At 30.4% G+C, this 70,212-nt stretch overlaps 10 protein-coding genes and 1 long non-coding RNA gene across 18 annotated transcripts in view; 8 read left to right on the forward strand and 3 right to left on the reverse strand.

Moving 5' to 3' along the window:
- The window catches only part of LOC105638967 (metal transporter Nramp7.2), a 4,105-nt gene extending 3,181 nt beyond the window's left edge, over positions 1-924 (forward strand). Inside the window, exons 11-13 of the mRNA XM_037636377.2 lie at positions 1-131; positions 228-323; positions 475-924. The exon at positions 1-131 is cut by the window's left edge and continues 1 nt beyond it. Of these exons, the coding sequence (XP_037492305.1) occupies positions 1-131; positions 228-323; positions 475-810 (563 nt within the window). The 3' untranslated portion in view covers positions 811-924. The remainder of the gene's footprint in view (positions 132-227; positions 324-474) is intronic.
- A 5,788-nt stretch (positions 925-6,712) lies between these two features.
- LOC110010021 (metal transporter Nramp7.2) lies at positions 6,713-7,603 on the forward strand. Its single transcript, XM_020681209.3, has 3 exons — positions 6,713-6,945; positions 7,020-7,098; positions 7,487-7,603. The coding sequence occupies exons 1-3, from the start codon at positions 6,820-6,822 to the stop codon at positions 7,537-7,539; spliced, it is 258 nt and encodes an 85-aa protein (XP_020536868.2). The 5' UTR covers positions 6,713-6,819; the 3' UTR covers positions 7,540-7,603.
- Positions 7,604-20,726: 13,123 nt separating this feature from the next.
- LOC105639037 (metal transporter Nramp7.2) lies at positions 20,727-24,845 on the forward strand. The gene is made up of 13 exons (XM_089726226.1): positions 20,727-20,933; positions 21,071-21,149; positions 21,584-21,624; positions 21,755-21,833; positions 22,167-22,271; positions 22,393-22,502; positions 22,975-23,156; positions 23,282-23,351; positions 23,466-23,639; positions 23,726-23,830; positions 23,921-24,052; positions 24,149-24,244; positions 24,396-24,845. The coding sequence occupies exons 1-13, from the start codon at positions 20,802-20,804 to the stop codon at positions 24,729-24,731; spliced, it is 1,641 nt and encodes a 546-aa protein (XP_089582352.1). The 5' UTR covers positions 20,727-20,801; the 3' UTR covers positions 24,732-24,845.
- A 1,928-nt stretch (positions 24,846-26,773) lies between these two features.
- Positions 26,774-28,962, reverse strand: LOC105638968 (uncharacterized). The gene is made up of 2 exons (XR_001047093.4): positions 28,467-28,962; positions 26,774-26,918 (listed from the first exon to the last, which is right to left on the reverse strand). It is a non-coding gene; the product is annotated as an uncharacterized LOC105638968 (long non-coding RNA).
- Positions 28,963-31,000: 2,038 nt separating this feature from the next.
- On the forward strand, positions 31,001-35,949 carry LOC105638969 (metal transporter Nramp7.2). The gene is made up of 13 exons (XM_012222889.4): positions 31,001-31,237; positions 31,313-31,391; positions 31,760-31,800; positions 31,922-32,000; positions 32,106-32,210; positions 32,587-32,696; positions 33,604-33,785; positions 33,889-33,958; positions 34,083-34,256; positions 34,528-34,632; positions 34,737-34,868; positions 34,964-35,059; positions 35,358-35,949. Exons 1-13 carry the CDS (start codon positions 31,112-31,114, stop codon positions 35,697-35,699), a joined length of 1,641 nt encoding a protein of 546 aa, XP_012078279.1. The 5' UTR covers positions 31,001-31,111; the 3' UTR covers positions 35,700-35,949.
- A 638-nt stretch (positions 35,950-36,587) lies between these two features.
- Positions 36,588-44,911, reverse strand: SWI3C (SWITCH/sucrose nonfermenting 3C). Of its 4 annotated transcripts, none has more exons than XM_089726254.1 (9): positions 44,690-44,911; positions 44,012-44,572; positions 42,610-43,145; positions 41,765-42,116; positions 41,517-41,662; positions 38,337-38,422; positions 37,930-38,003; positions 37,637-37,794; positions 36,588-37,319 (listed from the first exon to the last, which is right to left on the reverse strand). In XM_089726254.1, exons 1-9 carry the CDS (start codon positions 44,715-44,717, stop codon positions 36,849-36,851), a joined length of 2,412 nt encoding a protein of 803 aa, XP_089582380.1. In that variant the 5' UTR covers positions 44,718-44,911; the 3' UTR covers positions 36,588-36,848. The 4 variants fall into 4 exon arrangements, with proteins under 4 accessions (XP_089582380.1, XP_012078282.1, XP_089582379.1 ...); XM_012222892.2 differs by having other exon boundaries at positions 41,589-41,662; positions 44,690-44,910; XM_089726253.1 differs by having other exon boundaries at positions 41,753-42,116; positions 44,690-44,910.
- Positions 44,912-47,415: 2,504 nt separating this feature from the next.
- OGG1 (8-oxoguanine-DNA glycosylase 1) lies at positions 47,416-50,079 on the forward strand. Of its 5 annotated transcripts, none has more exons than XM_012222895.4 (4): positions 47,419-48,244; positions 48,470-48,680; positions 49,459-49,687; positions 49,783-50,079. In XM_012222895.4, the coding sequence occupies exons 1-3, from the start codon at positions 47,514-47,516 to the stop codon at positions 49,675-49,677; spliced, it is 1,161 nt and encodes a 386-aa protein (XP_012078285.1). In that variant the 5' UTR covers positions 47,419-47,513; the 3' UTR covers positions 49,678-49,687; positions 49,783-50,079. The 5 variants fall into 5 exon arrangements, with proteins under 5 accessions (XP_012078286.1, XP_012078285.1, XP_012078284.1 ...); XM_012222894.4 differs by having other exon boundaries at positions 49,788-50,079; XM_012222893.4 differs by having other exon boundaries at positions 49,459-49,669.
- Positions 50,080-50,081: 2 nt separating this feature from the next.
- BGAL16 (beta-galactosidase 16) lies at positions 50,082-56,281 on the reverse strand. Its single transcript, XM_012222900.4, has 19 exons — positions 56,040-56,281; positions 55,803-55,898; positions 55,614-55,726; positions 55,446-55,512; positions 55,260-55,352; positions 55,035-55,178; positions 54,712-54,806; positions 54,399-54,504; positions 54,129-54,213; positions 53,934-54,052; positions 53,653-53,817; positions 53,348-53,529; positions 53,155-53,246; positions 52,429-52,538; positions 52,242-52,334; positions 51,908-52,015; positions 51,564-51,709; positions 50,966-51,248; positions 50,082-50,379 (listed from the first exon to the last, which is right to left on the reverse strand). The coding sequence occupies exons 1-19, from the start codon at positions 56,211-56,213 to the stop codon at positions 50,269-50,271; spliced, it is 2,382 nt and encodes a 793-aa protein (XP_012078290.2). The 5' UTR covers positions 56,214-56,281; the 3' UTR covers positions 50,082-50,268.
- Positions 56,282-57,746: 1,465 nt separating this feature from the next.
- On the forward strand, positions 57,747-61,494 carry LOC105638973 (proteasome subunit beta type-3-A). Its single transcript, XM_012222899.3, has 7 exons — positions 57,747-57,888; positions 57,994-58,175; positions 58,279-58,386; positions 59,318-59,407; positions 59,991-60,075; positions 60,853-60,947; positions 61,154-61,494. Exons 1-7 carry the CDS (start codon positions 57,883-57,885, stop codon positions 61,200-61,202), a joined length of 615 nt encoding a protein of 204 aa, XP_012078289.1. The 5' UTR covers positions 57,747-57,882; the 3' UTR covers positions 61,203-61,494.
- A 366-nt stretch (positions 61,495-61,860) lies between these two features.
- On the forward strand, positions 61,861-63,006 carry LOC105639038 (uncharacterized). The gene is made up of 3 exons (XM_037635961.2): positions 61,861-62,101; positions 62,199-62,299; positions 62,400-63,006. Exons 1-3 carry the CDS (start codon positions 61,986-61,988, stop codon positions 62,903-62,905), a joined length of 723 nt encoding a protein of 240 aa, XP_037491889.1. The 5' UTR covers positions 61,861-61,985; the 3' UTR covers positions 62,906-63,006.
- A 556-nt stretch (positions 63,007-63,562) lies between these two features.
- Positions 63,563-64,600, forward strand: LOC105639040 (RING/U-box superfamily protein). The gene has a single exon (XM_012222976.4). The coding sequence runs from the start codon at positions 63,684-63,686 to the stop codon at positions 64,428-64,430; it is 747 nt and encodes a 248-aa protein (XP_012078366.2). The 5' UTR covers positions 63,563-63,683; the 3' UTR covers positions 64,431-64,600.
- Positions 64,601-70,212: the final 5,612 nt, after the last annotated feature.

Genomic DNA, 70,212 nt, shown 5'->3' on the forward strand with positions numbered 1-70,212 from the left:
GTTTCTTAGATCTTAAGATGAGAAAATGGATTAGAAACCTAATGACTAGGTGTATTGCCATTACACCTAGTCTTATTGTCTCAATTATTGGCGGATCACAGGGAGCAGGTCGATTAATTATCATCGCTTCGGTGAGAAAATTATGTTTATGACTAATAATTTTTCATTTGATGTACCTATTAATTTCATTTTAATTTTTTAATTAACATTTTTAATGAATTATGCAGATGATACTTTCGTTTGAACTTCCATTTGCTCTTATCCCACTGCTAAAATTCAGTAGCAGTTCCACTAAAATGGGACCTCACAGTAACTCAATTTTCGTAAGTTTTATTTGGAACTGTCGAGCATAAAGGTTTTTTGCTTGGAAGGCCAAAAACTTTTAAGCTCTACAATACAAGAGGCGTTTTTATACTTCTGGTTATAAAAATAATAATAATAATTTTGTGGTTTTCTTTTTTGTTTTGCTCGCAGATTATTGTGTTCTCATGGATTTTGGGATTAGGAATTATTGGCATAAATATATATTATCTAAGCACAGGGTTTGTTGGTTGGCTAATTGACAATAATCTACCAAAAGCTGGGAATGTGTTTATTGGAATCATTGTATTTCCTCTAATGGCAGTATATGTATTTGCAGTCATCTATCTAACCCTTAGAGAGGACACAGTGGTCACATTTATTGAGCCAATGAAGGAAAATGGTTCAAGATTACAAGCAAACATGGAAGAGGGGTTAGTCCAGTCCAATGAGTCACCTGATATTGTGCCTTATAGAGAGGACTTAGCTGATATTCCATTGCCAGAATAGATGTTGAATTTTAATTAATTATATCAAAGTAGTAAAAAAAAATTACTATAAGATAAGATTATCTCATTTATTAAATATTTTCTGGTATGAATGGTTAGTCTGTTTTTGATTAAATTGATGAGGAATACTTAATATGACAGGGAAAAGCTAACCTGTAATATCATTCTATTATACAAAAAATTATTTATGTTCTTTTTTTTGCGGAGTAGACCTACTGCTTTGGATTAATTTTAGATCTCCTTGCTAAGTTTTTCCTGATTTATTAATAAAATTATAATTTTCAAAAAGAAAAAAAAAATGTTAACCAATGCATCTGTAATCCATCAAATTAGAGTAGTAGAGGGTCTTAATTCTAAAGCTCGTTGAGGATCTGAAATGTTTTTCGCATTTGGCCTTTGAGTCCATTGTAAAAAGTAGAACTGTACTTTGAAAACTAAAATCAACTAATTATCTCTGTAATTAGCTGATTTTATCTCTGCATTTGTAATATGTATTTAGCTAATTAGCTTGTAATAGAATTGTTGAATGTGAGGTTGATGCTTTGTTTAGTTTCTTTTGAGCTTTTTGCTACCCTTATTGTACCAAAATATATATATATATATATATATATATATATATATATATATATATATATATATATATATTTCTAACATTATTTTAAATATAATAGTTCAAAGTTCTTATTTTAAATTTAAAATGGGCTCAGCCTCAGGCCCCCTGGGCCCTGCACTCTCCTCGGTTAAAGTTGTATTTTTGAAAAATCAATAAAATTTCATTCAAAACTCAAGATAGAAAAGAAAAAAAAAAAAAACACTGGCACTAAACTCCTCTAGAGTGACTCCATCTATGAACAGAATTTCATCTTTTCTATACATTCTTTGGATTAGATTTGCTATAGGTCCATCTATGTAACTGAAAAATGAAAATTATTTCTACTATCATTTTCTCGTCAGCATTTGATTAAAAGTACTCAACTAAAATTAAAACCCAATAAACTAATTATTAACAATAAGTTTTGTTCTGCTTTTTCTCTTTATTTCTACCAGAAAAAGAAAAAAAAAATTATAACAATTAACACTTGATTATTTCCCTTTGCAGTTTCCTGCAATTCTTATTTTATTAAGAGAAATTATTTGATTTACAGTATGTCATTATTACTAGTATGCTTTTAAAAAAATATATATATATATATATATATTTAATAGTTACTTTTGCACTCAACAATTAGAGGTGTTTACTAAAGATATTGGCCTTTGTTCCTAATAAATTTTCATGTAGCCTTTAATGATTCGACTAACATTGAAACACTACCTCTATTATAGGCATGGCCACAGTTCGGTTCTAACCAGAACCGAACTGGAACTTAACCGTACTGTAGACGAACTGAAACCGGACTGAAACAGGCGATTCATAATTTTGAACCGAAACCGGCGGTTCAAGGCCCGGTTAAGATTCATGTGAATGTTAAAATATGAACCGGAACCGTCAGGAACCGGCGGTTCAAGTCCGGTTCGAACCGGATTCACAAAAAATTGTAGCTTAAAATTTTTATACAAAAATTTATATCACTTGATTTGATTGTAGTTGATTTGATTTATGGTGAAGAGAAGTAAAATGGTACATAAGTTATAAAAAGTTGTGAAAAAAATGCACATTTTTTTGACTTAATTTATATAAAAAATGGTACATGAATAGTTGATTTATATAAAAAAAATACTTTCAAATGTACAAAAAAAGAGTATAACGGATAGTTTTTGATATGATAGGTGTTTTTTATTTATTTTTTGGTAAATAAATTTTATTCATTTTTAATCATTTATTTATTTATTTACTGTAATTTACTAAATTATCCAAAAATATAGTTGTTATTTTTCTGTTATAAGGGACAATTTGGAAAACTAATAAATGAGAAACATGTATAAATATGATGAGTTGATGATTTTTTATTTCACAATCAATTATCCTAACTCTTCTCTTATTCTCAATCAAAATTCTCTCAAATTTCCATAGTTCATTATTTTTTCTATTGCTTTATTTTCCTTAATATTGGAATTATCTATCGTTTATTTTTTATTTTCTTACATCCAATTCCAAATTCTTTCTCTGATCTCAAATTTTTCCATTCATAAATTTACTTCATTTGATTTTTTAAACAATTTTCTTAGTATTTGAAAATAATAATTTCGAACTCATTCCATTAATTTGATATTCCATTTGTAGTTTTTTATATTAGTAAATTAGCAAAATTTGTAAATTTAATGTAATAATAGTTCTAAGTTAGTTAATAGATGCTTTTCTTTTAAAATTTATAATAATTCATCTAGTTAATAAAATTTAAACATTTTAAAATTATTATTTATTCATGAATTCGGAATCAAAATTTTATTATTTTTTTTAAAATTTGTGTAATGCCGGAACCGAATCGAAACCGTAATTTGAACCGTCGGTTCGCCGGAACCGTGCTGAACCGTGCCGAAATCAAAACCGGAGGTTCAAGGGTCGATTCCGGTTCAAAATTTTAAAAATCTCGAACCGGCAGTTCACTGAACAGGCCATGCCTACTCTATTATTTATAACTCCAATCATTTTGTGTTTATACTAACATTTAAAGTTTGATGAAATGCTGTTTTTTTTTTAACATTTTATAAATGCAGACAGTTATTTAGATAATTAACAATTACTGAAACAATTAATTTATCGACGTAGCCTTTAATAAATAGTTGATACCTTATAAAGTTTCAACTAACTTTTTATTTTATTACTATATTTTGGAGCTTTTCATACCAACAGGTAGTAGCTGATTAATATTTATATTATATTAATCTCATAAAATAATAACTAATAAACTTTTGTTCAAATTAATATTTTTATATCATCATTTTATTCATAAGTAATTAAAGATAATAAATAATTATCAAAATATTATTAAATTTTTTTATAGAATTGATACATGATAATCTATGAAGATAATTATATTTTAAGGTTCAATTTACATTTCAACAGCAAATGCACTAAAAATTTATTGAACACAAGTGTACATCAACTAATGCTAGCTATCAGCAGGGGCAGACAAGGAGAAAATTATTTATATATGAACATATTTACAGTATATGTGAGCCCATGTGAACACATATACTGATTTACATATAAAAATAAGTAATATTATCTGTAACTTGATGTGTTGTAATTCTAAATTATAAGAGAATTTTGAAAAATTTTTCATTTATTTTCTTATAAGATTTTGTTTAAAACAATTATCATTTGTGAGCTCTAATATTTTTTTTAAAATATATATAATAGAAAATTTGTAGATTCAAATTTAAATTTGAGATTCTATTACTAATATGACAATAATTTATATTTTTATTTAAATAAATTTATTACAAAATCTAATTATGGACCTATGGCTGAAAATTATCTAAATTGTATAAAGAAAATGAGATACAATCTTGCAAAAATAATTGGGATTAAATCCAAATATCAATTCAAATCTTTTAGTGAGTAACTTTTTAGTTATAATCTATAATCTATATTATATATAAATATGGAAACGGGAATAATGAAATTTTTGATATTGCCTTTAATAAAATTTGGAATATCTTAAAATATCTTTACTCGTAATCCACTCAAAAATTATATTTTATATCAATAAGTGTTTAGATTAGTGATTGAGCACTTTTTTCCCATAAGTGAGGTCAAGGGTTCGATCTTTATGGATGAAGCAAATACTTGTTAAGAGCATTTTAACCTTTTTTGGCCGAAACGATGCAAGTAGGATTTAGTTCTAGCCCAGTGGACTTTATACATATGGACAAAAAAAAAATAAAAATTACATTTTATTATTTGATTGGATATAATTTTAAAAATTATTCTTTAAATAAATACATATAGATAATAAAAAATATATACTCTTCCGATAGTTTATTTCGTGAGAATAGAACGTTTCTTTTATGTAATCATTTTTATTAATTAACTTATTTATTTATCTATTTTAAAATTGCACTTTAGAAAAGTAAATATATTAAAAAGAATATGACATGTTCTAAATAAATTTTTAATTTGATTGGTTATAATTATTTGCTATAAGTAATTTATTTCACAAAGAATAAATATATTTTATTGTTATTTATTAAAAATTATATTATAAGATTTATTGATTAATAGAAAATAGAAAATAAAAATCACTATATATATATAATATAACACATTATATTACCTAACCATATAATACGTTTGAGAGAATTTTTTCTAAAAAAAAAATTATAAAACTAATTATATGCTCATAGATTTAGTAAAAAGTAAAAACAAAATACTAAATTATAAATAATTTTCTAAAGTAATGGTTAATATATTCATCATTACAACAACTAATACTGATTTTTCATATTTTAGTAATATAGACCGTTTATAATATTATATTATATATATATAAAATTGGATTTATTAAACTTAAATGTTATAAGAAAATTTAAATTGGTTAATAAGTAATTTTATTTTCATGAAAATTTAGTTGTCAAATTATAGTAATGTTTTATTATAAATATGTTATTTTCTTAACAAGTTATATAATTATTAGAAATTTTATTTTATTATTTTATAAATATATTTTTTTTATTTTGTGAATGATCTTACATTTTTATCAAGTTATATTTATTTGAAACGACTAGAAATCAACAAGTACAAAAATCGTGTAATGCATGTTGGATAAAACTAGTTCATACAAAATGAACAAGATATCTAGAATCAAATACCATAAATTCTTAAAATTTGAGATATTTAAATTTCAATCCAAAGAAATTAGGAGGTAAACATAAAAGGTAAACATAAAAAGAAGAAAAAAGGATAAAAGTGGGAACTTGCAAATTCAATAAGGATTGATTATATTAACTTACAATAAACAACATATTTAGGGCATCTTCAATAATAATGTGAATTATTTTTATTTAATTATCATATCGAAAAAATAGAAAAATTTTTTTAAAAATGAAGGTCCCCATTTGTAATGTTTATTTATTATGTCAATCTGATGTGTAAAAAAATAAAATAGAAATTAACAACCACATTTTCCTATTTTTAAAATTAACGTCTATAAATAGACATTCAGCCATATCATTTTTTGTACCTTTTATTCTATGCGACAGATCAACTACAATTTACATTCATATTGAATTCTTCAATTTTTCAATTGTCTTTTAATATATATATATATATATATATATATATATATATATATATATATATATATATATTAAAGGGAGCAAATTGAATAAGGAAAAGATTTATATTTAACAGGGACAAATTGAATAAAAAAATATATAATGGCGTTGTTTTACAATTTTGGCAATTGCATTCCTAATTACCAGTCAACTATTACAAACAACTAAATTAAACAGATCATTAGTTCTTTGAGAAACCAAGACTCCCTAAATTTTTAAAATTAATTTTTTTGTTTCCATAAGTTGTGTTTACATTCTTTAAAATATACATATTCTAAATTTTTATTTTTACTTTGTACCCCGTAATATTTAAAAATTCAGTTACGTGTCCGACTCTCAGAATTATCTTATCGTACTGATTAAAAGCTAGCCTCATCAGGTTATTTTTTATGTTCGTAGCCAGTGGTTAGTTGTCAATCTGTCATGCCTACTTCCTTACAAGGGAAAGCATGAACCATCCTGTTTGTACCAAATTAAATTGCTCAGAATTAACTTTACACCTATGATTGTGTTATCACTTGTGAACATATACATTTTTATTAAGAACTCACAATTAAACAAGTTTAAATAAATAAATAAACATAATTCGCATAAATTTTTTACAGTCTTGTATACCAAAAAAAAAAAAAAAAAAAAAGAAGAAGAAGAGAGAGATAAGTTGACGTTATGCAAAGCTACATGTCATCCCTCACTAGTGAGCACCATAAATAGAGGAAATGGGAGTTGATTGATGGCATGCAAACAGTGTACAGAAACTAAAAACTGTACTCAACATATCAGAAATTAAGATCAAATGGCGAGCTTAAGGCAAGAACAGCTCAGACTTGGACACAGCAACCGCATAGCTGCTGTTAATTTAGAGGGCCAGACCCCTTCTCCCGTTGATCATCATCATCAAAAGGACCCAAATACTCACCAGGTATATATATATATTAAGTTATAATTTTGTTTTTCTATTAATTTTTATTGTTATTAATACTTATAATTCTTTAGAAACCTTGGTGGAGAAACTTCCTATCATATGTAGGACCTGGCTTTCTGGTTTCTTTGGCTTATCTTGATCCTGGCAATTGTAAGCTTTCATTGCTTTCTTGCTTATCTCTGTTTTCTTTTCTTATTATTATTATTATTATCATCATTCGGTGTCCAAAATTCAAAATTGCGAAATAGTCCGCTTAAATTGGATTAGCAGCGAAAGGCCTGCTGAGGCAAAATGCTCTCTTTCGACTGTTTAAAAGCACTCCGTGCTCACTCTTAAGCTCTGGCTAAGAGTGAAAGAATTTCTGTAATTCATTTTGCTTGTGGGACATTATTGTATTATTATTATTATTATTATTATTATTATTATTATTATTAGTGAAGTAGATACGTAATAATCTAAGTTACCCTCTGTTTATCACACGTGTACGCGTGCATGTAAATGTGACTGACAAATTGTGGTTACAATGGCATTTGTGCAGTAGAAACCGATATGCAGGCTGGAGCAAACCACGGTTATGAGGTCATTAAATAAATTAAAGGACAAAAATATTATTATTATTTATATTTTTTTTATATCAATAAGATAAATTAAGGGAAATTAATTAGATTAATCGACATGCTATTTATCTATTTTTCAGCTTCTGTGGGTCATTCTTATTGGTTTGATTTTTGCTCTCATTATTCAGTCTCTATCTGCAAATCTTGGTGTGAGTACAGGTAAAATTAGTAATTAAACCAGCTGCAATAAAAAAATTAAAAATTTTTATTTATTTTTTGAATTCAGGTCACAGCTTAATTAATTAATTAATAATATTCGATTATCAGGAAAGCACCTGTCTGAATTGTGCAAGGCAGAATACCCAAAATATATCAAGCTCTGTTTATGTTTACTAGCAGAGGTAGCTAACTCTATGTTGCATGAAAATGGAAACATAGAAATGGAAAAACCACATTTTAAATAAAATTTATACAGGAAAATGGTATTTTATATATCGAAATGGATGCACGAAAACGATTCTGAAACGCAAAAATATTACCCATAGCTAAGAGTTTTCTTGCATCATAATGCTGGCTTGTACTTTTAGGAGGAGCATTGAGCATCTGAGTTTCAATGCAGTTAGGAGTAATTCATGCAAATTGCAGTAAATTAAGAGGTACTAGTAGGCTGAGCAGATTTCAATTTGAACTGACCGAACCGAACTGGTTTACTTCTGTCAAATTTATCACAAGAAGGTTGGTGTTCGATTTAAATGGGTGAACTGAAATTTATATATATATATATATATATATATATTTTTTTGGCTTTGTTCTCGACTTCAAGAGGATAAAACATTTAGTCCCAAAAATAAACTGAACTACCCTAAAAGCATCCAAAGGCCGATTACAACAACCCGGTTCAGTTCTGGTCTCTACTATCTTCATGAATTTTAATTTTGTAAAATTCAATATATTTAGTTTTTTTTAAAATAAATCGGCTAAATATGTAAATTCATATTATAGTTTGAAAAATTCTGCTGTATCTCAAATTTTACGAATGTCTATTATACTCATAAAATTATAAGTTTTAATAATATTATTCACATTTCTGCATTAGAAACAATATTTTAAAAATAAAAATAATTCTAACTGATTTATATATGTAATAACATCTTTCATGAAAACTGGTATTTTCGTAACTAAAATTACTTTCCGATACCTTTAAACTGAACAACATTAAGTTTTATTTACCTCACATTCTTTCCATATCCATATATATATATATATATATTTAAAAATCATTGTCTGAATTTACCTTCGTTTAATAAATCCTATCAAAGGACTGGGGACCCACGTCTTGACCAAGAGACAAGTGAGCTTCCATCTCTTCCCCTACATTTACACACTTGACTCTCTTATTCCTGTGAAGTAAAATGATGATAGGAAAACTGACTTATCATCTGTTGGGAATATGATATAAATAATCATAATATACATTATGATTATTTGCCTTTTTATCATATATTTTTCTCGCAAAATAATTAAAGGCTTCTCCATTTTACTTACCCAATAAAGAAATAGTTTTGATTTCAAACTTCTCATTATAAAAATTCCATTGAATTTTTTTTTAAAAAAAGTAATAATTGCATCTGCAGAATATGACATTGTATTCATTGCTATCCACACCTTGATTTGTCTTAGCTACTTCTAATTTTGCAGTTATTAGATACAAGAAAAAGAAAAAAAGAGCGAGACCAATAATTAACGGACACGAAATTGATTCTCAACTTTTATCTTAAATTTGAATGACATTTTTTTTATTTATTGAAAAGTCTATAATCGAAATAACAATACACGACACACAATTAGAATAGTCTTTCCATTGGCTCATCAAATTGGTAAAATAATTGGTAAAATTTTTATAGTATAGAAGATTCAAACTCGAGCTCACTCCTCATATTAGTGAAAAAATCAATTAAATCGTATCCGATTCGTAATTTGAATAGTATTTAACAAATAAGTCAACTATAGATATTATAGTTACAATTGAGAAAGTGATGTCCTGTTGCCAATCCGATCGTCATAACGTAATAAATTGTTGGTACTATTTTCTTATGTTGAATCATAGAAGACTTGAATATATTATTTATTGCTATATAACTCTCACGTTTAAGTGATTATAGGGATAATAAATTAGAGATGTCATTTTAAATTGTTACATATTCTAATTTTCTTCTACTTAATTATCTGCCATTCAAATTTAAGATTTTAAGTTCATGATCAAATTTTAAGTGTGTTGTTTTTCTTTTGGTGTAGTCTAAGTAAAAGAAAATGTGAAGAAAATGTCCCTGTCCTCTGAAAGAGTTCCTAATCCATTTTATATATTCGTAAAATAGATAAACAAATAAATAATCAAATAATAGCATCGACTTTCCTTTTTAATAAAGGCGACAAAAAAAAGCCTGAATTTTGACATTTTTATCGATTCTAGACAGTTCTTTTAATTTTATCAATCAATATCGCGTACTTAGTTTTCTGTATAGATTCTAGCCTCCGTTTGTCTTCCGTTAATTTTATGCTAATCTGGCAGTTATCTCTTACAAGTGAACCCTATAACATTCAATGTTTGCGCCAAGTCATATATCCACGTATATTAAAAAAAAAGCTTAAACTTTAAGATTTTTATCAGATCTAGCAAGTTTTTTTAATTTTATCAATTAATACCGCGTATTAATTAATCTCTATCAAATGATTTTGTTTTATTGATATTTATTCAATTAAATAATTCATTAATTAACTATAGATATTAAGTGTATAATGGGATTAATCAATTAGAATTCAACATTTTTAAAATACTCTTCAGTAAAATTGAATTCTAATTGATTAATCTCATTATACACTTAATATCTATGGTTAATTAATAAATTATTTAATTGAATAACAAAATCATTTTAAAACCCTTAAAGTTCAGGCTTAAAGTTAAAAGAACTGGCTATTGATATTTATTTTTAAAAAAACAAGTAAAAAATCAATTAGAATTCAATTTTACTGAAGAATCTTTTAAAAATAAAAATCTGTAGTTAATTAATGATTTTTAAAATACAACTAGCCTGCAACAAAATAAGGACTATAATTACAGGGATAGACTAGTTGTATTTCATAACTACAGGGATCAAACTATAATTTTCCCTAATTAAGCACTTAAAATCAAAGTTTGAAGTCAATTTCTCTTGGACGCATGGAGAGAGAAAATTTGCACCAATAAGCTAGTAAAAAAATCAAATATTGCATGTTCCTTTTCTTTTCTTCTCCAAATAACCTATCACCGTGCTTTCTATTCTCTCATATCACTGATTCTCTCTCTTCAATCCTTAACAATCCTCTGTTGTAATTTCAACTATGATTTTTTCTCATTTGCGGGTGAACAAAACATTTATTTTTTTATCCTTGTAGTGTGATTCAATAACTCCTTCTTTTTCTATATTTCTATTGTTTATCCAAATTCGTCATAAATTCTGCCATGGCGTTAATGGTGAAGTATTGTGTGTGTTTTTTCTTTTCTTTTTTTTTTTTTTTTTTTTTTTGAAGTTTTGTGGTTTTGTATTAATATCTATTGATTTTCATTTGGATTTATGAGAGTTTTAACTTTTCTGTTTTGTTAAATATTTGATGAATCAAATCTTGAATTGAGTATTGAATTGGTGTTGTTCTGCATTTTCTGCATTTTTTTCTTGAGTTGGTGTGTGTATTTCACGCTCAAACGGAATTTGTTTTTTACTTTTCAAGTGCTTAATTATTATAAAATTGACAATTTAAAAAGTACAATAGATCCTTTGTTAAGTTTAAAGTCATAAATGGTTAAAGCGTAAAAGTTGAGGGGAAAATTATGCATTGGACCAATCAATTATTGATAAAAGGTCATCAACTTATCATAAAAAAAAATATTGACATTGAAACACGTATAAAAATAAGATCGAATTTGAGTAATAAAATAATTATAAAGGGTAAATAAACATCAATAAAACATCTAGTTAGCTTAATCCTCAAAATGGTTTAGTCCTTTATTTTATAATTACTTATAAAATTTTACTAATGAGATAATTCCTAAAATAAAAGGTGTAATTAAAATTGGTCCAAGAAAATTCTTCAAATTAAAAGGGAGATATTATAATTACCAAAGAATTTAATACATCAAAGCACAAATTATAGAAATTATATATTACAAGATATGAAGATACATGTCCTTACACGGGCATCTTTTTTTGGTATAAACCACCGGTATTCGCACCCTATCATCAGAGACAGTCTAATCTGGCTCGAAACTTAATCACAGTTAAAGCTCTTCGCCCTTTTCTATAGATGCATTTAGTAGGGATCGTACTCAATAGCTCCTCTAGCATGTCCAGCCTGCGTTGCCAACTGAGCCACAACTCGTAACTCTTACACCAACATCTTTAATACAGAAGTGGAAATGATGCTTTTGTATTATTAAAAATATATATATATTGTATATCCAACTGGACACACGATAACTTTTTTTTCCTGATAAGCTCATCGATCTTATCGAGTCTTGTTAAGTGATTAGGAAAAAAGTGTTATCCTTTATTTATTGTACTTGACAATTTCTTTTTAATTATATAATTTTATTATATCTATTTCATGATTGCACTAACTTTATATTTTCTATATTTTTTTTTACTTTATTAATATGCTCATTCCTCATCAATAATAAGTTTGAATTTATTATTTTATTATAATTTAATTATATTTTTAACATTTATATCTAATTTTAAGCTAGATTTGTATTTACAGTTAAAAAATGTAGAATTATCGAATTCGAAATCGAGTTTTCATAAAATAGTATGAAATGAAATTTTAAATTCTAAAATATTTTGAAATGGAATCGGAAAGTTGATTATTGCGTTCGTACCATCCAAATACACTCCTCGGAAAAAGTTTGAATATGACAATATAGCATTTGATATAATGATAATTTAATAATTAAAAATAAGTAAATCAAAACATCAATTATTTCTCGCTTTGCATTATAAATATAATTTTTTCTTTTTCAACTTCCCCACACTATAAAGGATAGGGTCCCTACCTGTGGATTCTTAAATTGAACCGCCAACAAAATTCTAAGTGTCGGCAATAGTCATTGCACAATGAAAGCAACAGTAAGCCTTTTTCTTGATTGAGATGTTGGTTGAAGTAATTAGCGACTTCAATTTCCGTAAGGTTAAAAATATAAGTTCGATGGATAAAAACACAAGTTCGATCCTTGAAAGCGCACTTTATCGGGAAAGCCAAAAAACTTTTACGTTCTATGACTCTAGAAAATTATACCTCCTAATTATATATATATATATATATATATATATATATATATATATATATATTTACGAATACAGGTTGCTTTGCTTCAAGACATAGCAGGTTTCATCAACCCTTTGTCGTTTATTATAAGTGCTTATACACTCAACTTCTAATCTCTTTTTCAATATTTTGTTTTAAAAAAACAATTTAATTTCTATAGTAAAAACATTAACCAAGAATTCATTCAACTTGATAGCCCCTAAGATATCAAAGACAATTTTGAAAAATTGTATTTTTGGTCTTCAGATTGAATACCCTTATGAAAAATAGGGTAGTATAATAAAGGGCTTTTCTTGGACTTTAAATCAAACATTTAAATAGGAATACGTCTTCGTCTCTACTTACCATTTTTTTTGTCAAATATTTACTTTATTCACTTTAATTATGAGAATTTCAATGTAAATTTGAGATTAGTTCCTAATAAATATTTATATTCTATCAGAACTGAATTTGTAAATTTATCTCATAAATAATAACAATAATGGTAAAAAATTAATAATTATTTGCAATGCAAACAGTAATACAAAAAATTTTCTAACCCATTGTTTGGCTGAAAATAATAAATATTTATGGTAATCAATGATAGTAAAGAGTGAATTCTTTTTATATATATAGTTATCAAGGATATTTTTTCGCTTTCTATTTTCGGATCGTGAAGTGATTACATTAAAATTTTGTTCAAGATTTACAACTCGATTTTCCGATTAAATACATTATTTAATATGCGCTAACCATTAAATCAAACTGTATTGGATCTAACTTTTCTTTTTATATATACTTTTAACCAAGGTGGAACCATACTGCTAGTTATGGATTATGCTATTTAACATCTCAGTATTTACATGCTTTGAGGCATGCTTGAAGCCGTACTTAATTAGTTAAGCCTTCTCCAATTTCCAATATTATAATTAACCCAAAGTCACTTTCTTTCTTTCATGCTTCCCATGTAAGTACCTAATCCCTGAATTCTAGGAAATGTAATAGATCCAAACAAATCATAAACTGACGACGCAGTACACTTTCAATTTTAAATAATTATGGTTGGTACATTAAAGATACATTAACTAAATAATTAAACCTACTATTTATGCACACTTGAAACAGTTCAGTGGTAAATACATATACGATTTGACAATTGATTCAGGTTCGAAATCTTCTTTCCCCAAAAAAAAAAAAAAATTACTATTTATAAACACTAATCTTTTTGGATATTTTCACGAGGTGTTCAGATCCGTGACCATTTTTACAGTACATGGTAAATCCGATTAATACTCGCTCGCGCTTTCGGAGACAAAAAGGCTAATTTAAAGGAAGTTTATATTGCGGAGGGCCGACTATTACTTCAGTCAAGATGATCAACTTTGCAAATATTTTTTACCACTGAATTATTTTATTTGGGTTTTATATACACTAATTGATAGATTAAACTAAATGATCATTCATGTGCAATCAAGCATATCTTAACTACTTTCCTCTCTATGTTGACAAATATCAAAAACAATAATATGTCCAATCATCAACTTGTTATCATATATTATATATATAATTAATAATTAATTTTAATTATGATTGATGACATGAAGAGAATTCTATAGATAGGAGGCATGAATCATTTCTATGTCCGTGCAACGCAGCATTGGAGAAGGCATGGATCTCCTCGCCGCCCATTTGTTTACATAAGCAATTTATAGCTGGGTGCTCTCGTATGCTAGCTCAAGGCGTTTTTAGCTATATATATATATATATATATATATATATATATATATATATATATATAAAGTATCCAAGATATTTTTCCTCAAGGATTAATAATGTCTTTTTCTTAAGTGAGTAATTGAACGTTGCTTCTTTATTTATTCCTCCTAAAGATTTGAAAAATTTTGGAGTCAGAAGGGACATGCCATCAATGTATACAAACTCAGTCGTTTAAGATAATTATACAAGTATAAAAGATATCTTTAAATAATTTCACTCCTAAAAATTATAGTTGTAATTAATTGATCTATATTTTTTAATTCTCTATTCAGTGGAGCTACCAAAAGAGATACTATCTCCGTTTCATAATATTTGTCACATTTAGAATTTCACATTCTTTAAGAAAATCATTAAATTTGTCTCAGTTACAATTGATTATCGAGTATATTAACTATATTACTCTTAATTTAATATTAATTCTTTAAAAAAACCATTAAATTGAAGTAATAATTATTGGTAATAACAAAGGATAAACATGAAAAAAGTATTTATTACTTTTTGAAACCACAAATGTGACAAGTATTTTGTATTAAACCATTTTCTCAAATGTGACAAATATTATGGAATAGAGGTAATAAGAGTGAAGTTCAAAAAAAAAAAAAAAAAATACTCCGTCGGTTTCACTTTAATAGCAAGAAATAGACATTTTACCTTCTTCCACTCTAAGTGCTCATTTAGGATTTGCAGACTACATTGATTTTTTTTTTTTTTTCAACTTTACATTTAGACATTGTAACAAGTTTTTTTAGAAAATCAATAAATTCTAATCATTTTCTTAATCCTTGTGAAAAGGTAAAATGTTGCTATTAAAATAGAACGGAAGAAGTACTATCTTTGATCCATAATACTTGTCACATTTGAGAAAATAGTTTGTTCCAAAATATTTATCACATTCGTGGTTTCAATGAATAATAAATTTTTTTTTTCATATTTACCCTTTGTATATGGCTAAGAATTATTACTTCTGTTCCATAATACTTGTCGCATTTGAGAAAATAATTCTAAAATACATGTCACATTTGTGGTTTTAAGGAGTAATAAGTGTTTTTTTTTCCATATTTACCATTTGTATATGACCAATAATTATTACTTTAATTTAATGATTTTTTTGAAAATTTAATATTAAATTAAGAGTAATATAGTCAATTTACTCGATAATTATTGTAACTTAGACACCTTTAATGGTTTCTCAAGGAATGTGAAATTCCAAATATAACAAGTATTATAGAACAGAGATAATATTACTTTAATTCAATGATTTTCTTAGAGAATTAGTATTAAATTAAGGGTAATATAGATAATTTACTTAATAATTTATTGTAACCTAGATAAATTAATGCTTTTCTTAAGAGACGTGAAATTCCAAATGTGACAAGTATTCTGAAACAGGTATAGCAATGAAGAATATTTATTAATTCTCTAAATTAAATGGCTGTGGGACAACAAAAAATTCTAAAGTGACACTTGAAATGAGATGAAGGTAATTAAATAGCAAATGACATCTAGTTTATTATACTGGAAATACTTAGACTCGGTTTGGAAATATTCATATGTAAAAATTCAGTTCAAGTAGCCATATTTCATACTTTTTATTCTATCTTCCGCTTTTTTTTTGCTTTAATAAAATAATATATATATATATATATATATATATATATATATATATATATATATATATATATATATATATATTATTGTTGGTTTCTCTACATATTTAGAGTTTTTTATCCTTTCTTTGTAAGGATTTATTACTAGATAAAATTATGATATTTGATTTTATTTGGTTGGAGACTTTATATTGATTTATAGGTGTGAATCTTCAATCAATGGAACCTGGTAATGCGGCATATTTCTACATTAATGTTATTGATGCATAACGTTGAAAACTCATTTGTATTAATTTTAGTTTTATTATTCAAAGAATATGAATCCTTTGGCTTTGTTAGAAGATCAACGAGCTCTGTTAGCTATTAATAGTAAACTTCTATATCTGGTCTATATGATTATTTGTAATTCTTGATATTATTATTAATGAATTATATTTTTAAAAAAAATTCAATTCTATTAAAATAATTAAATAGAATCTGAGAAGGCCTGTTGATCCTAATATAGTCATCTTCTACTAACTGTCTCACTTCTTGTGGAGAAGAATTGGAATGGTAATTTAATAGTGAAATAGTTACTAAATGAGGAGTGCAACCTTAACAATCCTTTTCATTATTCTAAGAATAATTCCATTGTGTTACAAAAATTAAAAAAAAATAAAAAAAATAATTGAGGAATGACAATAATTGCATCTATAGAGAGTGACATTATTCATTGCTGTCCACACCTTAATTTTGTCATTTGCTTAGTCGTTTTTGTTGATGAGAAAACAGATGGCATCCTCGTCATGTCATTTGCTTACTATTTATTATTATTATTTTTTTTAAATGTTGAAGTTTAAGTGACTTCAAGTCATGTTATGTCAGTGTATATTTGCTTAGTCGTTTTTTTTTTTTATGAGTGACTATATGTTAATTTTTTTCCCATAAATTAATTGCAATTTCATTTTAAGATTTTAATTAAGTTCATAATAAAATTAAATTTTTTTTTAGATATGTCTGTTTGTTTCTAACTTAGTCGAAAAGTATATTTTTTTACGTTCTATGATGTTTAAGATGTTCGAGAAAATTAGTTAATAGAAATTAATTTTTTCACTAAAAAAATATTATTTTAAAAGAAAAAATATATTCAGAACTGAAAATTTATGAATTTTATATTTATTAACTCGTTCATGACTAACAATCACTGTGCTATATTACTTCTAATCATTATTGGTCACCACTACAACTGACTATTATAATTTATTATTTTATGTATATTTTCTTATATTTTATATTTCTAAACTTTTTTATAGTCTTACAAAATAAGATTTTAATATTCTTTAGACTAATTTTTTATATTAGAACCAAAAAAAAAAAAAATTGTTTGGAAAACCTCTGATCCTGTCTAAGAAAAGATAAAGAAAAAACTCGAAATCAATATCGTCATTTTGTAATCAATTATTGACAGTGATATTAATACAATCGAAACCGATGGTTCTGATTCGAAAACCGGATTTTGACCACCTCTACTGTCGATCCTAATACAGTCATCTTCTACTAACTGTCTCACTTCTTGTGGAGGTGAATTGGAATGGTAATTTAATAGTGAAATAGTTACTAAATCAGGAGTGCAACCTTAAAATCCTTTTCATCATTCTAAGAATAATTCCATTGTGTTACAAAAATTAAAAAATAAAAAAAAAATAATTGAGGAATGACAATAGTTGCATCTATGGACTGTGACATTATTCATTGCTGTCCACATCTTAATTAGTCATTTGCTGTCCACACCTTAATTTTGTCATTTGCTTAGTCGTTTTTGTTGATGAGAAAACAAATGGCACCCTAGTCATGTCATTTGCTTACTATTTATTTTTTTTTAAATGTTGAATTTTAATCGACTTCAATTCAAGTTATGTCAGTCTATAGCACTTTTTTTAAGTGGCTATAGAGAATAAATTGGACTTGTTATTTTAGACTGTCACTTAGTTTTTTTTTTTTTTTTAATTAAAGTGACTATATGTTAATTTCTTCCCATAAATTAATTGCAATTTCATTTTAAGATTTTAATTAAGTTCAAAATCAAATTAAATATATTTTTTTAGATATGTCTGTTTGTTTCTAACTTAGTCGAAAAATATATTTTTTATGTTGTATGATGTTTGATATTTAAGATGTTCGATAAAATTAGTTAAATCAATCTTTTAAAACTCGAAATTAATATCACTGTCTAAGAAAAGATAAAAGATAAAGAAAAAACTCAACATCAGTATCATCCTTTTGTAATCAATTATTGACAGGAGATTATCAACTTATCATTTAAAAAAAAATTATCACTTTCTGATAGGACATATGTTAAATAATAAAATAATTGTAAAGGGTAAATACATATTAAGCTTTTTTTTATCAATTAATAGCTAATTTGTATTTATTTTATATTTGGACTTCATTAAATCGAATTTATGATTTAAATTATGGTGATCAACTTCACGAGTGCTTTTTATTATTGCGCTACCCCCATCTAGATTATAACTTTCTATTAAATATTATTAAAATTTTAATTACTGTGTTTTATTTCTTTAATATATATATATACTCTGTAATATATAAAAACCATAATAGTCATTTTACATTTTAAGTAATCGTTATCAAAATTTTATCAAATATCAATATTCATTATGCTAATGACTATTAGTCACAAGCTATCAACCGGTACGAATCGCTAAACCAAAAATGTCATTAGCTCAGTTTGCAAGAGGATTTAATAACTTATGTTCTAATTTTGTTAAAAAATATTTTTCAAATAATATATTTTTATTTTTTAGTTGTAATATTAGAAATTAATTAGAAAATATTAGAATTTTTAATTTATAAAACTACAATAATATATAAAATATCGGAATTTTATATCTTAGAAACTTTTATTAAAATATGAAAGTGAATTAAATTTTAAATGAAATTGCATTAAAAATAATAAGTTGTGATAGTGCCATTAATTGGTTGTCGCAACTACTTGTAGTGGCTAGTAGTGATCAAATGAATTGATATATAGGTTTTTAGAAATCTATAATAAGTTTATATATATTCTCTTTTTAAAAAAATATCAATATTTAGAAACGTTTTTCCGTTTTGAATATAATGTCATTTTCTTTTAAATTGGCTTAATTTTATCTTTTAATTGAATTTTTTAAGCATCCTAGATATTAGAAAACCTGAAAAATATTTTATAGAAAAATTATTTTCTAAAAATAAACTGACCCTTATAGACTTATAAAACTCTACTGATGAGATAATTCCTGAAAAGAAAATTTTGATTCTTTTTAAAGTTGTTCGGAGAAAATGCTTCAGATAAATTCTTCAGGTGTATTATTGCCAACCATGGGCACCATCAAACATAAAGTACTATGGGGAAAAAAAATTAAAACCTAGAAAAAGAAAGGAAATCTTATCCATGCTCCTATAATCAACTATTTATAAAATATCTTGAAAATATTATTTGTAGAGGAATATGAATTAAATTCCCATTTGAATTTCTCTGATAATTTCTAATTCAATAGTACCAATCTGGATATATAATTTTTAGAAGTGAGACGTTTTAATTTGAACCTCCGTTGAATTTCCATTAATGGAATCAGTTAAATGCAATTGAGATGTCCAGAAATTCTTTTGTTGCTCATGATCATGGCAGCAACGGAATCAGTCAGTTTGCCAATCAGTCATGATCAAATTTATTTTTTCATGTCCTATAAAAAATGTTTAGAGTGAGAAGCTATCATGTTTGAATCTTGTTTACTATAAAAAGCAATTATAGATCTTTATGTAGGGTATAATTAATAAAATTAGTTGTTTTGATAGCTGTTAGCTATTTTAGTAGCATTTCATAACACGTTAAAAATTAAACGTTACATGAGTTAACTTTTTATAAAATGCTATATTAACCTAAGTTAGTTCAAATGTTATATTATCGAACACTACAAAAATAACATTTAGTATTTTAACTAGCATTTTGACCAGTCAAAATGCTAAAAGCAGGCCAAGCCTTTTGTATAACCTATAATATTCTTCCAATCCAATAATATTAGTAATAATTCCGAAAAAATTCCTAATTGTATAACATATAAAATAGGAATCAACAAGATATCAATTCTTTCTGCAAGAAAAGAATAAAAAACTATATGGTATGTTTTTTATATTATTAATATTATTATTAAGAACCTCCGTGTTGTGGTTCAAGTGACAACTCATGCTTAGCATGTGTGAAGAGTTCTCATATTCAATCCCTACTAAACACATCTGCAGAGAGGGGTGAAAAGTTTTAACGGTGACTCAATTTCAAGTCGGAATATACGGTCCTTTGTACTTAGGATTCGGATACCGCTTGGTTTACACGGAAAAACTATTGTTATTGGGAGTTGAAAAGGAGAAAGTGACGTGTTCAGTACGGGTCAATTAGGTAGGTAATTAGATGGACTGCTAATTATTATTCATCTCCAAAATAAGAGACGAGTGATCATTGTTTATCTTCCTCTATCGTAACCCATGTGACCTATCTATAAATACACAAGAGCACTATCAGGTATACACAAACCAGAGAAAGAAGATGAAGAGGGAAATGACTGATATAGTCCCAACTTCATGGGAAGGACCTAGCAACCGCATTGCTGCTGTTAGTATTGAGGGCAAACCGCAACCTACCGCTCATCAAAACGACAATGAGGATCGAAGCCACCAGGTATACATATATATATAAACACACACAGTTTTCTGTAGTTCTTGTCCATGGGTGTTAATATATATACATGAAGTTTTAATTTTATATATATGCACACAGTTTTGTTCTTATCAGTATTAATTAATATTGATGATCAGAAACCTGGATGGAGAAAGTTTCTATCATACGTAGGACCTGGTTTTCTGGTTTCATTGGCCTATCTTGACCCTGGCAACTGTAAGTATTTCTTTTGGTAGATAACAAATTTTTAAAAATTAAAATAACTGATTAGAGTTTCAATTTAATTAACATAAGGTTTGCTATCAACTTTTTCCCTTCGATCTATAACAAATCTCATGTAAAGTCTATAATAGTTTTTAAAAAAATTGACCATTATTAAAACAGTTATCGACTATTAAAATAGTCAATTTTACTGAACATGAACAAAATTATTGTCAACCTCTTTCAGTACCTTTTTTATCAATTTAAGATAAATTATTTTCTTTCATGAATAATTAAATTTGATTTTTAACTTAATTAATTAACACCTACTTATCACATGCTCTCAAACACAACAAAAAATTGAAACTTTTTCTCACAGGTATTTAAAAATAATTAAAATAAAAGCTTACTAATCTTTTTATATATATATATACATATAATATGTACAGTGGAAACTGATCTGCAAGCAGGAGCTAATCATGGATATGAGGTAAAAAGAGAATAAAAAGTAGAATCTTCAAAAGAAAGAAGGACTTTATATCTTCATAGTTTTTTGAATTATTATTAATAATAATACATGCAAAGACTAAAGTATTGATAATTTTCATTTTTTTGTCCAGCTACTATGGGTTATTCTCATTGGACTCATCTTTGCTCTCATAATCCAATCACTAGCAGCAAATTTGGGTGTCAGCACTGGTAATACATTAAGAAAAAAAAAATAAAGATTTGAAATTAATATTTGCTTATTTCTAATTTACAATAGATAATTATGACGTATTTCTGTCATCCTTGAATAGAAGTATAGATATATACCACATGTCTTGTTGGTGACTTAATTAATAAATTTAGCATTTTTCCAGGAAAAAAAAAAAAAAGAAGACTAGGACCATGATCTACTGAAGAAAAATACCAAACTTCAATAATTTATTAAATTGTACTAATCCTATCATTAAATATTTTGACCTGTTATGTGAATTTTATACCTAAATGTTCATTTTGTTGGCATGTACTGGACTATTGATTATTCAGGAAAGCATCTTTCAGAATTATGCAAGGCTGAGTATCCAAAATATGTAAAATATTTTTTGTGGCTGCTGGCTGAGATAGCGGTCATTGCTGCTGACATTCCTGAAGGCAAAAATTTTCTTATCTACTTTTTTTATTTCACATTCGTACGAGCTTGTGTTCGTGCTTTTTGTCCTTATTGATTGATCACCTTAATTTAAAATGGCACAGAAGTTTTTTTTTTGTACAGTGATTGGGACAGCCTTTGCATTGAATATATTGTTTCACATCCCACTATGGGTTGGAGTTCTGTGCACTGGTCTTAGCACTCTCCTACTTCTTGGCCTGCAGAAATATGGGGTAAATTTAGATTTATTTTTCTACCAATTATTCAGAAAAAAGAGCTTTCAACTATATAGTATAAAATGAGGGAAATTACTTTTTATTAAATTTTTCCATTTCCAACAACATCAAATATCTTTTTGTTAGTTTGGTTGAAATTGTTTTCAAACTGTAACAAATCAGACTCTATTGCTTGTGCTGCTTTGCACTTTGTACAAATAATTTAAACATATGAAAGGCTGAGATCTAGCTATTCCTTGTCTAACTTTAAATGAGAAACTTTGCATTTTCAATTGAAAAGACCGAACAGACCAAAGGTTGCAAACTCTAATGATACATCTTTTCCATTTTTCAGAAAAAAAATTTATTAAAAGTTTTTTATTAATAATAATAATAATAATTATTATTATTATTATTAAAAGCTTAAGCATAATCTAAATATCTATGTTAATATTAGAGGAGCTAATAAATTCTTTTGGGATGTGGGCAGGTGAGGAAGCTTGAAATGTTAATAGCTTTGCTGGTATTTGTGATGGCTGGATGTTTCTTTGGTGAAATGAGTCATGTAAAGCCTCCGGCAACTGAAGTCATCAAGGGCATGTTCATCCCCAAGCTCTCGGGCCAAGGAGCCACCGGCGACGCCATCGCCCTCCTAGGTGCCCTTGTCATGCCGTAAGATATATTTCTCTTCTCTTTCAATTAAGATTTAATTAATTCATTTTGTTAATTTTCTATTTATCTTATCATGGTTTATATAATTAATCTATCTTTATGTTTCTTAATTATTATTTTAACAGACATAATCTCTTTCTCCATTCTGCCCTTGTGCTTTCTAGGAAAGTACCCAATTCTGTCCGTGGCGTCAATGTAAAATCACATTAATCTTTTGTCTTCTAATAATAATAATAATAATAATAATAATAACATTAATGTTTATATAATTAATTTTGTTGTATTCAATTTTTTTTTTTTTTTTAACAGGAAGCTTGCCGTTATTTCCTCATAGAGAGTGGATTTGCATTACTTATAGCTTTTCTAATAAATCTGGCAGTTGTCTCTGTATCTGGGACAGTTTGCACAGCCCAAAACCTCTCACAAAATGATGCAAATAGATGCAGTGATTTAACCCTTAACTCTGCTTCTTTTCTTCTCCAGGTTTAATTAGTGTTAATTAATTAATATTAGTTAAAGATAATTAAACTGGTCCTAAATAATTTTTCCTTTCTTTTTGTTTTTGACAGAATATGTTGGGAAAATCAAGTTCCATCCTATATGGTATTGCCCTATTGGCCTCAGGTCAGAGCTCCACTATAAGTGGCACCTACGCAGGACAATACATCATGCAGGCATGTAAAGCCATTTTGATTTTGCTTAATCATTCAATTTAATCCTAGCTAATCTTAATTAATTAATAATGGTGTAATTAATTTTTTCAGGGTTTCTTAGATCTTAAGATGAGAAAATGGATTAGAAACCTAATGACTAGGTGTATTGCCATTACACCTAGTCTTATTGTCTCAATTATTGGCGGATCACAGGGAGCAGGTCGATTAATTATCATCGCTTCGGTGAGAAAATTATGTTTATGACTAATAATTTTTCATTTGATGTACCTATTAATTTCATTTTAATTTTTTAATTAACATTTTTAATGAATTATGCAGATGATACTTTCGTTTGAACTTCCATTTGCTCTTATCCCACTGCTAAAATTCAGTAGCAGTTCCACTAAAATGGGACCTCACAGTAACTCAATTTTCGTAAGTTTTATTTGGAACTGTCGAGCATAAAGGTTTTTTGCTTGGAAGGCCAAAAACTTTTAAGCTCTACAATACAAGAGGCGTTTTTATACTTCTGGTTATAAAAATAATAATAATAATTTTGTGGTTTTCTTTTTTGTTTTGCTCGCAGATTATTGTGTTCTCATGGATTTTGGGATTAGGAATTATTGGCATAAATATATATTATCTAAGCACAGGGTTTGTTGGTTGGCTAATTGACAATAATCTACCAAAAGCTGGGAATGTGTTTATTGGAATCATTGTATTTCCTCTAATGGCAGTATATGTATTTGCAGTCATCTATCTAACCCTTAGAGAGGACACAGTGGTCACATTTATTGAGCCAATGAAGGAAAATGGTTCAAGATTACAAGCAAACTTGGAAGAGGGGTTAGTCCAGTCCAATGAGTCACCTGATATTGTGCCTTATAGAGAGGACTTAGCTGATATTCCATTGCCAGAATAGATGTTGAATTTTAATTAATTATATCAAAGTAGTAAAAAAAAATTACTATAAGATAAGATTATCTCATTTATTAAATATTTTCTGGTATGAATGGTTAGTCTGTTTTTGATTAAATTGATGAGGAATACTTAATATGACAGGGAAAAGCTAACCTGTAATATCATTCTACTATACAAAAAATTATTTATGTTCTTTTTTTTGCGGAGTAGACCTACTGCTTTGGATTAATTTTAGATCTCCTTGCTAAGTTTTTCCTGATTTATTAATAAAATTATAATTTTCAAAAAAAAAAAAAAAAATGTTAACCAATGCATCTGTAATCCATCAAATTAGAGTAGTAGAGGGTCTTAATTCTAAAGCTCGTTGAGGATCTGAAATGTTTTTCGCATTTGGCCTTTGAGTCCATTGTAAAAAGTAGAACTGTACTTTGAAAACTAAAATCAACTAATTATCTCTGTAATTAGCTGATTTTATCTCTGCATTTTTAATATGTATCTAGCTAATTAGCTTGTAATAGAATTATTTTATGTAAGGTTGATGCTTTGTTTAGTTTCTTTTGAGCTTTTTGCTACCCTTATTGTACCAAAAAAATATATATATTTCTAACATTATTTTAAATATTAATAGTTCATAGTTATTATTTTCAATTTAAAATGGGCTCAGCCTCAGGCCCCCTGGGCCCTGCACTCTCCTCGGTTAAAGTTGTATTTTTGAAAAATTAATAAAATTTCATTCAAAACTCAGGATATAAAAGGAAAGAAAAAAAAAATAACTGGTACTAAACTCCTCTAGAGTGACTCCATCTATGAACAGAATTTCATCTTTTCTATATATTCTTTGGATTAGATTTGCTATAGGTCCATCTATGTAAATGAAACATAAAAATTATTTCTACTTTGGATTAATTAACAATTAAGATCGGAGGGCGGATAAGATGGGGAAACTTGTTTGCTCTGAATTGTGTAATGACGATAATGCTTTCGATTTAAAGGGACTTCTCATGGCAGTCGTCATTGTTCTCGCCATCTTAGCCACCTGTATGCCTCCACGGCGCCGTTATGTGGCCATCTGTAGCCCCGCGCCATGTGGCCATCTGTAGCCCTCCACCACGCTATTTAGTGTTCCGGTGAGTCGTCTGAGGCTGTCTTTCTCAGCTAAAATAATGTTTCAAGCTTACCAAATGTTGTTTTTGTTTTCATTTGTACTGTTAGTTATACCATTACAATTCAGTGATTTTGCTACGAAGAGTTTAATGAACAGATAGAAGCAATGTTGTGATGAGATTTTTTCCCATTTCCTCCTTTAATTTCCTATCTCAATAGCTCTAGTGATGAGATTTCTATCTGCTTATGTAAGAAACAATTTCGTAACATGAATTCACAATTATGTGGATCTTATTGAGGAAAAAAAAAAAAAAAAAAAAAAAAAAAAAAACAATTAATTATTTCCCTTTGCAGTTTCCTGCAATTCTTATTTTATTAAGAGAAATTATTGATTTGTCATTATTACTATTATGCTTTTAAAAAAAAAAAAACATTTAATAGTTACTTTTGCACTCAACAATTAGAGGTGTTTACAAAAAATTTTGGCCTTGTTAGTAATAAATTTTCATGTAGCCTTCAATGTTTTGACTAAGATCAAAACACTACCTCTATTATTTATAACTTGAGTCATTTAGTGTTTATACTAGCATTTAAAGTTTGATGAAATGTTGCTTTTTTTTAATATTTTATAAACGCAGACAGTTATTCAGACAGCTAATGATTACTGAAACAATTAATTTATCGACATAGCCTTTAATGAATAGTTGATACCTCAAAGTTTCAACTAACTTTTTATTTTATTACTATATTTTGAAACTTTTCGTATTAACAGGTTGTCACGACCCATTTTTATAGACCGGACCGGCACTAAGACCTGAGTGAGCTTAAGGCCCCGAAGCCCGTAATAAGCCTTTATTACTTAAAACTCGCATTCTATTCATAATTGTGGATTCAGGCCCAATAACTTATTTCACAAATATATTCAAAGTACAATCCATATAATAAGTATCCGTACTCTATTTATTCATTTATAACCCATTTGGAATACAATTGCGAAATTCTACCTGTACATTCACATCATTATTTTCTTATTAACAGTCTTCTATAATTAATGTTTCAACTCCATGGGACTTTCTTCTATTACCTGAAAAAAAATAGGTAGGCAGAGGTGAGCGCCAAACTCAATGAGTAGGATTAGATAACCCTCTCACCGCACACAATCACACAGATGCTAAAATATTTTTTATCTGGTTACCGTTTAATTATATGATCATGCAGTTGGTCACACAAATGGCAATACAATAGCAATCACAATTATTATCACCTTCATATAATCACATCACGTGGAAATTAGTCAATAGAGTCACTGAAACCCCTGACGAGCCGTACTCTCGCACGGCCCATCCTCTCATATTATCAGTTTCAGGATCCATATCACAATAAACAGTATTTCAGTCGGATCCATATCATAGTAACAGAATATCAGTATTACGGATCCATATCACAGTAAACAGAATATCAGTCGGATCCATATCACAGTAAACAGAATATCAGTATTACGGATTCATATCACAGTAAACAGAATATCAGTCGGATCCATATCACAGTAACAGAATATAACAGAAATCAGAATCAAGATCCGTATAATAGAATCAGAATCAGGATCCGTATAACAGAATCAGAATCACAAACCCGTGGTGACCCACTTCATCCCAATTCCACACAAACAAAGCACGGTATATACATAGCACAGGTAATCAAGCAATCTTTAATCGAAGCAATAGTGCAGCATAATATGGCAATTTAACAAAATAATGCATGATAACATTTAGTCGTGAATGCATGAATGCAGACAGATGATACTAGTTATCTAACACTACTCACAGTTCTTTACTGTCCTTTAAAAAGACTGCCTTCCAGGCCACATGCTTCCAGCCTTTATCCTCGCATTTCGGAATTTTATAATCCTCTAAATAAACAAGAAAATTCTAAGTAATAATTCTAATTCGGAAGATTATATGTTACGTTCGTTTATTAGTTGTGGTTACCAATCATTTAATTCACTTATTAAATTAATATTGGGTTTTCTTATTTTATATTTATTCTAATTTATCACCTTTAAATAAAAGGTGAAGTAGTATTTTATAATAATACTAATAAGAATACTAATCCTAATAATAATATTATTATTAATAAGAATAATATGATTGAAAATATAATATTACTAACGATAATAATTTTAGTCGTACTACCTATAAAAGTTCTAAAAATAATCTAATTTCTACCAAAATTTCATCAGCACTTCCTCTAAAATTTAACTATCCGACAATCAATCCATTTAATTACTTTTCAGGTTTTTATAGCCCATCCATCTAGCAATCAATCCAGTCAATTATTCCCATTCTCCGTATTCTCCATATCATCATTAATTCATAAATTTGTTCTTCTTTAATTCCATAAATCATAATTTCCCAACAATTTTGTTTATTACTAGAATTTCATTTTAATCAATCAAGCGATTTTTAATTAATCAATAAATCAACACTAAATTAAATAAATTTAACTAATCGAAATTGCTAAATTAGCTAATCAAGATTGCTGAAATTAATTTAATTAACTAAAATTACTAAGTTAAATTATACCCAATTTACTAAAATAAATTCTGAGAATTAGCAAAAAAATTGATTTATACCCCAAATATAACTTTTCTTGTTGGGTTTCGCTAGATCGGGAATTTACGCGTGCCGGATGCGCACTGGAACTGCAAGCAGAGGACACGATCCGACTGGCAGTGGCAGAGAGGCGGAGGCGGCGACAGATCAGACCCATCTCTGGTGGTCGGAGGCGCGCTAGAGCGACGGCAGGCAGTGGCGCGACAGATCAGAGCGATGATGCGATCTGGTGGAGGTGGCGCTGCGCGATCTGGCCGAGGATGAAGTTGAACCACTGGCGGAGCTGCTGCGACGTCGAACTGCAACAAGGTGGCGCGCGAGGAAGTCCGGCCTAGCTGGTGTCGCCGCTGCTGCTTCAGGCGTCGCCAGTCACAGTGCAGAACGGACTCAGACGCAAGCGCAAGAGAGGAAAGAAAAGGAAAGAAAAAGAAAGAAAAGAAAAGAAGAAGAAGAAGAAGAGAGGGAGTAGGAGGTGGCGCGGTGGTGGAAGTACCGGTGGCTGGCTGGAGGCGCAGAGCAAAGGGTGGGTGTGGGAAAATGGGTGAGGCGCAAGAGATAAAAAGAAAGAGTTTCTAGATGGTTTGGGTTGATTCGGTCCGATTCCGGTTCGATTCAGCCCAAATCTCGATTTCCATTTGATTTTCGATTTTTCAGTTGATTTTCGGTTCGGTTTATCACTGTACAACTTATTAATTTGCATTTAAATAATTAAATAGATTTCCGGGCTGTCCGCTTATTAAATTTGATTAGAAAATTTTTGAAAATAAAAATGCGGGTTATTTCACATGTGGTAGCTGATTGATATTTATATTATATTAATCTCATAAAATAATAACTAATAAACTTTTGTTCAAATTAATATTTTTATATCATCATTTTATTCATAAGTAATTAAAGATAATAAATAATTATCAAAATATTATAAAATTTTTTTATAGAATTGATACATGATAATCTATGAAGATAATTATATATATTTTAAGCGTCACTTTACATTTCAACAGCAAATGCACTAAAAATTTATTAAACACAAGTGTACATCAACTAATGCTATCGGTAGAGGCAGACAAGCAGAAAATTATTCATATGTGAACATATTTACATTATATGTGAACACATATACTGATATACATATAAAAATAAGTATATTATCTGTAACTTGATGTGTTGTAATTCTAAATTATAGGAGTATTTTGAATAAGGATATAAGTGGGAACTTGCAAATTCAATAAGGATTGATTATATTAACTTACAATAAACAACATATTTAAGGCATCTTCAGTAATAATGTGAATTATTTTTATTTAATTACCATATCGAAAAAAGGGAAAAAAAATTTAAAAAAAAGCTCCCCATTTGTAATATTTATTTATTATGTCAAGCTGATGTGTAAAAAAATAAAATAGAAATTAACAATCACGCTTTCCTATTTTTAAAATCAATATCTATAAATAAACATTCAGCTATATCATTGTTTGTACTTTCTATTATATGCGACAGATCAACCACAATTCACATTAATATTGAATATACTCTTATGTAATCTAACTAATTTACATTAGAAAATACAATATCATGAGGGATATGTTTCCTTATTATACAATAAATATAATAAATATTGAATTCTTCAATTTTTCAATTGTCTTTTAACATATATATATATATATATATATATATATATATATATATATATATATATATATATTAAAGGGAGCAAATTGAATAAAGAAAAGATTTATTTTTAACAAGGACAAATTGAATAAAAATATATTTAATGGCGTTGTTTTACAATTTTGGTAATTGAATTCCTAATTACCAGCCAACTATTACAAACAACTAAATTAAACAGATTATTAGTTCTTTGAGAGACCAAGACTCCCTAAATTTTTAAAATTAAATTTTTTTTCCATAAGTTGTATTTATATTCTTTAAAATATACATATTCTAAATTTTTATTTTTACTTTTTACCCCGTAATATTTAAAAATTCAATTACGTGTCCGACTCTCAGAATTATCTCATCGTAGTAATTAAAAGCTAGCCTCATCAGGTTATTGTTTATGTTCATAGCCGGTGGTTAGTTGTCAATCTGTCATGCCTACTTCCTTACAAGAGAAAGCATGAACCATCCTGTTTGTACCAATAAATAACCAAATTAAATTGCTCAGAATTAACTTTACACCTATGATTGTGTCATCACTTGTGAACATATATATTTTTACTAAGAACTCACAATTAAACAAGTTAAAATAAATAAATAAACATAATTCATATAAATTGTTTACAGTCTTGTATACCAAAATATAATCTAATAATAATTAAATCTACAATCTGATAATATATCAAAGTTTGAACCCTCTTTATTGATACTGACAAACTAAAAACTGGTTTGGTAAAAGAAATAAATAATAAAAATTACCAAGATAATTAAGCAAGCTATAGATTAAAAAAATGAAAAAAAAAAAAAAAAAAAAAAAAAAAAAAAAAAAAAAAAAGAAGAAGAAGAAGAAGAAGAAGAAGGGAGAGATAAGTTGACTTTATGCAAAGCTACATGTCATCCCTCACTAGTGAGCACCATAAATAGAGGAAATGGGAGTTGATTGATGGCATGCAAACAGTGTACAGAAACTAAAAACTGTACTCAACATATCAGAAATTAAGATCAAATGGCGAGCTTAAGGCAAGAACAGCTCAGACTTGGACACAGCAACCGCATAGCTGCTGTTAATTTAGAGGGCCAGACCCCTTCTCCCGTTGATCATCATCATCAAAAGGACCCAAATACTCACCAGGTATATATATATATTAAGTTATAATTTTGTTTTTCTATTAATTTTTGATTGTTATTAATACTTATAATTCTTTAGAAACCTGGCTGGAGAAACTTCCTATCATATGTAGGACCTGGCTTTCTGGTTTCTTTGGCTTATCTTGATCCTGGCAATTGTAAGCTTTCCTTGCTTTCTTGCTTATCTCTGTTTTCTGTTATTATTATTATTATTATTATCATCATTCGGTGTCCAAAATTCAAAATTGCGAAGTAGTCCGCTTAAATTGGATTCGCAGCGAAAGGCCTGCCGAGATAAAATGCTCTCTTTCAACTGTTTAAAATCACTCTATGCTCACTCTTAAGTCTCTGGCTAAAAGTGAAGGAATTTCTGTCATCCATTTTGCTTGTTGGACATTATTGTATTATTATTATTATTATTAGTGAAGTAGATACGTAATAAGATAAGTTGCCCTCCGTTTATTACACGTGTACGCATGCATGTAAATGTGACTGACAAATTGTTGTTACAATGGCATTTGTGCAGTGGAAACCGATATGCAGGCTGGAGCAAACCACGGTTATGAGGTCATTAAATAAATTAAAGGAAAAAAAATATTACTATTATTTATATTTTTTTTTATATCAATAAGATAAATTAAGGGAAATTAATTAGATTTAACTGACATGCTGTTTATCTATTTTTCAGCTTCTGTGGGTCATTCTTATTGGTTTGATTTTTGCTCTCATTATTCAGTCTCTAGCTGCAAATCTTGGTGTGAGTACAGGTAAAATTAGTAATTAAACCAGCTGCAATAAAAAAAATTAAAATTTTTTATTTATTTTTTTAATTTCGGTCACAGCTTAATTAATTAATAATATTCGATTATCAGGAAAGCACCTGTCTGAATTGTGCAAGGCAGAATACCCAAAATATGTCAAGCTTTGTTTATGGTTACTAGCAGAGGTAGCAGTAATAGCTGCAGATATACCAGAAGGTATAATTTTCTTTTCTTTTTCTTCTTCGTCTTTTTTTTTTTTTTTTTAACTACTAAAAGTATCGTCCAACGGTTGGACGAGAGATTAATTCTTTTAGACCGGAACGATTATGTTTCAACCACTCTTCAAATATTAACTTTCACCGATCCAAATGAGAGATTAATATTTTTGGACTGGAAACGATTATGTTTAAACTACTTTTCGAATATTAATTTCACTAATTCTATGATCAGTAACATAGATTGAATGTGCTTAACCACTACACCCAGCTGGTTTGAGTTTCTTTATGTCTTCTATACTGCAAAGAAGAATACATTTGGACATGTATAATTACTTACTATTTTTCTTTGTTCTTTTCTTAATTTTTTTTTCCAGTGATTGGAACAGCTTTTGCACTAAACATACTATTTAATATCCCAGTATGGGTTGGAGTTCTGATTACTGGCTGTAGCACTCTCCTCCTCCTCGGTCTACAGAGATACGGGGTAATTAAAATTAATCATTTAATTAATTGTATTTCTTTAATATATTTTATTTATAATTTTATAATTATATATAGCAAGTCTTCTCTTAAATGAATAATGTAAAACTAACCAATGCTTCCCATCTGCTTCTCCTGCATTCCTCATGCTGGTTTTATATATAAAATCCGTTGAATTTGTGTTAAAAAAAAAAAAAAAAAAAGGATAAATAAAAATCTATTTCGTTTCGTCATAGATTATAATTAATTATATTAATTATCCTAACTAATTTCTTATTAGTACAAACGCAACCATCATGGATAAGATTAAATAGCACTTCAACTGCTCCAACTTATGCTCAATTATTTTTGTTATATTCAATTACTAACGTGATATTTTTCTAAGAAATATATAAAATTTTCATTTTATAATTTTTTTAATCTAATTAATTTGTTTAATCTAATTAATTAATCGTCACATCACAAGTCAAAACATCTAACAGAAGGAAAGGGAATGTTTGAATATTTTTCTATAACGGTTGAGTTCATCAATATTTATATGGTGGTTGTGAGGTACATACTTTGAACACCAGACGAAAGAAACTTAATTAATGAAAAAAAAAATCTTAATAATTAATTCATCAAAATATCTAGAAAGTGATTTTAGTGTAACGGTAAAGTTACTTCACTGGTGATCTCGTGGATCTCCAGTATTTATATCAATAAAAAAAAAAAAAGAAATCAACTCAACCCAGTGTTATAGGAAACAATAGTAATAGTGCACTGGGTGGCATCATAATTTAGCTATTTTGGTTTTACATTTATAAATGAGTAAATGAAATTACTAATGAACATAATCAATCGGATTTGGATAATTTTATGATTTTTTTTTTTTTTTTGTCTCTTAATATTAATGTATGAAAATTATGCAGGTGAGAAAACTGGAATTGTTGATAGCAATATTGGTGTTTATAATGGCTGGATGTTTCTTTGGTGAAATGAGTTATGTAAAGCCTCCTGCGGTAGAAGTGATTAAAGGCATGTTTATCCCTAGACTTAAGGGCTCCGGAGCCACCGGAGATGCCATTGCTCTACTAGGTGCCCTCGTAATGCCGTAAGACTCCTGCCACTATCGACAATTAATAATTTCTATATATGTGTATGAGTGTGATTTCTTTATCAGATCATCCACTGATGTATGTATTTTTTATCAACAGACACAATCTTTTTTTACATTCTGCTCTTGTGCTCTCTAGAAAAGTACCCAATTCTGTCCGTGGCATCAATGTAAGAAAAAGATCTCATAAATTATAAATATATTCTCTTAATTCTACAAATTTTGATTTTTTTTTTTCAATTTTAATCCTATTTGTATAACAATTTTTTTTATATAATGTTGCTGATTTTACAGGATGCTTGTCGATTTTTTCTTATAGAAAGTGGATTTGCACTCTTTGTAGCATTCCTAATCAATTTATCAATCATCTCCGTCACAGCTACTGTTTGTTTGTCCAAAAATCTCGCACCTGGGGATGTTGATCGATGCAGCGATCTTAATCTTAACTCTGCTTCTTTCTTGCTTCAGGTCTGTAAAATTCCAATCTCATTACACAGATTGACTCATACTTACGCATTATGCATATAAAATATGATTATAATTTATCCTTACAAAATTATTGAAATTACAGGAGGAACTTAATTTGATAAATGTGAACTTGTCAAGTGCTAAGTTGACTATTTCCAGTGCATTATTTTACTAAAAATGTCTCTGATTATTACGTTATATTATGTTTTATTAGAACTCTTCAAGCATAGCTTTAGTTTCATAGCTGAAATACCTTTTTTGATCGCGACAGAATGTGCTTGGAAGATCCAGCTCAACTATATATGCCATTGCATTATTAGCTTCAGGGCAAAGCTCCACCATCACAGGCACTTATGCTGGCCAATATATAATGCAGGTTTTAATAAAAATAATTACAATTTTTGAAGTATATATTATGATATTAACCTTTCAAGAGATTTCTGGGCTCACTTTGTTTATATGTAATTAATTAAATTTCAGGGTTTTTTGGATCTTAAGATGAAAAAATGGACAAGGAACCTAATGACTAGGTGTATTGCCATTGCTCCTAGTCTTGTTGTCTCAATTATTGGTGGATCTTCTGGAGCAGGCCGACTAATCATCATTGCATCAGTTAGTAAAAATGATAATTATAATTAATTATGGATTTTGATCATAGACATTTAGGTTAAACTAATTATAATCATGTTTTTATTTTCTTCTTACAGATGATACTTTCATTTGAGCTTCCATTTGCATTAATTCCTCTTCTCAAATTCAGCAGCGGTTCTACCAAGATGGGACCATATAAGAACTCGATTTATGTAAGTTCTTCCTAAATTTTATTTCTTTTTTTTTTTTTGGCCTTTTTCTTTATTTCAATTTTTCACAGTAGTTAATCTGTTGTATGAACAATTCTGAAGTCTAGCTCGGTTCCTGTAAAACTCATTAACATGTAGTTTAATGTATGATTGTTAATGAAATCCAAACTCTTAATGTAATTAAATTACATTTTTAGTGTCATATTGCATCAAAATACATAGTCTTAGAAGTTCAGATTACCAATTAAATGTGCCTAATAATAACCATTTAACTTTCTTTTTTTTTTTTTTTCCTTGGCAGGTTATTGTAATTTCATGGACTCTAGGGTTGATGATAATTGGCATAAATATATATTATCTAAGCACAGGCTTTGTGGATTGGCTAATTCACAATAACCTACCAAAAGTTGGGAATGTGTTCATTGGGATAATAGTATTTCCTCTAATGGCGATCTATATTATCTCAGTTATCTACTTGACTTTTAGAAAAGACACTGTTGTGACTTATATTGAACCAGTAAATGATGAGCAAATTGGCCAAGCTACCATGGAAAGTGGGCTAAAAAAATCTGGAGATCCTTTGGAGATAGATCATCAACTACCTTATAGAGAGGATTTGGCTGATATTCCACTTCCACAATAATTGGAGTTTCAATTGCTTTTTCACTACGTATGAAATGTGAAAAATGTGAATTTGGTTGCTTATTTCTTTTCCTCCTCTTCCTTTGTTTTAACCATTTGTGTTCTCTTTCTTTTTTTGTCCCTTTCAAATCCTTCTATGTCTTGTCCATGCTCTTGTGTAGCTTAAATGTAATATTTTGTAGCATTTCCGTTTTAAACAATGCTTAATATATTGTGTCTCAAAGGGGTAATATTCCCCTCTTTCTTTTTGATTTGCGATATTCCTTCTTTTCTTTCTCGTAGATTACCAATTAAGCTTGTTTAAATTTGTTTATAGCAATGGTAAACTGTTGACATACCATTGCTAAATAGTTAAATATTGGTAGCTAACAACTAGCAGCTCGAATCTTATATTATAGGGGAAAATACTGATTAGAGTATTTAATTTGAGTTCAACAGATGATTTTACAAAGTTAAAGTTCCATTAAATAAATAAAGCAGCACTTATAGGAAAGGCAGTCGCAAATCTCGAATGTGATTAATTTTTAAATTCTTTGTTTCGATAATATATAAAATGCTATATATTTTCAAAAAGATTAATAGCATATGCATGAGAGATGAATGTACATAAGAAGCGGAGAAAATCTCCAATAATAACAAAGAAATTGCTAATACAATGCTTTGTATATAACCAAACCTTTTTTAATATGGATTTTTTTAGAAAGGATTGGATCAAACGACAATCTTTCTCTTGATCCAAGTGGAACGGCAAGGTTAAAAAAACAAATATGTTGGCTTTACACCCTTCCAAGTTTAAATTTTTAGTTTTTCAAAGATCGTTAATCCATCTTTGTAATTGTTTCTCACCAAACGACAAATGCTACTATAACCATATCATCCATAAGATGACTTCTGTGCGGCAATTTAACACTCAGATTTATTCATTTGCAAAATCAACTTTTCCTAATCCATTGCAAGAGTAAATAATTAAATCCGAACAGAATGTTATGTTACAAGCCCTCCATACTGCACCGACCGTTATATCCATATCGAAATTCCAAAAGCCAAGGCTGATCAAAACTCTTGGCCCCTACCAGCAATATCGTCAAACCCCGCGGTCGCAGCACAGAAAGTGAGCCAATAATTACCAATTTACATTTATTCTTCTGTTTCAACCTAAACTAGAGCTAGGCCCCGACACGGACCTCAGCATTTGATTAAGACTTGGCTGAGAACTCCCAGAGGCATTGAACATAACATTTGATGGAGCAGATGAGGATGGTTGTATAGCTGCTAAAGGGAGCCTTGGCCCTAGAGGAAACATTGGCTGTTGTTGTCCCCGTTGCATAAATGACACGTGTGGATGCACTTGTTGATTGTTGCCATATCCCGAAATATTTGGTTGCGAGGAGGGAGGCATCACTTGTTGCCTATTGCTGCTGATGTTATTGTTAACCATGGAAGGACCAACACCTGCCAGATTCATTTGTGAAGTAGACCCAGCAGGTCCAATCCGGGTTGACATCATGCGAGCCCTCTCAGCTGCAAACCTCTGCCTCGTCTTCTCCACTTGTTCACACTCTCTCATTAGAAAAGTTTCCACTTCCGCAAACTGCTTCAACTTCAGCTCCAACCTCTTCAGCTGTCTCCATGTCAACATCTCATTAGAAAATTTTCTTGAATGTGTGTGCGCAGATGCAAAAAAGGATTCAGAGTACTCATTATCAAATAATAATACTTAAATTTAAGATTAGTAACTGAAATACATCTCATCATATCTTTAAAAAAAAAAGACAGCTAAAAGGAGTAGAATACAGCAAAGCTAAACCCAAGAGATTCAGTCATACCGACAACTCATTATTGTCAAAGAACACTCGTGCACATTAAAACAGATAACAGCAAAAGTGAAAGAAAAAGACAAATAAATTAAAGGTATAATAACATTAACAACAGCTATACCTGATGATTAATGATATTGGCAGATAGCCTTTGAATTTCCCGCTCTTCATGATCTGCAAACAGTTTTGCCTTAGTTGCTGCAGCCGCAAGACCAGCTTTTGCAGCAGCTTTGACTTTATCTGCAGATACAGGACCACCCTCTGCCTCATTCTGCCCTTCTGAAGTATAATCCACAGAAATAGATTTGAATAGTTTAAAAAGAAAAAAAAAAAAAAAGAATGGAAAGGAGAAGAAAGGAAAACAAAACGAAGAACAATACATAGTGAACAGGGAAAACAAAACCTATGGCCTACCTTTCTGTTGTATTGAATTTGCAACTTCTCCATGAAAACTACCTTCTCTACTGTGTAATCTCTCTGAATTCATCCTTCATAAGGCAAGGAAATAAATCTATTAAATTCGTATACTAAGGATTGAATGCATACAACCAAGATTTCATAAAGCATTTAAAGTTCCTTGTGAATTTTGCTTTATTTTTGCTTGTAGGGCATAAACCATACATGTTCATAACAGCTGACAATACCAAAGACCTCTACAAACATAAATTAGGCATTCAGCCAAGCTACTTATCCGTTATCAAAAAGCAGGAAAGGCAAGAAAAGAAATCTGCAATGATAATCATGAAAAGGCCCTAGCAAATCACTGACTCAAACAAACAGGCTGGAAGAATATTAATGTCACAAGCAGGAAATACACTTACCGGTTATCCTCGGACAATGCCGCCAACGATGCATGGGCACATGCTGCAGCAACTCTCGGTCCAACAGCGGAGGCCAGAAACGCAACCTAGCAATATTTCCACAAGTTGATTACCAAAAGCAGAACTTTACACTAAAAGAGAGAAAAAAAATTATTCTATAGTAACACTCAATCTTAGCTGTTTATTTACAAGCTCCCTCCCTTTGACCAATCATAAAGTGAAAGAGGATCTAACTATAAGAGGTGTTAATATGTCAGGAACCTTTCAAGGCATAGAGTAACTATCCTATCTCCATCCCTGTTGTAAAGGTTGATAAGAAACATCCAATTCAAAAATTAACCCTATGCCATAAAGGTGTGCTGTTCAAAGGAAAAGTGTGCTTGGTACTTGCAAATATAGTCCTCACTATTTTAAGGGAAAAAAATTTTTTAGTCCTTGAGATTTGGAAATTAACTACTTCATCCCTGCATTTGTAAAAAGTAATTTAAACATCCCTGAAGTTTTATCCGTTAAATAATATAATCCTTCCATCCAAAAAGGGTCCTTTCCACCATTAAATCAATATGCAAAGACTTAAATGCCCATCTAATTACATCATCACCATATCCCACCGTACATGTAACAGTACCAAAGCCAAAACCAATTTTTTCTTTCTTTTTTTTTTTTTTTTTTTTTTTTTTTTTTTTTTTTTTTTTTTGAATAACCAAAGCCAAAACTAAACACAGTAAAATTAATGAAGGCATTAAAAGAAGAAAGCAAATCAAAATCAAGTAATCAACAGATAGCTAAAACAATCAAACAGCCAAATCAAGATCCAAAATAAAGCAAGCAGCAGAGCCAAAAAAAAAAAAGCCCAAGCTTCAAACCTGAATTTCAGACATTTATATCACAGATGGTTTTATGGTTGATTTTATTGGATCTTTTGAAGAGGTTATGGGGTTAGCAGATATGGTACCTTCTCCCTTCTCTTTCTCCCTCTTGCTCCTGTGTTCCCTTGGACACCAGAAGATGATCTTTTGTTAGAGAATGCTGTGGAGGTAATTTATATTTGAAGTATTTATGTTTCCTTTTCACCAACTGGTTTACTACTACTTCAATTTCATGTCCCTTGTTTAAAGATTTGGGGTTGTTCTTGATATTGAATTGTGGTTTTGATTTTTTTTTTTTTTTTTTTAATAGAAAAGAGATATTTAATGTGGAAAGAATGATGGGCTCATATTGAGTGATTCTCTCTTTGGCTAACTGAAAAAATTGGGGAAATTCTTTTTTTACTTTTGCTGCATTCTCTTGAATATGAATTTCTGCACATGCAAAGAATAATTTTTAGCAGTTGAATTTTATGGTTTCCTTCTTTCTATGCATGTTTCCTTTGTTGGCTTGGTTATGGGTCTCGTGACGGGTTTCCTTCATGTCTCTAGCTTTTGCTTTATACATGCATGGTTGAAAATTAGTGGGGATTAAAGTGTGGAACCTCCTAACCTTTGTTGAGAGATTAGGATAAAAAGGCATCTTGCTTTAAATTCATTCAATGTGTACATGCATTTGATATTTTAGGTGTTTCTCTAAGTATTGTTTATATATTGGATTGTTGATTTCTCCAATTTTGATTATGCATATTAGTTATTTTTTATTGTATTTAAATGATTTTTTTTTTTTTTATGGATGTATGTTTTAGGACATGGAATTTTGCAGGTGGTATTTAATGTTTTTGCTTTTCATGATCATAATAAGCTTGATTTTAGTGTTTGTTTGCCATTAAGGGCATTTTTGTCTTTTAATTTTTATCTCTCACCTCTGACTGCACTTTATCTGTATGACTAACTGAAAAGGCAATTTTTGTACAAGGAATGACTATATTGTTTAATCGATTAAACCTCAGGGCCATTTAAATGAATTTTTACAAACTTAAGGACGAAGTAGTTAATTAGGCCAAATCACGGGAACCAGAAAAGACTTTTTCGCCTATTGTAATATTAGGTTTTGATTTCTTCATCTGTAAAGTATTATGGATCATGGATGGTCAATTCACTGATATTTATAGTATGTATATACACACAAAGAGACATATTTATATTTTTGTTAAAGGAAATAGACATAATTTGATATTGTTATGTGAATTTAAGAAGCATTTCCCACTTTTCTCTTTTCTTTTCTCTCTAAATGCAAGCTCCTATAGTTACCAAAGTTACTGTGCGCACACAACAGCTAGAAGCCTCATGCACTTAGAATATCTAATAACATTTGAGAGTTAGTTTGATATTTGAGTTCTTAGAAGAGTTATCAAGAAAGTACCTAGAATATGACAGTCAAGAGTCTTTTGAGTTTTCAGTTTGAATCCGAAATGTAGCATTTAGTCGGTTAATGTTAGAGCACAAACTCAGCATTCATCAGTCTTAACTCTTAATGAAACTTCTAAAAGACTCTATACAGGACTTTCTTATATGCTTCTGAATCAGTAGTGAAACAACTCAAGATTATGTCTATTTCTCTAGAATTAATTGGAAAATTTCTAACAGACAGATCTTTCTAAGATCTATTCAAGAAGGTGACCTCTCTTATGTTGATTTATTTTTAAATATCACCGGGACTCCTTGAGTTATTTACCTGATCCATCAAAGCATAGTATATCTAAAAATTATACAAACAATCATATGGTGATCTTTCAAAATTCTATTGTTTCCAATAGAACATGCCTAAAGAGCTGCTGCAAAAGGAACAGTAGAAACTAAGAATGAGGAAGGGCAAATAAATTCAATTGAATATATCATCCCTAATAGAGCAAATGCGAAAGATAATAAGCAACCAATCCCCAAAAAATTGCTAAATAAACCAAGTATCATGAGGTTGAAGGTTCAAAAGAATTTGAAGTTGTAAACAGTGCATGAACAAATATGTTTCGGCCCCAAATGAGAAACACCATGAGTCAAATTTATTGCCCATTAAAAATCAAGGAATCACACCAAAAAAATCAGGAAGTCATGCCAGGAAACAAAGTATTAGAAAAGGGTTAGCACTTTTTCTTACTTAACTTGAGAGTCTAGAGTGGGTGTTCCTTACAGTTAAAGTTCAGTTAAGTTACCCATTAAAGAAAATGAAACATCGATATTCTAGAATGTCAATTAATCAATGCCTCCAGTGTTTAGGGCTTCAAAGAAAAATGAAAAGGCATAGGGTTCTTACTAGCAGTTTAGAAATTTGTGCTTTCAAGTAAATATTTGAGATGCGCAGGGCAGAACAAAGATGGAGACATACCAATGCCATAACCGGATTTCCAGAATTTGCAAAAGGGATCCTGCTTTCAGAATCAGCATCTTGACAGCTAGACCCTGCAGAAAGCATAGGGAAGCAGATAAATGTCACAATCACGTAATCACCACCTAGAAGAATGGAAACCACAACTACGTAAATAAGAACACCTGGTAGATCACCATTTGAATGTAAATGTATTCTTCCATGATCATCCCTACTTGATAAATTAGACGAATTGGGCATGCTAGGAACTTCAATATTTTCCAGCAAGCCATCCTCCATGGGTAGACGAAGAAAATGAAGGATGCATTGTGATTTTGATTTTGTTCCAACATGTTCTGCAATTTCATTCCAATTTTCATTGTAAATTTCCATTGCCTCAAGCAGCAATAGTGTTTCCTGATCACTCCAACTCTCTCCATCCAAATCACCATAATCCTTGGTTGGATCCATCTTTATAAAATCCAGGGTCGAATGTCCAGTTACAAACCTCCCCTCATGGAAGCAATCAGAGCATAGCAGGACATCAATCTGTCAAAAAAGATGCTTATCAGTCAGAAAAAAGAAACCACAAACAGTACAATAGCATCAAGATTTAGGTCAATCCATGTCATTTTGTTTCAAAAAACACTTGACTAGATTTAAGAAAAATTAACCAGTTACTCCGAGAAACATTAATTCCAGTCTTTTCTTCTTTTGAACTCTTAATTAATATTTAGGCCCCTCAAATTTATTGGGAATGTTATTATTAACCACGTATTAGTGTATCACAAGAATAACAGTGTAATTTGACCTTTTATATGGTAGCACCTTTGCGCTACAGATGTCCTACTCTAGTTAAATTTGAGTCTACAGAAAGTTCTTTCTTCTTATAAAATTTGAGTCTTACAACTTGTTCAATTCACATAATTTTCAGCACCGCTAGTGATTCTTTCAACCATCAAGGGATGAAAAAGAAAGTATGGACAAAAGAACAACTTAATGATGAAATATAAATTAAGAAAGAAAATCATGGCAGTTTTACCTCCTTCTGCGACTGATAGTAAATGCCAGGAAGAGGCTGAGAACAATAAGTGCAATGATTTTCAGATAGGCGCTCTCGAATTTTGTTGTCCAAGTCAGAGAAATCGGCATCGTGACATGGCAATGATGAATAAAGGTCAGCTACCTTGAGCCTACATGTGGGCTTGTCAAATTTGATCAGACTATCAATGGACTTTAAAGCAGCTGATGGCACATGAACCTCGCCATTTGGATCCTCTCTTAAGTAGGATCCACCATTCCAGGATTCACGGTTTGGTGGGGCTGCACAGTAATTGATAATTCCCCAGTGATCAAGAAACCTAACAATTCGAGTTAAATCTTCGTTATCAATACCAAATACCACTCCCTGAAAATCAGAAACTGTGATCCTCTTCTCTGGATTGTCCATGTATTTAGCAACAAGGTAGTTCCTACATTCCATGTATTTCTCTGGTGTATGATCTGGTGATTTGCCAGAGAAAAAATGTGGCACCACCTGTCTTTCCAATCGATTTACCACAGCTGGTGAAAACCAATCTACTTGCAAAGAATCCCAATAATACCACAGCAAAATCAATACAACTTTGAAGATAATAGCACAGACAAGGGCTTAATGAAATTTAATAAAAACAGGTACCACACAAGCTAACTTGCATGCCTATACAAACAGCAGTCTACATTAAAGAAGCTCAAGTATTTAATAAATTACTGTAACACCAACGAATCATGTCTTTGTTAGGATGAGTGTGTATGTGTGCAGGTGAGTATGTACACATTACTGCATACATGAAACTCCATAGTTAAGTTGAAGTCTTTCGAATAGCATTGCAATATGCCTACTGAATGTCTAGGTGATGTGACAGTTGCGACGTGCCCAATGCCCAAACCTTAAGAGGAATGCAACTTCTTTGCAGAATTTCAAGTAGAAAGCATAATAATCATTTCCACTCTCTTCAAGGACTCAGAAGGGTGATGTTAGTTGCCAAAATTCAAGCAATGTCTTGCAAGATTATGAGCAATTTCACTAAATCCCATAAAAGAACTGCAATGAATATAATTTGTAACCTTTTTCCAAGCAATGCAATAGATCTCACCCACATTCCACATTTTGTTTCCTGTGCTGCTGCCACGCTTTATACAATAATTTTGGTGCACTAAAGTTCATAAAACTAAATATCAAAATCCCAAAAGCAGCACACTGCTACCACTAAAAAGTAAAACTTTTTCCACAGCTAAGTAAACCTAAATTCTCCTTTCAAATATTAAATAATTACACAAAACCCTACCATATCCATCATAAAAAATAAAAAATAAAAAATAAAAAATAAAAAAAAGTAAACTTTATCACACTTCAACATTCGTCATCCCTAAATATAGAAAAATCCAGAACTATAGTAGTGTACCTGAATGCATTGGAACCACATGAACTCTACCTCCGAAGCGTTTGACAACACCAGTCCCTTCCATAATCGGAGGTGGCGTGACCACATAGGCCGGATTGCCTCCATCATTTCTCTCCTGATCGGACCCAAAACCCTCAGCAGGCACAGCGGAGACTGCCTGCAGCTGCCCGTAAGACACATTCTCCAAATTCGGCACCTGCCCTCTATTACTACTACTCTCCCCAGATAAATTAGCCCTCTCTATAGCCGCAATAGCGAAAACAGACGCATGAGGGCGATTCACCACAAGCTTAGTAACACAAGGGAAGTCACATATGCGAACCCCACCATCGGCAAGAACCTCCGTTTCTAAATGGTTCGGATCGATAGCAGCAGCAGCTGAGTTGGGATTGGGATTAGGGCCCTCAGAATCATCATCCCGCTGGTCGAGATTGTTATTATTATTGTTTTCCTCCTCAACGGCGTCGTCTTCGTCATCTTCGTCAGGGTCTTCATGTTTAGGTTGTTGTTTACGAGTGATTTGGGACTCCCGCTTTCGCCTCTTCCATTTGCCTCTGCCATCTGATTATGACAAAGAAAAAAGGTAAAATAGAAAGAAAAATCAAAAAAAAATCTGACAAATTGAAGAGAAGGAGAAAGAGAAAGTGGGGTTTTGGGGTTTATTGGAGATTTAAGTACCTGAAGGGAAAGAAGGGGAAGCTGGCATTGTTGTTGAGGGAAATGTGGAGATTTGTGGGGTCTTTGATTGGTTGAATTGGAATCAAAGAGAGAGAATTGTGGGTGGGAGTGGAAGATGGCAACTCTTTTCTCTCTATCTGCCTGTGTCTGTGCGTGTGTAAGAGAGAGAGAGGGCTTTGTGCTGTTGCTTGTTGGTGTCTTGATGAGGGAAAAATAATTTATGCGCTCTTTTTTCCCCTGACCTTGATTTCCTTTTCTTTTTTTTTTTTCTCATTTTTCCGACTTTCAGCCATTCTGTTGTGTTTTTTTTTATTTGTTATTAATTATTATTAAAACTAAAAAAGTGTTGATAATTGTTTAGTCATTCATACTTATTTCGCTCTGAAAGAACCAATTTGCTCAATGAACTGTTTGAAATTTATTTTAAAAAGCTTGATTGGATTTGTTTGATAGAGTTAGCAAGCCAGCTTTAAGTATAAATTTAAAAGTTGAAATTTGAAAGAGACAAAATTTTATTTGCTTTTAAATTTAAAAAAAAAAAATGTACTGCAGCTTGACTATTCAAGTTCTAATTGAACTCAAGTCAATCTTGATTGGACTTTTTTATATTCCAATCCAAATTTTGTTATAATCACAATTTTATCTCTTGTTTGTTAAAATTTGTTAAATACTTTGATTAGCATATGAGATTTAGACTATTTAAGTTTGAGGAAGATTATAAATTACTCGAAGTACTTGTGAATTGCTCAAAGTTTAATTTGATAAAAAATTACTTCAACTCATTCAATAAGCTTATCGAGTCTCAATTTATTAGCTCGCAGGCCAATTTTATCCTATCAAGTTGAGCTAAGTTCAAGAACTAGTTCAATAAATCAAAATTAATTAAATTTTACATTAAAATAATATTGTTTTGAGTTTGATAGATTTTAAGTTCAAGCTCAAATTTATATGGTTATAGAGTTAAACCCAAGTAGAGCTCAGTCTCTGATTTTTTGAGTTTGAAATATCTCATATTTGAATATATTCTTATCAAGCTGAGTTGAGATCTAGTTCTTACTATAGCTCAACTCAGCTCATTTATAGCCTAAGTTTAAGCTTGAGTTGAGTACAAATTGGATTTAATTGAGCTAAAAACTTTTTCATTTGGCCAAAGCTCAATCCAATTGGTGAAAATTTTGAAAATCTTTCTAAATCTAGCCCAGCCTTTGCATGAATTTTAGTGAATATTATAGGTCTAACTTAAATCAATCGAGTCGAACCAAGTTCATTTTAAACTATATCTAAAGCAGACTTTGGTTCAAATAATATTATCCAAGCCCAACATTTTTACGGATTGGTCGGGAAGATTAAGTGGATATCTTTACATTAAACTATTTTGTCCTTTTATTAAAAAAATATTATTTTGTTTACTATTTAAATAGTAAGTTAAATGTTAAAGATCAAAATAATCAAAATTTATTAATTATTTATAATCAATGCACTTTTTAGACAAAAATAATAATTACTGAATTGGAGGGACTGATTAATAAATAGTTTAACATGAGTGAATCTCAAAGATTAGTAAATATCTTTATTAAACTGGAAGGATGAAATTTGTAACTAAACTTTGAGGGACTGATTAACAATTTCCTCCGTTGTGATTATAGGGTGCAAGTGTGGGTTCCACCAAAGGAGAAATGCTCGGGGTTGATAAACGCTCGTCTCGCGCGTGCTTGGAATCGCTCAACTTCATTCTTTAAATGATTGTACATTAAACGATTGTGTAATTCATTATTATACAAAATAATATAATTTTACTACCTTATACTCATGGGGCGGATCTATTCTATAGTGCTGACATTATAAATTTGTCTACAACATTATGGTTATTTATATATTTGCCCCCTACTGAATTTATAAAAATGCCCCTATTCAAATATATTGACTGAATGTATTTATTTTAATGTTCGTATTATGTTTCACTGGAAAAATTTTATGAATTCGTCACTTGTTCTGACCCGACTTCAAAATTTTAATCATATTATTGATTTGTTATTGAAATATTCAAAATTTTAATCATATTATTGATCTATTATTGAAATACTATATTAGAGACTTTAAAACTTTTCACAATAAGTTTCGGCCATATGCAATTCTACTTTCTGTCGTATCATATTAGTCATGAAATAATAATTATGTCTATCGTCATTTTACAATAACATTTGAGAAAAGCATCAAACATCATTTAACAACCATGTCATTCTTTATATTACAATCATAATTTATTTTAAATGATATACATAATTTTTAACGATCCATTATAATATTGGATTCATTATAATACTGAAAATAACAATGAATTATAAAGAACTGAAGCTTTAACAAAAGAAGAAATATATTAGACTTTTCAACGACTACTTCATCTTGAATTCGAAAAAATAAGAGATAGAGGATAAGCGTCAAACTCAACGATGATACTAAATAATACATATTTGATATCGGAATAGTTTTGCAATAAAAATGCTCATGTAAATATCAACCACAAGCATTAACAAGTGGTCAAACATTGGATGGACTTAGTTAATAAGAACTACAAACCTAATTTTCAATAATCATAATTATCCAGCAAATAATAGCACATTTAAGGCTCAGAAATAGTAAGGGTAACAATAGGATTGTATTTTTTGAAAATATTTTTACCCAAATAATAGTATTATGACAAATGAAAATGAGTGGAAACGGACTAACGGTTGCCTACTCGAGCGAGAAAAGCAGGGAATTAGGCTGCTTAAAATCCCAGCCTCCAAGGATCAATTACTGTGTTAACTGAAACCCTTCACTACTAATGAAGAGACAACGACCTCAAGTACCTCTCTCCACCACCGCCAAATCGCCGCTGCTACCTCCTCCTACTCCACCACAAACGCTACTCAAATCCCGCACCACCACGACCACCACCATCCAAATCTCCTCAAAGAAATCCAAACGAACCATCCTCAAACCTACCACCACCGCTGCCGTCGGAAAAACAACGATAAGCTCCACAAATTGGGCCCCGCTTGGCCTTATCCAAGCGGAACTCTTTCTCCCGCTCACATTCCCGACTGGCCAAACCTTCCGATGGAAACAAACTGGTCCTTTTCAGTATACCGGCACTCTTGGCCCCCACTTGATATCCCTCAAGAACCATCACGAGAACGGAAACGTTTATTACCACATTCACCGATCTCCTTCCGAGTCCGCAGCGAAATCAGCTCTCCTCGATTTCCTCAACATAGATATTTCGCTGACCGATATGTGGGCGGAGTTCTCTGTCTCTGATTCGCGGTTCAGCGAACTGGCGCGACATTTGCAGGGGGCTAGGGTTTTGAGGCAGGATCCACTCGAGTGCTTGATTCAATTTTTGTGTTCTTCGAATAATAATATCGCTAGGATTACTAAAATGGTGGATTTTATATCTTCATTAGGAGAGCATTTGGGGAATGTGGAGGGTTTTGACTTTCACGAGTTCCCATCTTTGGAGCGATTAGCTATGATTACTGAGCAGCAGCTTAGAGAAGCTGGGTTTGGTTACAGGTACTTCGTTACGGCTTGTTTTATTATTGTCTTTTTGTTTAAGTTCTATGTTTGTGGAACTTAGTTCAGTTAGCTAACTAATTTCATACTGGACAACGATATTGATTCAATGGGAAATTTTGTCATGGACTTGAGTTTCTATGCCAATATATTTTCTGTATCAGTTTCTTTTCTAAATTAATGGACTCTGAGATTTGATTTTTGGTTTATGTTGTATGTGAGCAGAGCAAAATATATAACTGGCACTGTAGATGCTCTGCAGTCAAAACCTGGTGGAGGTGCGGAATGGCTTTCATCTCTTCGTAAATCGGATCTCCAAGTGGTGGTTGATGCTCTTTGTACTTTACCTGGAGTTGGTCCCAAAGTGGCATCGTGCATAGCTCTTTTCTCTCTTGATCAGCATCATGCCATTCCTGTTGATACGCACGTGTGGCAGGTATTTTTCAATGAGTCTGAACTTGATAGCTGTAAGGACCTTATTTTACATCCACATTTTGCCAATTTGGGATTTGAAGAGATCCGTACTGTGCACTTTTTTTAGTAGTTTGATCAGAATCCTAGCCCAGATGTAGGCTGTAGAGTAAAATTTTTATGCAGTAGAAGTTGTGTTGGTCTATACTTCGGACTGGTTGTGCTTTTTTTACTCTGGGATAAGAGTGGTGAATTAAGATGTTGGGTTTTCCTACCTGGATGGAGCAATTCCTTGGTTATCTATGGACTTGGAATCCATAAAGCATAATACTCATAGAAGATAGAAGAAGATGCAAGTAGATGGAACATATGAAAGTGCATTCAGAAGTGTATGTTTAGGGCTTCATTACAATGTTATTATCATGATTATGCTCTGTAGCAATAGCGCTGATCAGTGGCCTCATACCTGCATTAAGTCTTAGCTCAAAAGACTATTTCAGAACAAAATCATAGTTAATACCTTGGTGCCAAAGATGATGCCTGATTGGATTCAATCGCACTGCTTACTGTGATGCAATAAGAATTTTTTCCTGTTGTTCTTTAGTTTTGGGGATTAGTAATGACAGGCAACCTCACCTTTGATAATTTGATGTTATATTATACTGTCTGAAACTCTGAGAAATTGTGCAGCACACATTTTTCTTCTTGCATTGGCCTGTGAATAACAGTGCATCATAATATTTTATATTATGTGTTGAGGGATGAAGTTTTGATATCAAAATGTTCCTTTCGGAGTTGTGTAGATCGCTACAAGATACCTCCTGCCTGAGCTTGCAGCTGTCCGCCTGACACCCAAGTTATGCAGCCGAGTGGCAGATGCATTTGTAAGCAAATATGGGAAATATGCAGGATGGGCACAAACTCTTCTTTTTATTGCTGAGTTGCCCTCACAAAAAACTCTTTTACCTTCCCATTTTTGGACTATCAATGAGAAGAAATCTGCTACTAAGAAAGGTTGTTAAGTGGACAGTGGTAATTGAAGCTATAAGTTACATGATTGAGTTTAAGACTATTGTTGATACTAAGCACTCTATGTGATTCATTTTTTTTTTTTTTTTTTTTTGAAGAACAGAGCCGTAGCTCTCAAGATCTCCAAGCAAGCGAAGATTCTGGAAAGTAATCTGTGGTGGCACTTGCACTACTTGTTGGAGCCTTGGAGGGCGATATCTGAACCACACATAATTTCAGGTTGGTTCTGTAAACCGGCATATTTAGAAGGATAGCTCTCCCCCTTATCATATTCTTGGCTTTTCAGTTTGTATCTTTATTTTCTCTTGTAAATTGAAGTCAAACTCTGTGATTAAATGATTACAAAGTTATACAGAATCCATTGAAATACTAAAAAAGAAAATCTTATTCTTGTATTCCTTTGTTTTCTTGACAACTAAAATGTGCAAAACAAGTGAAAAGGCTGTGTACAGGAAATGAAGAGTTTGAGATTATAACTGAAAGCTATCTAATTGGTGTTAACACCCTAAAAATGATTTGCTATCCATCTACATATAACATTCAAAAATTGAATAATGAATTCCTTAATCTAGAACTCGTGTCTGTCATGTGCATTCGGCAGCAACTAGCAGTGCTTTAGGGATTCCTGGACATGGGTCACCGCCAAAAAATTGATTTGATCGGACGATTGAACACTTCTGCTTCCCTATACATGCCTGTGAAATTATATTTCAATTAAAACTATTTAAACTTGTATTGATGAAAGATGCATGATGTATTTTATTATTCACATTGATAAATAATGCATGGAATCGAGATCTATCTTACAAGGTCTCAGGTGGGAAAGAAGAATTCAAACATCAGAAAATTTTTTGGTGTTTTTACTATAACAGGTGACGTAGAACCTTAAGTTCACACACGCTAAACACTTCAATTATCTCAATTTGAATATAAACTTTGAGAACTACTACTTTTATGTTCCTAGTTTTCAACTCTATGAAATGTTCTCCATTTTTAAAGTTATTTTCTGTATTTTTTCCAAGCCAAAAAAAAAAAATCTTGTACATGATATGTACATTGAACTTGAATTGCAAGTGGCTTTCATGATTTGAATTTGTGATCTGACAAATGCAAAAATTGAGATGAAAATAGACTCCATTTTCCCTTGAAAGTAAATGCCCCTTAACTGTACAACTGAAATTCCTTTTTCCTAGTCTTCTTTAATGCTCTTGCCAACAAAATGAAGCATTTAAGTATTGATATTCAAGTTTTGAATTTTATATTTTGGAAAGTAAGGCTCACCTTTTCTGCAACGGCTTTAGAATTTGATGAGTGGCAGTTTCCAATGGCATAACTTTCACAGTTACCCACAGGAGTTCCAAAGCTTGCAAATTGGATACTGGAAATTTTCATGTTTCGAGGGCAACTAAGATGAACTGCTGAGAAATGTGATTCAGAGACATGCCTGCATACTCTTGTGATTGAAATAGTATCTACTGTAATATCAGGGGGGTACCCCTGTTCTTCCTCTAGCAGAACTAATAGATTGCCAGTTGGTTTGAGGAAAGATCGAGGTATATGATACCTAGAACAGTAGATCAGGCATTAGTAAAGGACAGTGTTGAATGCTAAAGATTTATCTCAGGCAAAAAAAGTATTGAGAGAAAAGATGGAAGCCACTACCAGTAACCAAATGCACATTAAATTTTTCTTTTTTTAAAAAATTGAGTTTCTCTGAGTATTTGAAAAGAAATATTCCTTTTTAAACACACATAGTGAAGTGCATAATAATTATATGTTTATTTGAAAATCATTAGGAGAATACAAAATTGGCTTGTGAAAAAGGAAATATCATATGGTGTGACCTTAACAAATATTTGCATGATATTAAGTCAAATACCATGTTTGGGAAGGACGTCCTTTGTAAGTATGGAATGATACCCAATACCGGCCAATGCTTTGGCCATTAACCCAAGCTTCACCCTTTCCCATTGAATGAAGGTTCAGTGCAACTGGGTCATTCCCTGCAGGCGCATCAAAAAGAGTCTGCCAAATACAAAATGAGAGATATTTCAAATAGTAAATTTACTAAGAAACACTCATATCAGGTGCTATGTGTTGGTATACTACACTTTGTATTCTATTTTCATGTTTAAACCGAATAATAGTAATTATATATTTAATTCTTTGAATCAGAATTATTCAGAATAAAAAAGGAAGGAATTAGCAATCAAATGTTCATACCTTATACCATGTCAGTGGTCGTTGAGAAGAACCTTTAAATTTGTTCCATTGGACGTTACTGGATCCTTTTTCTGTGTAAATTTGTAACTCCTCTCCCACCAATCCAACCTTTATGAGATGTTTTTGTAGAATCAGGACAATCTCATTAAATTTTGTAATCTATTAAATGTAGAAGGAAAGAAATAACAGCCTTCATTTCAGGCAAAAATATATGCCATTGGCATAGAATATTGTCAAAGATTGCTAGTATGAAGAAAATGAGCGCAAAAAATTAGCTAGGTTTTATCCTTCTGCAGGAAGCAGAATTGACATTGTATTAGTAGAAGGAAAGAACCTGATATCCCCATTCATATCTAGTGAAATCCTTGTTTTGAAGGCTTACTCTACGTAATCCAGCAATCTTACGCTCAAGATATGCTCCTGCATTCTGTGGAACAAATAATTGTGTTAAATGGAAATCATGTGCCGATCAGAATATTCTTTTTTTGGTTCATTCTAGGGATGAAGGAGAGAGAAAGTACCGGTAATCCAACTGTTGCACTGAGTAAGGCAACATCGTTTTCCCCTTCTTTCAGATAAATTGAATTCTCCAAAGTGAAAATTGGATTCGAATGATTTCCATGCGCGGACCCTAAACAACACGATTGCTTAATAACATCATAATTAATCAATATAAGTATTAGAAAATTTTGGACAGCATAAATGGTATCAAACACTGAAATTATCTGTCAAAAGTTTATGGAACATCCTGAGATTTGACTCTTTAAACAGCATTTATCAGACCAAATTACTGAATAACAGGCAACACTTTGTGAAAAATACCTTGCTTTTGTTGGACAGAATTTTACAAGGTTGTAGTTTCATCATGCCTCTAATGTTAGTTAATGTCAGTTGCCTGTTATTCATGGGAAAGCCACATTAGAAACCTTTCGGCAAACAAGGACTCAAGTGCTCACAAATAACTATATTGTGCTCCTTACGCACTGTTGGTTGGCCATTCCTTTTCCATATCTTATTCTGTGTCAGCTGTCAGGGATCAAAATTCTATTGATGTACGCTATTTCTGGTTAGTGGTTTCCATGTACCAGTTATTCTGTGTGCAATCAGTAACACAGGTAAAATGTTCATTACTGCAATGCTTGTGATCGCTCGTTAGCATCTTTAAAGACAGAATATCTGTGACTCTAATTTAAAATCATGGTCTATTTTCTTCATCTCAAAAATCTTATATATAGAGAGAACTTTACCAGCATATACTCCATTAATGTATGCATGTAGAACATGTCCATGTGAGAAAGCTTGTATCACAGCTTGAGCATTGGGAAAATCATTTTTAAACCTGCATTTTTACAGTATATTGTCTTTAGTAGATGATGTAGTTCAGAATATCTCAATCAAATTTGACCCTTTTAATATTATAACTCCAGCAAGTTGGTTTACCTGAAAGTGTACCAAAGGTAGTCAGATTGATCTTTCGTGATGCTCATGTGATCTAACAAAGATGTTTCTCTTAAAGAAGTCTTGTCAAATGCAGGAATAGTTTCTTCATATTCTTCCCACGTTTCTGTTGGATTGAACCGTCGGCTCTTTATCATAGACCTTGTATTGTATTGTGTGTTTACCTATCCACGGAGCAACTGAGTTAAGCAAATAAACATACTATAATATGGAAAACCATGTAAAAGTAAAAAATATTCAATAAAAAAAATAATGTCCCAGTATCAGTATGTGCATGTAGGCCTTACCTTTGCCGTATTAAAGGTTACAGTCTTGCAGTTTGGTAGAATGCTGATTGACTTTCTGGGGATCTGATACGAAATATTTTGAAAGAGGACTTGGGCATCTCTTCTGCTACTATTGTTTACTAGAAAGGCAACACATGCTCCTGAATTTTCCTTGAAAACATAGGCCTGGATAGATGAAAGAAGTCCAATATTCATTATGCTTATGTGTTATCCAAAAGGAAACAAAATTTCTCTTAGTTATCCTAGGACAGAACTATTCTCGAGTTCTTTCGTTTTCTTACTTGTTGTAGTTTACCCAAATGAACAGTATAATTTGCTCCATGAAGTAGTGTGTCTGAGCATGACTTTATTGTGGCATGCAATTTCTTAAGATGACCCCACTTTGGTTGGCTGATTTGACCTGAACTCACCAATTAAATGAGCATACATTGTGACTTTATGAATTAATGTACACAACTTAATTTGGGAAAACATACCATATTCATCAAGGGGGCTTTGGTCATAATAGCTTGTTATCATAAATGCTGAAGCTGTTCTTCCAAAATTGGTTCCTCCATGATACTATTAGTAGAGAAAATAGTCAGAAAAAATATTGTTAAAGAGAATAAAATAATTGCAACCATGATTATGATAAATCGGAGATGTGGCTAAATGATACTAAACATTTGAATTGTGAAACTAAAATTCTAAGAAGTCATCGAATGCACTATATGTTACTTAGACAATCACAGATGTGGCTATCATACCATGTAATAATTTATGTAGCTTCCTTTTTTCGCAATGAATAAAGCAGCATGAAATGCTATGTCTTCAGCTGATCTCATGTAAGTCTCTCCACCGTATGTTTGATAGCTTCAGAAAATATGAAGGCAATAGTTGGTTTCAATATACAATTTCTTGGTTTACCATTTCATTTACAAGATTGGCTTGCAATTATATTGATGCTACATCTTCCTTTTCCTTTTATTCGTAAAAAAATTTATTGCTAATCTGTTTGAGTTAGTTATTTGTAAGCTCTCTGATTTCAGAAAAGCAATAACGTGTTTCTTTAAAACATACAAACTTGTCCAGTTCTCAGTCCACATTGCTGGCTTATTTGGCGAGTTGGGACCTTTAAATGTTTCTCCACATCGCATTCCGTTGCATGTATTAATCTGCAGATTGAAAGAGTTAAACTTGTTACTTTAAAATCATTTCTAATGAACAAGGAGAAAAGGGCTGTTGTTCACATGCATTTCAATGAAATTCCTTCTATAATTCACAATATATTTTATGAGATATGCATGCACATAAATATAAGGAAGAATATCTTGATTTTTCACTTGCAGGGAATTGAAAAAGACAATTTGAAATCCCATGAAAGCTTTTCCAAGGGAACTAACCACTGGGTCAGGTGCATCATCTTGCTTACACATCATCCAGGGGACACCAGTTTGAAGTCTCACTGCCATGGATGCAGCCCAATTAACATATCTTGGTCCATTCTCATGAAAGGCTGCTTCGACATTTTGGTACTCATTCTCAATCTGTATGCAATGCATATTACTTTTAGATCATAATACTTGCGGATAAATCATACTATTGCAATTATTTATCATTGTCCAAACCTGTGATATTATGATAGGCCCTCCTTGCGAGGCATATAATCTATGATACTTCATTATGTTTACTATTTTAGTTACAAAACGTTGCATGTGATGCTGCCATTTCCAAAATGAAACTAAGGTTAGGGATAGCTTTGACCATGAAATATTGAAATATAAATTATTTTTGTTGTAATTTTTGTTTGATACCTTGAAAGGATCATTATCAGATCGGAAGACAATTCCTGGAATGTCATGCAACCAATAAGGGAGTCCGCTGCACCATCAAAATTATTCTATTATGCTTCTGTACTGTCTCGTTTTACAGTGGACTCAGACTTAAAGTGACAATAAGAGTGGTCTCCCACTGTTTCTTACCCATAAGTCCATTCAGCTTCGATATAGGGACCAATTCTAAGGGCAACATAGAGCCCCTGGGCCTGTATTTCCTTTATGAACTTTACTATATCTTTTCTTCCACTAAAATCATACTGCAACCATTATATATGACAAAAGTTACAGAAAGAACAAAAGGAAAAGGAGAATGACTAAAAGACAGACACTCACCTGTCCTCTATGCGGTTCATGGAGGTTCCAAAATACATATGTCTGTATAACATCTATTCCTCCGTTCTTCGCTTTAGATATCAAAGATGGCCACATCTGCAAAATACTTTCTCCACCAAATTATCGCATGCAAAATACTTTCATTCTTCATTGTTGAAATCAGGAGGAAATTGAAAATAAAATTCCAACTTTCACGAATAAAAAGAAAAACAGAAGAAGGAAACTACTAATACGCACCTCAGGAGTACTGCGAGGATAATGAATAGAACCAGAGAAGAGAATTCGATGGTGGCCATCGATGATCAGAGATCTTCCGTCGTAGGTTACATTGTTTATTCCATGTCCTTGCAAGCTAAGAATTGCCATTAACAGTAACCAAATGAGAGCACAATGTGTTGTTTGGAACTCCATAACTAATTAACTGAGCTCAGATAGTTTAGTGTTTTCGAGTGATGAAATAATGACAACTATTATATCAGAAATGTCTTTTAAAACTGAAAATATATATATATGAAGATCAGCCAAACAAGAAAAACCGGAAAATATGGAACAGAGGATCTTCCGCTCTTTGTAGTCTTATGGGCAACGGATTCTCTCTTAAATTCTCTAAAATCTAGCTCTCCAGATTGCGAATGTATCCAAAAAAAAAAAAAAAAAAGTTAGACCAAATTTATGGACCCACCTGTAATAAATTAAATCATTTAAATTAATTAATATTTGATTGAAATAATGATATTTCTGATTATTAACTAGAAAATAAAATAATGTAATGAAATTAATTTTTTTTAAAAATTATATTTCGATTGGTTTTGATTCTTAGATAGATTCTTAGATGAAATCTTATCTATAATTGTATTTAAAATTTAAAAATTTAAATATATAAGATTTTAAAATTTTTTAGCAACATAATATAATCCAACCTAGCTGCTTTAGTTTGCCAAAAGGAGTTCGAGAAATTAGTCTTAAATCAGCATGCATCTGTTTAAGAGAAGAGAAGCCAATAGGATTAATATGAGCCAGTAGGGTCAGTATAAAGAAAAATACTACAAAATTATAGGAATCACTACTATAATTAAATTTTAAATTTAAATTATAATAAAAAAAATAAAATCTTTTAAATTATAATCAAAACTTAAAAAATAAAATATAAAAATTTTCAAATATCATTATCACGTTATCATATATATTTATTAAAAAATAAATTAAAAAAATATATAATTTAAAAAATTTTAAACTGCTTACTTATCTATTATATCCAACTTTTGGATAGAAAGATAGATGCTCATATATAAAACAAACTAACAATATCTTAATCTTCAGACAAAATGTAAATTTTCAAAGGGAAAGTTTTACAAGTACAAATAGTTATGTATAACATTGGAGGATTCAACCTCATATATTATAAAATTTGCCTAAAATTCCTTCATATTAATAATATTTTAATTAAAAAATTTTTAAATATTAGTTGTTTCGTTTCCTTATATTTGTAACTCGAATTAAAAATATCCATATACAAGAATTGAAATATAAATAGAAAATCTTTTAATTGGTCATTGTCGATTTCAATATAAATATAAATTATTTTAGTTTAAAATCTTTTCACTAGATCACGACATAATCTGGTAGGTGCATATAAATCTCCTTCCACATTTTAATAAACAAATTATTTACTATCCATTATAAATCTGAATATATCTTTTTATGTTCTTTCTCTATTACCACCTTGTATTTGTAATAACCTAATTATTTTATATCCATCATGAGTCTCGGTATATCTTTCTAGTTATGGGCTTTTATAGGCCCATAAATCTTTGGAAGGTCGAATGTCCATTTTTCGTTTTCACTATACCGGCCCAAATTCAAATCAGCAGCACCTCCTGAATTACGGTGCCGAAAAGCGGGTCGGATCTTTTTTCTCGGCTGGAAGTAAGAGCCTGGAGTAACACCCAAGCCAAAACCACCATTACACATCTGTAGCTTTTCTTTTTCAGTTTGTTTTCTTCAGAAGCTCCCTCTATTGAAATAACAACGATCTCATTCCGTTTGCCTTTTTCGCTATACCCTCTCCAACTCAATCTCAATGTCGGTAAGTTCTCCCCTCTCTCTCTCTCTCTCTCTCTCTCAAAACCCTAATTTCAGTATAAATTCGTGTATGAGCGTGCCAGATAATTGATATGGGAGTCAATTGCAGATCTTCGAGTACAATGGAAGTGCCCTAATTGCGATGGTGGGCAAAAACTGCTTCGCCATAGCCAGCGATCGGCGACTTGGTGTCCAGCTTCAAACCATCGCCACTGATTTCCAGCGAATCTATAAAATCCACGATAAGCTCTTCCTTGGTCTCTCTGGCCTAGCTACTGACGCGCAAACTCTGTATTTTCTTTCTCTATCTAGTTTAATAGGATTTTGTTGTAGCTTGTGGTGTTATTTTTGTCCTTTTTTATCCTTCTGTTTACTTATTTATTGGGATGTTTAGGTACCAGAGGCTTGTTTTCCGGCATAAATTGTATCAGCTTCGAGAAGAGAGGGACATGAAGCCTGAGACATTTGCTAGTCTTGTCTCTGCTCTCCTTTATGAGAAAAGGTGTGAAGTTTTTCCTTTTTCCAATTAATGGTCGTGACTGCCAGTATTAGCTTTCATGATTGTTCTCGCTCCTGGAATTAATTTACATCTGTATCTTCTTAAGGCGTGTCAATGTTTTTTTCTTCTTTTTTTTTTTCTCTCATTAAGGTCTAATAACTATCGGCAAAAATTGTTTCTTTTATGCACTTTCACATCATATAACATCATTATTATTTGAAAAGAAAAGGCAGCTAGTGCGATGCTTATCAGCTTTGTGTATAGTATTGTGTGCTGGGTTATACTCGTAACTTTATTGTTAATATTAAGGCTGAGATAGCAAAAGTGCTTGAGGGTTTATACATTGTCAAACCTTAAGGAACTGAAGTCGGTGCCATCGTTAATAAGCTGAAGTGATCTATTGAGTAGAAAAATGGCATTTTGTATCTTACCGAAAGCAATTTGGATATGTTGGAATAGTCGTGTTTGGAAACTCTTGTGTAGCAACACTTATTTTATGCATTTACATACTGAACATGTAATTCAGTTTTCCATGTTGAAAAATGCTCTTTATTAAAGTAAAGGAAAAAAGAACGTAATCTTAGCCTTCTTTGTAAGTGATTTTTTAGGTGACATTGAATTGAGGGATTATGAATAAATTTGCCATCACTGTAGATACTATTATATAAATTTTTTATTCAATATGGTGCACTCAATGCATAGGTAAATAGCACAGTACAATATGCTTCGGATGAAATTTGTTCCTGGTCAATTTGGGAAAACTCTAGCACTGTTTTCAACTCTGATTTTGGTTATTTATCTTTTAATATCTGTTTCTACTGTTTTTGTTTCAGTTACTTGCTCTAAAATTCTCTATATTACACAGTTTATTTAGAGCATCTATGTTTTCTATTGCGTGCATAAAAAATGAAATGCAGTTATTACTCTATCTCAGATTTGGTCCATACTTCTGCCAACCTGTAATCGCTGGATTGAGTGATGAAGATAAGCCCTTCATATGCACAACGGACTCTATTGGTGCCAAGTATGTTGAATTTCTTCCCTTTATTATTGTCTCAAACTCAATTCACACAATGCAGAGTTTCCTTAGTGACTTAAATGTTCTAGTATCTACATTAAGGATTCATTATTTATATTTTATTGAATTGATTGGCAGAAAGCTCAAGAATGTTCTGAATGTTCCTTTTGTTCCTTTAGTGTTCTTCAATAATTTTTACTAAATTATAGCCTGTAATATTTTTTTCTTTTGTTTTCTCAGATACTCCCTTATCTCCTTTCATGTTGCACCTTGGAAATTGATAAACTAAATTTTAACTTTTACAGGAAAGTCCATTTGCCTGGACTTTCTTGGAGTCATTCATTTTTGGCCATAGAAATGATCTGTAGTGTTGAAGTACTCTTATTTGCCTCTTAGTAGATATGAGCTGGTCGTATTGAAATTATTTGTTGCACCTGTAAGTAGCATCTGAGGCCTTAAGCACAAAATCAAGCCGCTATCTGGCTAATATTTGAAGCAAATTTCAGCTGACATTGGTTGCTGTATTTACTTATGGGTTCTGCTGAAAGTTGTATTTTCTGGTTATATGTTCTTTCTTTGTTGAATGCAGGGAACTTGCAAAAGATTTTGTTGTTGCAGGCACAGCATCAGAGTCACTATATGGTGCATGTGAATCATTGTTCAAGCCTGACATGGTTGGTTATTTGACTTATCATTTGAGACTGATCTAATACAGATTGCTTGGCTTGAGAATGGTGTTTCAATTTTTAATTTTATAGGAGATAATACATAACAGTGCAACAAATTGGTGAATGCGCAAATTACAAAATTCCTCTTCCCAGATTACACCAATGAGGGAGAAGGAAATTTTTAGGGAAAATAGCTAAAAAAAGGAGTTTCTCTTTGGCGCATAAAAGCTAACTCTTTCCCATCAAGGATAGAGTAAGAGTAAAGTTCTATGAATTTCCATATTTATCCTTCATTAATAATTAACTCCTCCTACAAAGCGTCAGGCTCAAAATTGCAATCTTAAAATCCCTCTTCCCTTCCTATTCTCCTTATTAAAATGTTGAACTGAAGCCTAACTCTCAAGTTTAATTTCTGTGCTAGTGAGATTAAGCTTCATTCAAAATTTATTAGTAATTGACTTAAAGTGAGTAGGGCTGGAAAATTATACAATTGAATAGAAATGAACTACTCATTCAGTTGTATTATGTAGTGGAAGTTATGTAATTTATTAGGAATCTATGGAATGTTGTTTGTTGCTCTGGCTTTGTTATGTTCCACATCATGCTGGAGCTTTCCCAAAAAGAAACTATTCCAGTGGACTGTTAGCCAAAATGTTATACACTTATTGGCTAGCGTCTGGAATTTTGTTTTAGCTGATTTAATTTTTAATGCTAAAATATACCCTTGTTGCTGCATGCCAATGATGGAAGCATTAATAATTTTCTATTTCAACCTGTGATCAGGAAGCTGAAGAATTGTTTGAAACCGTGTCTCAAGCATTGCTATCATCAGTAGATCGGGACTGTCTGAGCGGTTGGGGAGGACACGTCTATGTTGTGTATGCATCTGTATCTTTTGTTTTTCTGTCAGTAATATGTGCTTTAGTTTGTAGAAGAAAGCTCTTTTGCACTAAGCATGGTGCAATGGCCTTATGAAGTCTAGAATAATTCTTCATAAAAACAAGGACCGTCCCTTCCAGGATTTAGCCACCGGTAATGGTTAACAGTCTTAACATTTCTTTTCTTTGATGTTTGTATGCTGCAGTACTCCCACGGAAGTTACAGAAAGAATCTTAAAGGGAAGGATGGATTGAACTTTGTTCATAGATGCCAAGCCCTTCTATACACAGATCAGGCCACCCGTTGTTCAATATTGTTAACCAAACTCCAATTTGAATGTGATCTGAGCCATCTGGTTTCGTCAAGACGGTTGTTTAGTAACTTGAAATCAAAGTATTCTTGGGCTTGATAACTTGACATTACTGTTATGATATTTGAATGCAGCTTGTAGTGCCAAAGTTTTATTTGTCGGTTGTTTTTCAGAGCAATGCAAACATTATGGATGAATTTAGTTCTCTTATGCGATTGTTTCAACATTCTTGTGAAGGGTTTTATTTTCTCTATTTGATACACCTATTTCAACCTTTATTCAATTATGGTAACTCTGGAACGTAAAATTTTTAGGAGTGCTCATATGTTGCTTGCTGCTGATATTGATCAATGGCGAGATATTTGCCTCCCGTTTATCTTATGTGGGGCAGGACCATATGATATGGCTTACGTCACTGGCCACACTAAAAGCAAAGGCCAAAGACAAGATATCTGTCTTCATATATTTTCCATCCTTTCTTGTGTTACTCTAGAAAGTTAAAAATAAACACTTTTCATTGAAAAATGTAAAAACATCACTAATTGGTCATTGGTCTAAACATTTGGAAAAACAGTTATAGGACATGTTTCTTCCACTTTCTTTTTATCATTTCATTACCATTCTTCATGGTAATGCAAATTTGGCTTTAATAGATAACTAATTCAACTTCTATACGACTACTAAAAAATTAGGAAATAAGAAACTCGAGGTTGCATGAACACTTGACATGTTCATTAGATTTTATATGGGGAATATAATTAAATCGTTCGTTTCCGGTTTCACTACAGTTATAACCAATTTTTTTTCCTCTCCACTCGATTTTCTTGCTGGAAAATCTTGCAGGTATTTAAATATCTTCATCTGTATCTGTCTGTTAGTTTTTCTTTTCTTTTTTTACACATTTTTGTTTTTACATTATTTGCATATCCATATGATGCAGTTCAGTTTGTGGGTCAACATGGGATTTTATTTGTTACATAGAAAATTTCTGCGTTGCCAATCTTCTAAAGTTGGCCATGGTCCTGGCTTTGTTCCACATCGGTAAGTTTGAATATATGTTCTGTGAATCAATATAATTATTCATAATTATAAATTGTAATTATAGATTAATTTGCTGTTTTACTATGTTAACACATTGCAGTGCTCTTATTCTTCTATCTCTCTTACAAACTGGGAATCTATGAATGTATTTTTCATAGCCTCTGCAAAATGATATGGGCATGCCTAATTTCTTGCTTCTCTTTATGGGAATGCTGTTTCATTTTCCTGTGTAATAATTTTAAAATGCTCATAAGCCATCGCCGGAGAAGAGAGTTTAGTACTGAGTTTTCTACAAGTGAAATACAAGACTATAATTATGAAGCTATTAGGAGCACGGAGATGGAGGTTACAAGTAGATCGTTGTCTCGGCGCGGAAGGAGAGATTACAGGAGAATTCACCACTTGAGGAAATATATAAGAACAAGAAATCATCGGATTCAAGTAGGGTTAAGTGCAGAATCGGAGTATGGTTATGGAAGAAATTACAGCAATATCAAACATGGAAATTATAGTACCAATCATAAGATCAGGGTTGTTCACTCATCAAGATTTGTACGGAAAGGCACAAATCTTAGGCCTAGGCTTTATTCTAAAGTAAGGTGGTGAACACATGTATTACCAGTGACTGATTTGAATTCTTTGTATCTCTTAATTTTATCAACTTTCTAGCTCCAAAATTAAGTTGATTTTGAGAATTAAGTTGGTTCTTGAACATTTTATCATGTTCAATTCCAATTTCTAATTTCAGTTGTAGGATAGATTTGGGTCTTATTAGGACAAAATTAGAAACTGAATGATTGGTTAGACCAAAAACGGAAAAATATCTATTTGGTCCTTACTGAATCAATTAAGAAAGTGGAACGTTAATACCACGTTAACATCATGAATCCGAACAAAATAGACCTATGAGCATATATAACTCAGATTCTAGCCTGGTTGAAAATTGGATTTACTACTAATTTGAACTATTAGGGCTCTAATGAATATATTTCCCTCTCTTGCATGAGGAAGACAATTACAAAAACATAAGTAATTTTTGAGTACCAACAGGAAATAATAGAGACGTATGTGGTTGGATTTGGTAGATTGCCGTGAGACAAAAATGGTTCTATACAAAAGCTTAACGGATTGAACTTTGTAATAATTAATTTGGAAGGTCCAAACTAATAACTTAAGAGAAGTGAATTTCAATTGCTTCGCAAGAAAAGCTGCCTTATCCCTAAAGAAAGCTCCAACCTCCGTCCATAGCTGGTTAACATACCAGATAAGAATATTGGTATAACCCTAACCCTAGACTTTAAACTTGGAAAAACTAGGAATCTTGAATTTTGGTTTGCATCTAATATTACATATATAGAGACATATATTTTTCTTGTTCCTTTGCATGGAAGTTGTCTTTTGCCCAAAGAAGGATCCTTTTAATCATTATTCTCTTCATATATATCCAATAAAAATTCTCTTCTCTATTGCGCTTTCAAGATTTCAATACCCTTCAATGGAAGACAATCAAGAAAGCAAAAGGTCGATGGATGATGAAGAAAGAAAGCAAGCGGCAAGTAGGGTTACTTTCGTCGGTCTTGATCAAGTTCATTCCGATTTTGCTTTCGCGATGGCTTTGCAAGAGCAAGAGAGAGATTTTCATGTCTTAGCAAACATGGAGAGCGATTCGGAAGAGGAAGAAGATGATGAAAGTGAAAGTTCGAGCGAAGAATATAATGGAAATGATTATGAATTCTTTGAAAGTCAAGAATTAGAGTTTCTTGAAGGCCAAGATAGCAATAGTGATGAAGATGATATGGAGGAAGATGATATCGATCCAGACGAGCTATCTTACGAAGAGTTGATTGCGTTAGGGGAATTTATAGGAGAAGAGAAGAGAGGATTATCTATGGATGAAATTTCCAAGTGCTTAAAACCATTTAAGCACAAATGTGTAGAAAATAAAAGTGGGATTGATAGATGTGTGATATGTCAAGTGGAATATGAAGGAGATGAATCATTAGTAGCTCTTCCTTGTGATCATCCTTACCATTCTGAATGTATAAGCAATTGGCTTCAAATCAAGAAAATTTGCCCCATTTGTAATTCTGAAGTTTCATCACCAAAGATTGTTAGGAATAATGTTGTTTAATTTGTTAATTATAACTTATAATATTGTGTTTGATTGTAAATTGGAAAGAATATCAATAAGGGAAAAAATTTGTTTGAAATGTTTAAAATTAATTTGCTGAATAAGAATAGGTTTGTCTATAAATTTGTATGTGTTTCCAAATCATATATATATAATTCATTTTGTTGTAATTACAATTAGTTTCATTTTAATTTCCTTTTGAATGTTATTTTGATTCCTTTTTGCCTATTAATATCCATTTTATTGCAAAGAAAAGTTTAATTTTAATTATTAATTACACTTAAATATTTTATTTATGCGAGGAGGCTATATATATATATATATGAAAGAAGAGGAGGCTATATTTTGTGTATAATAGAAGTTGAACCCGAAACTTTTTACTTGAATCAAACTATATCTAATTGACTATAATAACTAAAAAAATATTATCTTTGAAAAATAGATTGAAATGATAAAGAAATATCATTTTTAGTGTTCAGGTTTTGTAATATTTGTGTCAACATATATATATATATATATATATATATATTAATTAATTTGATCTTGAATGTATTCAAATTTGAGATATTCTTAGTTTCCAGCTTCAATATTATTATTTTGTTTTAAAATATTAAATAATATAAAAAATATTAATTTTAATAATACATTTCATTTTGGTAATTTGATTTCAAAAATAAAAAATCTACCTTATAAGAAAAATTGTGACTCCTATACCATAGAATAGATTTATTTTTCCTTTCCTTTGTTTCTTTATTTTAACTGATACCATGCAGTAGATTTTTGTCAGGTTACATCAGTTTGGGCTGGGCTTGTACCAAACTACAATATTAGATATGCTTTTATGTAATCCCGTGATTAACAAAAGGCCCATTTAAAAGAAAAAGGTGAATATGTGCTCCGAATTAAGAGGCTCAAATTATGTTTTTTCACTCCCATTTTTTTTTTTTTTTTTTGAATAGTTGCAATTGCGCTCTAACTCAAATTTTAATGATCGAAAAACCGTATTTTTTTTATCTTTGTATTGTAATTACACTCTGAAATGGATTTAGGATTAGTAACTTTGTAATACTATATGCTTGTGCTAGAATTAAGCTGTTACTAGTATTTTCATTATAATTATTAAAAGACAAAAATTGTTCCACTAATTTATTAATTGACTATACATTATAATAAATTAGTAATAATGTGTAAAGCCACCTCATCACTTGCTTGGAAGACAAGAAGTAGAAGACCATTTTTTATAACTTTGGAAAAGTATAAACTAAGTAATTTCAACAGATAAGTCCCACTGAGTCCTTAATAAAAAGAAATTATATATTAATTAACCCACAATTAGCAGAAACCATGCATCAAAGTCTACAAATATAAGAGAAGACAAGGTCAAGCCGACCCATTATAATATCCTAGAAAAAAAAATAAATATATAAGTACAAAAATTACAAAAGCAAACAAAAAATAAATTTTGAAAAAAAAAAAAAAAGAAATGGGAATTTCAAATCCATCTTTTAACATATTGTGCAATTTGCATATATACAGACCATACCACTTGAAGGTTGAAAGCCGCCATTGGACTACAGCTGCCTCATGCCTTAACAAAATATCTCCGACATCAACAAGGTTTTACTATTATAATATTAATATTAATTTTGGACCGTAAAGCATATATTTTTTATATAATTATAAAAATTAAACTTAAAATATACAAAGCATGCAAGGAGACTAGAGAGTCTTGTGTATTGTCTAGTGCATAAAGACTCACGTGATGACGAAAGGAGAAGAGTAATTTATTTGGTATGGATTTTAAATCTCTCAAATTAATTCACACTCAAATAGTAATTAAGAATTTTAATTAATTAATTAGATGCATGATCATGTAAGTTAGATGCATGAACGAAATTATTAATTAAAAATTAGGTAGGTCTCATTTAGAATATTTTGTTCAAGTTTTAACCTACCCAGCATTATGTTTATTAAAATACTTTACATATTTTATTTAACAAAATAATAAATTTTGTGAATTTCAAATGACTGTAAATCATTTTATATATGTATGTTATATATACTGTAACAAAAATTCATTTTCCAAAAAAAATTATTTTTTTATTTAATGACAAATCCAACAGCTGAAAAAATACTACGAGCTGCATAGTAAAAGATAACGTTTTATGTCTTTTATTCATTAAATATATTAAAACTTATACGATCGAGATAACTTGAAACATTTCACTGTAGCAAAATAATTATTTTAACTAAAATATTTTATTTTTGAAAGGGACCAAAATATTTTATTTCTTATTATTATTATATTGAGCATGATAAGTAGAAAACAGTCAAACACGTCCGCAGCAAGCATTAAGCATCAGGAAGGGAAGGGCCAGAGAAAGACAAATGGTTTAGGACCGTAAACATCATTTCGAGTCTCCAATAAAATATAAAATAATATTAAGAAAAATCCATCCCATCCAATGAAAGGGAAAAGTAATAACAAGTGCATGCAGCTTGTCGGGGACAAAAACAAATACTATTATATATAAATTTTTTAAAAATATATAATTATATAACATCTACGGTTACGAACATTCTAGGAAACATCTACTAGGATCTTTCCACATGCTTATCTTTATCATTTTTATTTCAAAGTACCATATATCTTCTTTTGTTTTTTAGCAATAAGAAATGCTCAATTAGGTTAATTTATTAAAATAACAAAAATAAGTGTACTAATAATTTACCTTATTGCTTGATGAGTATGTAAATTTCTAGTAAGGTACTCGAGATATTACGACTAAAATATCTTGTTTCAAATGTGATCTAAATGATCTTCTTATTAATATAGAAAACGCAGAGTCTAGCTCAAATTTTTTATGCAAGAATAGATATTCCTATTATATCCTTCACTGTATTCTTTTATTCGCTATAAAATTCCTAATTAAATTTAAAAATTAAGCTTTTACCTGTCATAATTCAGCAAGTTGGGACCAGTAATGGACCGATGTTGAAATAATTTCAGATTACAACTCAGAAGTGGAAAAGATAATTATAACATGAGACAGATTAAATGGCGGCTATTATACAACATTATAATACTTGTCTCTTTTGTCAATTTACCGAAATAAAAATAGTCCAGCCCCTAGCAAATCAAAGACCCCCTTTCTTGGGTCAAAAAGGCCAACAAAAAAAATGACTAGGTATACATTTAACTTAGACACAAAATATTATTATAAATTAATTAAAATAATTAATAATTAACTGTCACGCTTACCCACTAAGACTAGCTAATCTTGCTGAGCAAGTTTCAGTATGATGATGTGATTGAAATTCTACTATTTCTTCTTGTTTCACACACAACATAGATCATTAGGTTGAATGTTTTCATTTATGGGTATTTGTTTAATTAATTAAATTAGATATGTAATGACTTTGCTAAATTAGGTACATTTATCGTTGAAAATGCCACGCTAAAAGTTGACAAAACGTGTTTTTTTTTTCTTTTTTCTTACACTAAAGCATCAATGTTAGCCGTTGAAAATTATTTCAAATAGGAATGAGTGTGTTTTGGTCTTATCATTAATTAGTTGATTTCACACTATAACTTTCTCCACGTTCAATGGATTTTGCTATTTCGGCAGCCGGAATTGGGAGAGTTTGTTTGGACTTAATCTGCTGATAATGAAATAATAACTTTTGGTTTTTAATTAATTTCCTTTTACTCTTTCCGGTTCATTTTTATCCATTGTGGCTTCATGAACATTAAGGAGTATTACTTGGTTGGTTTCAAAATATAAATTCTTTTGAGTATTTTGAAAAGTAATAAATATTTTTTCTAATTTTATTTTTATTTATATTAGATATAATATTTATGTTTATAAATTATTTTTGGAAGGATATGATATTTTGGGATCCACCAAATACTCGAATGGTGTGTTTTTAACTCATTTAGTCAAATTAACTCAAAGATGACTAATGGGTTCCATTAATATAATATTTTACTCAAAACCCTAGTCTACTTATGGATTTAAGGTGACTATATATTTAAGTTCTAAAACGGGATACTCAGAGGTATAAAAATCAAAATAGAGTTATTTTATAACGAGTTGCAAAGTTCATGATAATTTTATAGTATAAGTCACGTAAAGATTGATAGTTAGTTTTATAACCACGAAAAGTGGCTCATAGTGGTAAGTTACACTTAAATCAGCAGGCAATTTGTACAAGATTAGGAAAACAAACCATAAACTCAAAATCAAATTAATCTCATATTTAAAAAGAACTAGATATTACCAATTAAGTGTGGTATGATTGATTTTATTATTTATGAGGGAGTGTAAGGCCTCAAGTTCAACACCTTTCGACCTTAAGAGTTTCACCAATTTAGTAAGTAAAATGGAGGATTAAATTTGCTGTATAATCCAGAATCCAATTTGATCCAATTTTGGCCTGTTCAGGTAGTGAATAACCAGATTTGGATTTAAAGACTCAAGTGATGTTACCATTATCCGTTTAATTAATATTTTAAAAATATTTAAAATAATTATTTTTTCCTTATAATCTTTATATTTTATTTTTAATAAGTCAAAATAATAATTTTATGATTTTTACTTACTTTTATTTTAGAAAAATAAAAATAAAAATATTTTTCAGATGTATCAACGAGTAATTATAATTGGATTCGGATACTGAAGGTGAATTTGTAAACGATATGGATACCTAATTTATAATCGAGTTCATATTTGAATAATATATTTTAAGTGGATGCGAGACGGTTTCTTTCCCTAACTATTAGCTCCTACATCGGCATTGTTCTATTTCACATGATGCGAGTAGTGCAGTTCTTCTGAGCTTTCTTCTTCTTCACTATATATATATATATATATATATATATATATATATATATAAGCTATTTGTAAGTTTTCAGTAGTGGCTAATGCACACAGAGAACTTCTACTCTCACAATACCAGACAAGGACTCGCATTTTCTGGCATCTCTGCAATTATAAGCATTTTTATTATGCGATTCTCACCAATCAAAAAGCAATTATTCTTCCACTAAGGAATTTTCATCCTTCTATCACAAGATAAATATTATTTTAATTATCAAATTATAAGTTCAACGGCAAAAAATGTGAATTTGCGTGTGAAAACAAATTAAATATGTAAATGGTTGAATTATTATTGTTTAATCATATAATGAAAAAATAAAAATATTGAAAAAAATTGTGAGCGTATACACTAGGTTTTCTATTTAATTAATAAAAAAAATATTAACTTATATAATATTTGAGTCTTTTATTCATATTATTAACAAAGGGTGGATTGGTCCTTTGAAACTTTCCATGAGTTGTGAAATTAAGGATATTAAAATGGATGGTTACATGAAAACATGATTATATACTATTTAACAAGTATTTATAAAAGTATCATGATTTTTATATAGTAGTATTTCCTGTTTTTAATTCGTATATACATATTATATTTTAATGTATAAAAAATATCATGTATTTTTTTAATAATATATTATAATATATTAAATTAAAATACATATTATATGATATTTTAATAAAAAAATATTTTAAGGTATAAAATCATTTTCTAATGCTTATATAATTGATTTATACATAATTAATTATAACATATATTTTTTTTCAAGCACTTGTACTTCATTTAAAATTCAAATTTTATTAAAATAAATTATACTGGTGATTTTAAATAATGTTGCCATTATTCACAATGAAATGCATAATTCAGAACACTAATAATTGAAAAGTAACAACCTATTAATTCA

Source organism: Jatropha curcas, chromosome 9, assembly GCF_041381405.1.
Source record: "Jatropha curcas cultivar XTBG-Jc1 chromosome 9, XTBG_Jcur_1.0, whole genome shotgun sequence".
Classification (NCBI taxonomy): domain Eukaryota; kingdom Viridiplantae; phylum Streptophyta; class Magnoliopsida; order Malpighiales; family Euphorbiaceae; genus Jatropha; species Jatropha curcas.

Coding starts and splice junctions, on each gene's coding strand:
- BGAL16 (XM_012222900.4), bottom strand. CDS start 56,213: ATGGAGTTCCAAACAACACATTGTGCTCTCATTTGGTTACTGTTAATG. Junction 55,727..55,802: donor ATGAACCGCATAGAGGACAG/GTGAGTGTCTGT, acceptor TAATGGTTGCAG/TATGATTTTAGTGGAAGAAA. Junction 54,214..54,398: donor GCTACATAAATTATTACATG/GTATGATAGCCA, acceptor CTCTACTAATAG/TATCATGGAGGAACCAATTT.
- LOC105639040 (XM_012222976.4), top strand. CDS start 63,684: ATGGAAGTTGTCTTTTGCCCAAAGAAGGATCCTTTTAATCATTATTCT.
- SWI3C (XM_089726253.1), bottom strand. CDS start 44,717: ATGCCAGCTTCCCCTTCTTTCCCTTCAG. Junction 38,423..41,516: donor CACAAATTTCTAAACTGCTA/GTAAGAACCCTA, acceptor AAATATTGCTAG/GTTGCGTTTCTGGCCTCCGC. Junction 38,004..38,336: donor GCATTGTCCGAGGATAACCG/GTAAGTGTATTT, acceptor TGCCTTATGAAG/GATGAATTCAGAGAGATTAC.
- LOC105638969 (XM_012222889.4), top strand. CDS start 31,112: ATGGCGAGCTTAAGGCAAGAACAGCTCAGACTTGGACACAGCAACCGC. Junction 34,257..34,527: donor CTGCTTCTTTCTTGCTTCAG/GTCTGTAAAATT, acceptor TGATCGCGACAG/AATGTGCTTGGAAGATCCAG. Junction 34,633..34,736: donor CTGGCCAATATATAATGCAG/GTTTTAATAAAA, acceptor ATTAAATTTCAG/GGTTTTTTGGATCTTAAGAT.
- OGG1 (XM_012222893.4), top strand. CDS start 47,514: ATGAAGAGACAACGACCTCAAGTACCTCTCTCCACCACCGCCAAATCG. Junction 48,245..48,469: donor GAAGCTGGGTTTGGTTACAG/GTACTTCGTTAC, acceptor GTATGTGAGCAG/AGCAAAATATATAACTGGCA. Junction 48,681..49,458: donor TTGATACGCACGTGTGGCAG/GTATTTTTCAAT, acceptor GGAGTTGTGTAG/ATCGCTACAAGATACCTCCT.
- LOC105638973 (XM_012222899.3), top strand. Junction 59,408..59,990: donor ACGGACTCTATTGGTGCCAA/GTATGTTGAATT, acceptor TGTTGAATGCAG/GGAACTTGCAAAAGATTTTG. Junction 60,076..60,852: donor CATTGTTCAAGCCTGACATG/GTTGGTTATTTG, acceptor ACCTGTGATCAG/GAAGCTGAAGAATTGTTTGA.
- LOC110010021 (XM_020681209.3), top strand. CDS start 6,820: ATGGCGAGCTTAAGGCAAGAACAGCTCAGACTTGGACACAGCAACCGC. Junction 6,946..7,019: donor AGGACCCAAATACTCACCAG/GTATATATATAT, acceptor ATAATTCTTTAG/AAACCTTGGTGGAGAAACTT. Junction 7,099..7,486: donor TTATCTTGATCCTGGCAATT/GTAAGCTTTCAT, acceptor GCATTTGTGCAG/TAGAAACCGATATGCAGGCT.
- LOC105639037 (XM_089726226.1), top strand. CDS start 20,802: ATGAAGAGGGAAATGACTGATATAGTCCCAACTTCATGGGAAGGACCT. Junction 22,272..22,392: donor TGCTGCTGACATTCCTGAAG/GCAAAAATTTTC, acceptor TTTTTTGTACAG/TGATTGGGACAGCCTTTGCA. Junction 23,640..23,725: donor CTGCTTCTTTTCTTCTCCAG/GTTTAATTAGTG, acceptor TGTTTTTGACAG/AATATGTTGGGAAAATCAAG.
- LOC105639038 (XM_037635961.2), top strand. CDS start 61,986: ATGTTCATTAGATTTTATATGGGGAATATAATTAAATCGTTCGTTTCC. Junction 62,102..62,198: donor CTTGCTGGAAAATCTTGCAG/GTATTTAAATAT, acceptor CATATGATGCAG/TTCAGTTTGTGGGTCAACAT. Junction 62,300..62,399: donor CCTGGCTTTGTTCCACATCG/GTAAGTTTGAAT, acceptor AACACATTGCAG/TGCTCTTATTCTTCTATCTC.